The following is a 72089-nucleotide window of genomic DNA, read 5'->3' on the forward strand; positions in this document are numbered from 1 at the left end:
GTTGAATGAATTTACAGTTGATGTACTTCAGTCGTTGGATAAAAGAAAGAAACAAATTGTCTCATATTGGAGTTTGAGTCTGACATCATCATAATTATTTCATGCAGTCTATGATTTTCCTAAAAGCAATGGTGGTTTCAACCAATTGGTACAAGAGGGGTCTAGATTTCAATCCTGTCTGTTTCGGTCACAAAGGTTCGACCAATCAACAAATGGGGCATGTTGATATCGGTCCTGTTAGTTTCTATAGATCTATGAATTACATGTAGCTAGTTACTTTCTATAGAGCTATAAATAAACTAAAGTTTCCGTAAGAAATAGAAGGAATCATACTCGATCCATGTAAATATAGTCATATCAAACCCGTAAGCCATTATGGCCCTTCAGGCCTTTGATTCTGACATGATGATTGATGATTGAATTTATGTTGTAGGTCTGGTAATCAAAATATGAAAACAACTAACCTTGGTGACTATACGAGAGGCATTGGCGTCTAAGGTTGTCATCTGCTTCTGCCCTCTGCTCATCAGGCGAGGCATTTCGGCCCTTATTCCCAGCTCCTCGAGCATATCGACTGAATCTCGGAAGCCTCTGTCTACAACAAAAACATCATCTTCATGGAACCAGCCCTTCAGATCTTCTACATTGGTATGAAGCATATGGTTGAGGATAGTGGCATCATTATTCCTAGCTAGGTAGGGTCCAAGAACTGTTAGAAAGTATCCGTCTGTGGATGTGACAACCATGGGTTTAACAAGGGGCCTGCCTTTATGTAAACTATATGATTTCCGTTGAAACTGGAAGTTGTTACTTTTCTGAATATATATATAAGTTCCATCCAAAACAACAATAGCTTTCTTATTTGTAAATTCACCAAAAAGTTCCTGTGCCAGAGGTCTTGTATGATTTTCTATAATTTCTTCTCTTGTTGTATGTTGTAGTCCAAGAGGATGTGGTACAAATGACTTCATGAGTGCTGTACGGACTGATTTTACTGCTCTACAGAGGGAAGACTTTGAAATTCCAAAAATCGTGGACAGAAGTTGATTTGACATTCCTGATGTCAGTTTCAGAAGAAAGATTCCAAGTGACATCCTTGTGCCTCGGTTTTGTGTGTTTCGAATATCACTGGAAATAAAGGAATGGAGGTCTTCAAAGTTTTCTTTAGAGATACCAGTCAGTGCCATATAATCACTGTTGCTCATGGTAGAAAGTTCAAAAGAAAATCTGCTTGCTGAGGTCTGGAGGGCATAATTTCGTATTTTTTGGATCAGTTCCAGCACTGTCGACTTGTTTACAAATGAAGACTCGAATGTCTGTATTTTGGTCAAAACACCAGGTCTGAACTCTCCTTCATCAATGTGGGATGGACAACATCTGCTTCCAGGTGGGATGATGATTTCATGGTGAAGAAAGGCTGAAAATCTAGCTGCTGAAGACACGACAACAAGTTTAGGACCCGGTCGCTTGCAGATTAAGCAGTAATCATGTGAAGAAGGTGTTCTTTGGAGAGGCAAAGATATAGATGGTGGACTGCACATTCCTGGTTGTAGAGGCCGAGACACAGGAAGGGAACTAGACTTCTGCTGGCATGTTTTCTGGTTTCCATGGTAGCGATGTCTGCACTTGTTGCACAAAATGTCATTTGAGTTTGCCTCAACAAGAAAGTTCTTTCTGAGGAAGCGACGGATTGCTGTTGACTCTTGGCCTTGTTCTTTTTTTGCAAAGGATGCATGGGAAAATCTTTTTACTCTCTGTTTTCACTTGATCTTCATTCATTTTTATGTTCTGAAATTACAAAACAAAAATGTAGTGATACACAACTTTAATGTTCACTAAAAAATAAAGATATCATTTTATATGTATTGTGAATATTTATGTTTACAACTACTAAGCAAATACTTGCAATGTATCAGGTATAAATTAACTTTATAGAAAAACTCAAATTGACAAACTGTAGAATTACAGTGCCCCCCCCCCCCCCCCCCCCCAATGTATTTAATGGAACTGTCAGTGTAATATTTTGTGGAGATGCAGACGTTCAGTTGTGTTACAAGTGTTGTTTTCGACATGTGATCAATATATTATCATTTACACATATTTTTCTAGATTAACTTTAATTGCTATAATATGATGATAAACTATAATTGCCAAATTATGATGAAAATGTTTTTTTAGGGGGGGGGGTTATAGAAAAAAAAGTGTATATAGAAAAAAGGGGTACCCAATATTTTTTCTAGCCAATATTTAAAGAAAAAAATATACCGCGCCGAGCGGTGATCGATCCCGGATCGTCGTATTTGCAGTCGAGAACGCTACCTTTACACCATTCAGACTACGGTAGTTGGGGGAATTATATGCTGTACAGTACAATAAAAAAAAAAACACTTAGCCGTTTTTCCTTCTATTAAGAAAATAATTATGGTTTATACAGGTTGATTTATTTACTAAATATATAGAAATATATATTTTCCATTATACTATATTGCGTCCTTCATTTTTATTTCTAAATCTAGACGACTTACTCTTTGCCTACATGACATCTGCTATACTGGCTCGCCAGTATGCATTTTAGTATTGGCAATCGAATATTGATTGTTCTTAGACCAAATCTTCACATTTATAACCATTGTATGTTTTTAATTACATGCCTATATAAAAACAATCTTTAAGGCTGAATAACGTATACACGGATTGAACAATCTTCTCATCTGTCAAATAGTATCATGCAGACGAACGTTGCGAACAATATTATTTATTCAAGAAAAAATCAACAGAAATCTACGTATTCAATCAAATTCTTATACACACCTTCAGAGTTCTTCTTTCTTCATTTTCTATAGGTTTTGTTGATCTTTCGTTCGTGTATTTTCAAGATTAATCACGCAAAGTAAAAGTCTCTGTTTGTTTACGTATGCAAATAAGCATGTATGGAATGTCGTGCATGCGCAAAATTTGGTGTTAAAATTGAACACATATACGTTTCATTAACAACACACTGTACCTTTTTATTTGTCAGATTAGATGACAATTACACAATGTGTTTGATTCTTGTGGTTTTTATATTTTTAAAACAAAAAGGTGTGAAATACTGTCAAAAAATAAGTAAATCCGGATTGCTCCTCTTCTTGTTTACATTTTAATTTTCATCAACAGCACACCCTCTGATCCAAAAACTTTCACTTTGGATATCTTTTTTTATTGATACAATTTCATAATTTAAAAACAGTTTTTAGATCAGAGGGTGTGCTGTTGTTGAAAAACACCACCAAAGAACGAAAATGCTGTGATTTTACCCCAAAACCGATCCGGAACCGGTTTTGTCATTTACATATTTTTGCAAGCAGACGTTTTGGCGGGGAAATTCTGGCATGTCAAAATAGTATCAGGTCTAGACTAACACATAACACCAATTTCATTTCATTTTGACCTAGTTTAATTTTTGACAAATATCACAGGACCATATATAGCTAAACATGGATTTTGTCCTTTCTTTGAAAGTTCCAGGTTTTAGGTTATATTGCTGTAAGGATATTTTAAACAGTTAAAAGAGGTAAAGTAAAGGGCATTTTCCCATTATTAGTCCCCTACCGGTTTCACCGGAGGGGACTATAGCTTTCCTCTCCGTCCGTCAATCCGTCTGTCCGTCCGTCTGTCTGTCCCACTTCAGTTTTCCACACTTTTTTTCTGTATGCATTTGAGGAATAATATGAAACTTGCTGAACAGCTTCAAAATGTCAAACTACAGATCAAGTTTACACTGTTGTAGCGTCTGATTGACATATTTTCGAGAAAATTAATTTTTTATATTCCAATTTTTTAATGTTCGGGTTCGTTATCGGGTTCGGAGTGTATTGAATAAACGAGGCCAGTATGTAGTCAATAAAAATATCGTGCTTTACTTGTACCATTCCTTTTATCATATCTAACAAAAAAATAAATTCTGTAAAATAGTATGCTGTCTCAGTCCCAGACTGGTGTTGCAGTCAGTAACAAATAACCTCGAAACCATTGTAGTTCATCATAAACTTTTAATAGTAATGGCTTCACAAAAGGTAAATAACTGAAAAATGAATAAACAAACAATAAGTTCCCACTTAACCCGAATTTTCTCTGATAATTTACGATACCCGGCAAACAACACACATTTAAAGCAAATCTAAATATTTCATTGCATAACAATAGAGTCAAACAAACACTTACATCGCTGTGGCACCTCACTGGTGTTCACAACAAACAAAAAACACAGCCCTCACTCGCACATGCCATGGCCATGCTGAGTTGCAGAGTCCCTGACGTAATAAACAAAACCGTCCAGGTTGGAATACGGATTTCCGAAAAAGCGTGACAGCACAAATAGTGTTAAACATTGTGTTGTAAATTTAATCGGCAGGTTTTTTTTTTGTATTATTACAATCGGGTTCGTTGTCGGGTTGGGCTGTTTAACTGTTTGGTTTGATTCGGGGTACAGAAGACGGTAAGAAATGATATTGTGCATAACAGTGCATTGTTTTCACAAATTTTTACCAGCGAATACAGAATAGACTTGGCGAAATTACAGGAGATGAAATAAAGAGTATTACTTCACCTATTTTGTATTTAATTTCTATATCAACCATATAGTTTTAATTTCCTCTGTTCTTTTTTCTCTGATTAAAGCATGATATCTCGTTTACATTTTACAATAGCTCTGAAATAGTTGTGTGCTTGGAAGCTTTCATAGAATAATACAAACCGGTAGGGGACGTGTATTGCTTATGCAATACTCTCAGAATGCTTGTTTTGCTTACATTTGTGTTTGGTTGTAAAGTATCTGTTACTAAAAATAGCTCTAGGTATTTAACTGTCGAAGTATGATTTTCAAAACCTAGATACTGATTTTACAATGGTGTCTGAAACACCTGATTTGACATACCTTCAGGATATCTCTGTGTAAAATGTCAGTTGATAATCTGAACCGTGATAATTAAGTTCAAGTAAATTAGGTAAATAGAGGACATGCACATGTATAGTGTTAATGAAAAGATGTGTTTATATTGGGTGTGTTAATACTCAGATTGAATTAAATAAATTATTTTTTTTTAAATGCAAGAAGATTAGATACATGTAACTCGATACCTCTATCCTGTTCATGTTTCATAAATAAATGGTAAACAATATTTACTACATGGTGGATTCGATCCAGCGACCAAAAAATCAAAGAGATCACCGTGTTACCACTAGGCCATGCATCTTACATTTTTCAGAAAATGTCTGATCAATATGAATGGCTATTTATGCATAATTTTATTAGAAAGGACACCAATCAAAAATTTGTATAATTTTTTATTACGGAGAGCACATTAAAACCAAAAGTAATTTAATGTAAACGTGTACTACAATGCCTGTAGAACTTAATCGTAATCGGATTTCTTTAGTTTGGAGTGAGTCCAATAGTCAAATATCCAATTGTTATCATATATTAAATATTTTCTAATACATCCCTAACAAAACTTGAATATTTTAATGATGATAATTAAGACTCTTTCAGCATGATTATTGTGTTATTTGCGTTTCGTAGAGTATATTCTAACTAAATATTGTAGAATATATTTTAACTAGATATTGTCGAATATTGAAAAAATCCTAATGTTTGCAAAAGTGCTATATTTTAGGCCAAATCGTATATCAAGTGCGCTGTACCTCTTTCAAGTCCTTTACCAGTTAATATTGACATCTATATATGATTGAAAAATTCTTCAATAGAACATAAACAACACACACAATCGATTATATTTCATGTCTCTCTTAATTTTCAGAGATTCAGGACGAGATGATATACAACACCCAGAGTTCCCCAGAGTCATCAGGGACATACCATCTGGAACATGATGCTGCAACTGTTACCAACCCCAATGAAGCTGTAACAGTTTTCAACCCAAATGGTGCCGCAATATTTACCAAAATGAGGCTGCAATAGTTACCAACCTAAATGATGCTGTAACAGTTACCAACCCAAATATTGCTGCAACTGTTACCAACCCAAATGACGCCACAACTGTTACCAACAAAAAAGATGCTGCAACTGTAACCAATGCACACCAGATGTTTGAGACAAACCCATATCTGGATGCCTCCCATGTTGTAAGTTTTAAAAGTATTACACAATTTGTTATCTGGTTTCATTTTTTGTTGTATGCCAGGATATGTTGCATTTTGACATAATTATTTTGCATGGTGACGTAATATATAGAAAAACAACTTGCATTCAAAACGCAGAAACATTCCATCTTAGCGTAGACATTATAAATCTTAATAAATGAGGTTGGGGTCATTGCCTAGGGTCAATGCCTGAGCAATTAATCTCCTAACTAATCAATAATTATCTATTTATACCATATACTAACTATATACAATATATGCGTAGGATAACAAAATGCACAATATGCTCTGACAGATTCTCGAATGACATTCCATGCTTGCGACAAATCTCACATATGGGTTTGGAGAACATACAGTAGAGCTTTGGCCCTAAAACTGACTACTGTGGTACACCATGATTAAGTTGGAAATCAGCCGACGTAGACGAAAGGACCGCAACTCGCTGATGTCTATTGGTGAGATAAGATTCAATCCACGCCAGAGCATCGCCGCCTATTCCATAGGAAAATTTAAGACGCTTAACAAGGATGGAATGGTCAATTACATCAAAAGCAGCTGATAGACCCAACATTAAAAGAACAGCGCATGAGTTGGAGTCTAGCGCTGTCACAATATCATGGTGTACCTTTAAAAGGTTGTTTGACACAAGATGATGCTTAAGTCGTGCATTGACTACCTTTTCCAGGATTTTAGATAGGAAGGACGGGTTGGAAACTGGGCGGTAGTTCTTCAGAACTTCATTGTCCAGTCCTTGCTTTTTTAGCAACGGGCGGACTACAGCTTCTTTGAAAAAGGATGGCACTGATGATTCTGAAAGGGACTTGTTGATAATTGTTATAATGATTGGCAATAGGACGTGAATGGATTGTTTCAGAATATGGGTTGGTATTGGGTCTAGTTCGCAGGATTTAGGAGCTGAGCGCATGATTAATTTACGAACCTCAGTCTCAGTTGTTAATGCAAAGCAATCTAATGGTTGTCCACAAAACATCATGTCAGCACTTAACTCACCCAGTCCGAGGTTTTCCTTGATGCATAAATGAGTCTTATTTTGTGAGTTTTTCTTTTAGTAAAATGTAGTCGTGTGATTAGCTTTGTTTTGAAGTTTCTCTCACTAATAAACGTGATGCAAATACTTTTACTTGTTTACATGCATTTTCACTGGCATTTTTATATGGGTTGTGTACAGGTCTATAATGTGCCCAATAATTAATTTTCGAATAAGTGTATTGCTAAATTCATTGTTAATTGCATTATCAGATAATGATAATGAAAAAATGTAAGATTTTACATGAAACCAAAAATGAACAATGCCTTTAATTTTTCAAGAACGGTGATTTAATCAGGGATCGAAAAATGCTCTTTTTGCAGGGGAAAAATGTATTTATTATTTATCATTATTTTATCATTTTACAAAGGCATGTTATATTTGTTATTGCATGTTGCATTGCAATGTTGGGGAGGGGGAATGAAAGGAATCTTGTTTTAAATCATATTCAGGGTGGTAGTTTTTTTAGTTGCTCATGGCTGGTTTGGCTGTTGGAAGAAAACGCTGTCCTGGTAGATGGTCATGGTTCATGTACATGTACTTATTGATTTGAAATATTAGGATAGCTTCAGATTGTGCTCTGTGAGGCGCTGTAACTAATGCCCTGTAATGAGTTACTGTGTACACAAGAGGGGTGTCAACAAATTAAACAAAGGAATATACATATGTAAGAGGGTGGGAAATTATTATTACACGGTCACTATCATATCAGATTACCCGAAAATGACATTTTGTTCCTATTAGTTAATCAGGAAAAATATAAAGAAATATATAAGAAATGATTTGGTGATTTTTATAATAAACGAAAAAACCGAAATTTCAGTTTAACTGCTATCAGATTACGGGGAACCCTCTGTATTTATTTTTTTAACATCATGCCTTGTCTGCAAATGCAATTTATATCTTAAAATTCCTAAGGGTAAGTTCATATTAATGGAAGAGCCACAGTAACAGCCACAAGAGTGAACTTTGATTTTTGCTTGTGACGTTGCAGTTTACAGCGTTCAACGTTTGTGACGTCATAATAAAACTCGTCATTTTAACCTTTGAGTACTCCGTGTGCATTACAGTGTTATTACAGCCGTAGCTTTCAACACACTTTACAATAAAAAAAAATATGTGGATTGTAAATGTAACGTCCTATTTGTAACCAAAGCGGATCTAACTTAATTTGCACGTTTTAATGACTTTATTAAAATCAAACTAAATTGTCCATACACAACACAGTGACGTCAGTTCAAAGGTCAACTACTGTATGAAATTTTGAAGCGTATTTAATTTATCACATCTAATCTAATCGCCATCACGCGATTTATTTAAGCAATGAATCATTACATGTTTTTTGGAAAAGATATAGTTCCATAACTTCAACGGTGTGTGCATACTAATTGAGTAAAGCACGTTACATACTATTATTTCTTTGTATTTAAATAATTTAAATGCTAGTAAATACCATTTAAAGAATAGTATTTGTAATAAACTCATAACAAATTACAGACTAAACAACGACTATTGCTGTGATATACTTTGATTAACAAGATTTCTCCACTAGGAAGTGAAATTTATTATAAAATTCTGATAATTACAATTTAAATTCAATGGTGAATTTTTCTTTTTCACAGATTAATTGCAAGTTATAAATTTGGCAGTAAAATACTTTCCACCCACGTTTTTCTGCCAACACACTTCTATGAAATCTTTGGCAAGAAGTTTACTGTAATCCAAGTTAATGCAATTGTTCAATCCCATAGGTATTGTTAGTGGTCAAATTGGGAACGAAATCGAAAGAATAAATAAAGAACAAGGGGCAACAAGACCCAAAATTTGCCCAATGCAAAGTAAACTTTTTATGGTGATTTTTTAGTAAGATATCATTTGTATATCCAATTTCAGCAATACTTTTATTGAAAAATCACCATATAGTTATTTTGAGGGCAAAGATTTCTGAAATTTCTTTATATTTTTTTCAATTTTTAAAATAATATCAGGTATTTAGATAATTTAACAATTACAATACAATGCAACATATCTATATAAGTATAATATTAACCGAAAACTGTATAAAACACAATTTTTCGGGTAAAAAAGGCTTTTTTCATAACAAAAAATATCAGATTTCAGGAAGTGTTACAATAAATGTGTATATTATAATTTTTACAGTACAGAACATCTTAGTATTCAATTCATGGGGAATTAGTGTAGAATACAAGCCAGTTTCTTGATTTTGCTGCAAATAGTTAAATAAAATATATTATTATTTACAACCTGTGTGTAAAAACTTTAATTTCTCAGATATTTTTAAACATGGAACGCTTTGAAAGAATAGAAATGCTTTGATATTTCAATAACTCGACCATATTAATACAAGATAATTAAACATATTATTAACAAACATGAAGAAGATAACAATATTTATGGAGAGAGGAGCATTGAATTTCTCCCTCTCCAACCAACAAAAAGTCTAGCACTTCTAGGTACATGGTTAAACTGTTAACAAATATATAATTTAGTTTATGGATTATCATGACATTAACCACATCTTATTGCACTCAAAGATAAACTTAATTTAATTACATGAGCAAAACCATAATTCTAAAACAGAGAATAGTTTTTTAACATTAAATATCACAGTGACCGATTTCTTTAGATCATTTATGACCTAGCAATTTCATGTGCAGGAAACAAGAAAACAACTGCTACTTAACGAAGATGCCTTTAAACATCAACTCATTATATGATAAACATTAACCCAACATTGGTTTAGATATTCATCTGGCATCTTGGATTTTTGCATATTAGACATTTTGTATGTAAAACACACATTCTGCAAGTAACAATAAGGAATTGACTTTTTCCCCTTAACATAATTTCATGATATTGCATGTAGTTCTTTAAACGTTAAATAATATATTGAATACTTCAAAGTTCAAAACAGTTTCCAAAAACTTTTTCGATAAACTTACATATTATCAATACAATTGTTTGAGAGATCAAATCCATTTTTTATGAAAAATCACTGATAACAGATAGTTGCCTATCAATCAACATACATTGTCACTCTTCTGTTCCACTCTGATCGCTTTCGGAACTATCCATGACTTCTGGAATGACTGAGGAATCCTCAAGGTACTGGGACCAGTCTTGAGTGGACCTTGCAGAGTGTGTGTGCCGTTCATGTCCCAGGAACCATAGAACAGAAGCCACATGGGCACACACCCCAACAACCCTTGCACCAGCACGGCATTGGCAGTACCACCCAGTAATGGCTCCTAAGGAATGTTCAATCCATAGGAAATACTGTTTGCTGGAGATATGACGACTTTGTATTCGTACACACAAAACATCAGGAATGTCATTGTTTACCATGATGTTGTAATCACCATCATCATTCTTGTGTTCTGCAGTGTAACTCTTGGCAAGCTTCAGCTGGTACACCCCGACAGTCAGATTAAGGAGCTCTTCTTCAGAGAGGAGAGGAAAATCCAATGTATCAGTGGCATTCATTGGGGTCCATGCTTTTATCCTTCGATGCAACTCTTCAGATTCAACCCGCTCTTGAAGTTTGTTTGTCTGTGATGCTAAATACTGAATAAAAAGAAACAAATCAATTTTTTAATATATTAATTTTAAGTTTGTCATACAAATACATGTTCAGCAACATTCCATTTCAGAATTTATTTGGATGTGTTTCTTTATAAGAGATGTATCTATGTGAAATGACTATCACTAATGGACAAAAAAAAAGTTCTTTTAAAAAATTACCTTCATTTTAGCTGCCAAGATTTGGTCACTCTCTGGATTTCCTGTATTTAGTGGATCTCTGTATTTGTTGCACAGTGCAGCTATCAAACACACATACTCCCGAATGTATGGTATCTGAGTATTGGGAACCACATTCTGCAGATATTTCCACTGTTTCAGACGCCCATTAACAGACTCCACAATCCAGCGGATTTTGGTAACAAGTCTAGAAGAGTTTGCCTGATAAAATAATATAAAGGATATATATACATTAAAATGCATTATGTATTTACAGTAGACAAGCAATCTATTATAACTTGAGCAAATTATATTAGGCATATAAACAACTTCTAATTAAAATTTTATTCCAAATCAAGTGTCTGTCAGTGATCATTTCTATCTTAAGAAAAGCAGAAAACTTAGGTACATGTATCTGTATCTGGTAAATACCTCATCAGCTGTGTGTTGTTTTTGTCCTTTTGGAAGAAATGCCGGCATCTGAGCCTGAATGCCCAAACCTTCCAAGAAACTAATCGAGTCCCTAAACCCACGATCCACAATAAGAACATCATCCTGCTGTAGCCAGTCTTTCATATTCTCCATGTTGGTCTGGAAGTTATGTTTCAGGATGCTAGCATCATTATTCTTGTGGTCAGCAAAATAAGGTCCAAGGATTGAAACAATGTAGCCTGCTGTTGACACTATGACCATTGGTTTGACTAGGGGTCTGTTTTTGTGTTGGCTGTATGATCTACGTTGGAACTTGAAGTTGTTTCTCTTTTGGATGAAAACATAAGTTCCGTCTACCACTAATATAGCTGGATTGTGCATTCCATTACCAAATAATTCCTGGGCAAGAGATCTGGTATGGTCCTGGATAATCTGTTCTCTTGAAATATGGCCAAACCCCACGTACTTTGGTGTAAATGTCTCTGTCAGTTCTCTCCTGGCTGATGTTAATGCCCTTCTGACACCGCACTTTTCAATGTTGAATAGTGTTGATTGCATTCTATTCGAAAGGCCGGTTCTCAACTTCACCAATAGAAGGGCAATGCAGGTCCTTATGCTGCGATCCTTGGTAGCTCTTATTGACTGCACATGCGAGACTACATCATCAAAATCTGCCCATGAAATTGGACATTGGACATGAATTAGGACAAACAATTCGAAAAGCTTTAGATGCCATCCCCATGTCCCTTTCTTCAACCCCCATATGTTGTTTTAAATGAAAACCGTACCTGATATAAGTTTGAATAAATTAAACCCTGCTCCGGTATGCGATATTATAGATATATAGATAAATTACCTGGCTTCGAGGGCGACATTATATATAAAGTGCCTGTTTAGGAGGGTAACAGTAGAAACTGACACCCCGAGAAAACCATTGTCAATAGATGCGAAGCGAAGGTTGACATTGGTTTTTTAGGGGTGTCAAATTCAACTGTTACTATCCCAAATAGGCACTATTTATTTTATTATACTGAATGTGTTCATGTTTGAGAAAATTCATACTGCTTTTATATAGAAATGACGTGTTGCTAACGCTGATAAATATGGAACGGATTATCAACTGCGTCTAAACCAATCACATATCAGTATTTAACCAGTATTGGTTATAAAAGCCCTATGGTGTTATGTAGCCAAATTCCTTTATCTTGCGACATTACACTTCATGGCTTTCTTGGCACCGATTTGCGATGCATATTGCAAGTCACCTGTACGTGCAAAACTACAGTCATTTCATGCATATCTTTTACAATTTTATGCTATGCTATGGTATGCGATTTTAATGATATGCTATGAGATTTGTATGCTATGCTATGAGATTTGTATGCTATGCTATGAGAAATTGAAATGAAGAGCTTATTGATATGGTATGATATGCTATGCTATGGTATGCTATGAGATTTGAACAAAAACACCTCCATACACAGAAGAGTTCAACACATTTCGAAGTAAAATAATAAGATGCCAATGTTTACCACAAATCTATTACGTGGACATTGATTTTTTCAAAGAAAAACATTTAAAAGCGAGTTAAATAATGCTGTATGCTATCCTTTGGTATGCTATGGTATGATATGACGAATGCGATTCTATGAGATTGTATGCTATGGTATGAGATTCCAATGCTATGCTATGAGATTTCAATGCTATGCTATGAGATTCCAATGCTATGCTATGCTATGATGTATGTTGTAAAAGATATGCTTGAACCGACTGTATACCTTACAGTATACTTTTGTGTCTTGTAAGTGTTTTAAACAATAAAAAAGTAGAGATGCAAGTTTCATTCATATTTTTTGTTGTAGAATGAATGTAGTTTAACTGCGCAGAAGAGCGCATAAAAATGACGTTATTTTAACACTATTACTATTGGCTATAATTATACGCCAATAAACCGTGACTTCATCGTCCCTTTAGCATGCAAATGGATCCCAGCACATGCACGACACATCGTTTTGTTTTGTTTTTGGTTGGGTTTTTTTTTTGGGGGGGGGGGGCGGTGACCTACTTCTATATCTTCCTCCACAATAAAATAAAATAGAAGGGAAAACAAAACAAAATTGTTGGTTAATGGATAGGGAGAGAGGCAGTTGCCTCGGTTTTTATATTTTTTTCTCTGTATGTTTTAATTTATTGATTTACATATGAAATATTCATATATACTTCACCTTGTTAGAAAAGGAAAAAGGGGTAATTTCGTTACAATTGTGTTAATCTATAATTAATACAAAAAATTGTGTTTTGAAAAGAGGTGGCCTATTAATAAACCCCTATATTACGATCAAAGAACGTACTGTTGACTTTGGCTTCATGAAGCACTCACTGTGTTTTCATTGCCAATTAAATTTGGTGCATCTGCTTACAAAAGAAAAATACTGACACTGAATTGGTATACTGTTTTCTGACTGGTACAATTTATAAGAAAGGTTCTCTACTGAACAAAAAACAAGTGGGTGTTCTTTAAAACATGGGGTCACATCGCTCACCTGAGCAACAATGACTTTATACGGGCGTTCAAAGGACATTGTATCATATGGCCCCTCGGTAGAATAACAACAAAAATAAATATTATAAAGTATTCAAATTTTACCCTTATTTTTGCATACACTTAATCTTTCACATTGTACCTTTATGGAATACCATTTTTACCGACAATAAAAAATTTCTATGCAATATATTGAACTAAACATTTGGTAGGGGTACATTGTTAACTTCCAACTCCCTATATTTCTACCTCCTCCTTCCCACCACTTTATAAAGCGACTAAAATGATTGAAAGCATACATTTTTTTCTTCAACTACTGACTAGTTATTGTACTTTTAAAAAATTTATTATAATACATTGTAGTTATTGTGTTTTTTTTTACTTAAAAAAAAATCCTTTAGATGTGAAGAATACAATTGATGTAGATTTTATATTATTCATCGTATAAAAAGGGGCTCCAGAAAGTAGTTAAAGCATATCATCTTTTATTTACGACAATGATGGGACCGGTACAAACAGGCATGGGACAATGATGGTTTTCATGAAAATTAGCATAGAACAAAAGCTTTTAAGTATACTTTGGTTTCATCAATATTCGTTGAAAACCAATTTTCGTGGATTTCGTTGTTTAGTTGATCCAAAAAATTAAATGTTCATTGAAGTGCATTTTTTTTTAACATTGTGTATTGATAGGGTCATTGGCCACGAATTTACGTATCCTTGAAACTGTGATTTTCACTTTATCCACGAAAATTGATGCCCTTGAATATTAATGAAACCACAGTAAGTTCCCATGGGACGAACACTTTTATAAAATGAGTTACAGCAAATTCTATTTTTTTTATTAAACAAGAGGAGTGCGGGTTAGCGCTTCCTTTATAAACACTCTGTTGTTGTTGCTCGGGTTAATGTTGTAAGATTTCAATTTCTTTTTGTAGAGATAAACGAGGTCACAATCGCGATAGCTTATGACACGGACTATGATATCTCTGGGTTTACCATTGATCGACCGACCCACACGGTTGCGATCAATCCTTCATATGTCGATGTTGTGGCCCATTTCTTTGAACACGACTTTGTTTACTATGTTGGTTATAGTATTGTCAATATTTCCCCACTTCTCTTTAATTCCGGAGAATTTTAAACATGTTTGTCTTGAATACTGTTAAATGTCATCGAATTTTATTTTCATCTTTTTCCGGTTTTGCAATTGTTTTTTATTCATTCATTTAGGAAAATATTATTTACAGCTTCTTTTATTTTATTTTCGTATACGCTGTTCTCATTAGTTCTTAATATGGAACAGAGTTCCTGTAAGTTGTCATCAGATACATATATACCCTCCCCCTACCTGCATACACTCCCCATATCTATTGATGTTCATACAAAGCATTAGTTTCAAATATTTTACCTAATATTATGAAACTGGTGGCAATTTTTGTGAGTCATTTCTCACACATATTAGAAATGATCATCACTGATGCCAAGAACTGCTTATTTTGCTTAATTGGATGATTTGTAGCATTTTTATTCACAAATAGACCTGCCATTCTGCATTTTTGTTTTAGTTTCAACGAAAGGAAGCTAGCAATCATATTTCATTAGTGAATATATTAATATCTATTCTGGTTTCTTGTCTCCTTTTATTAAACCTCACTAAAACAGTAAGTACCTATAAGTCTGATGCCTGTCTTAAAATAAAATTCACACAAGGTAAAGCTGGAGACGTATAAAAATTTCAAGAAAAATGTTCAAACTTTACATGTGTTTCTAAATTTTTGATGCATATATATAAATCAAAGTACTGAGAGACGGAGGCAGCATTGCGGAGGAATTTAATCCAATAATTCCAAGTATTAAAGTACCGACGGGAGTTGATTTAATCGATAGATATTTATCTTAAATTCAACGATATGTAATTTCGCATGCCAAGTGGTTTCTTATCCGTAATTGAATAACGCATATTTTCATAATATGAATTTTCGCGCTTTTCCGACAATTTTAAGAATTCTATGTTAAAACTTCATATGAATCATGTTGCGTAATATTTTAAGATAGAATATGTTCCATCAAACTATGTATCAGTAATGTAAATATTTCTGGAAAATTATATGAATCCAAGCAATATTTAACTATAATAATATTTAATGCTTCAGAATGCATTACATCGAATTTATCGATTATTTTTTACAACAAGGTCTTGTCAGCGGTGATGATCTGGCTAGGTCCAAACACAGTTTCACTTCCGGTTTGCCAGAGTAGCTGCAAAGGAGTGTTGATAAAAATCAACTCCCAAAAATAATAATGGTTTTTCTTCTTCAAATTTTAAGGTATAGAAGGTTTAGAGTATCAATTAAGAGTTTGCAATACTAAATACTACAGGACAGAAACTACTTTGCTAACATATGCATGCTCATTTATGGAATATGCAAAAACAAATTATAAACAAAAAATATTTTGTTAGTTAGTATTATACCTAATGATTCACAATATATACTAAAGTTTATGATATTTAATCAATAAAAACTTTTGAACAGTGAACTTTTTTCATATGAAAAAATTGTTCCTGCTTAAAAACCCCTAATGTAACATGTAGGTAATACATGCACGATCTCAATTTCGCATACCTAATGTTACATGTAGGTAATACATGCATGATCTCAATCTCGCATGGTTGTTTATCTTCTCTTGCAGAATGTACGATTCGATTGTAGAGTGATCAAATATATTTTTAAGCGTTCCAAAGGTTATGGAGATGAAATATTTTATATGAGACGCTACAGCTCATTTTGCTCAAAATTACCGTTGATTTAATCATTTCAGGCGGTCCAAAAAGTAAATATTGCTAGCTCAGCCTGTTGATCAACAGCTTAGCGCATCAACTGTATATCTTTCGTTGTGACTTTTTGCAAGGGATGAAAATACAACAAATTTTTACAGATTTTACTTGTGGTGTATACAAAATTTTAGAGATATAAATTTAGAATTTCCGAAAAATATTTAACATGCAGTTGCGATCTTTTTTTGCTATAAAAAGATTCAATCTTTCAGTATATGCACGACTTCTATTCTTTTATCTAACTATGTTTAAAAAAGGAAATGTCCAAGATAAGAGAGTTCGCTGTAATATCTCTTTAAAGCTAAATCTAAAACTATTTACCGCGGTAGATCTTGTAATACTCCGTATTTCACTTTTAAAAGAAAATATGTACATTCTGTGGGGGGGGGGGGGTGGGTGCGTTAAAAGGTGTAATCTGGATGTTTAATTTATTTGTTTCACTATCCTTATAGTAGGTTTAGTATGCATGCCAAGTAAAACTAAACTAAAATGTGCCATGCTACGGTCACGGTTGTCTGTACTTAATGGGGGAATACTCAAGTTAACATAGCAGTGGTTCAACTTGTGGAACAATCATTTTATTGGATCGATGCCGGGGGTGGGAGGATAGCTATACATATTTAAGAAAAAAACGTTATTTAGTGAACATGGCGTTATGAATAGCAATTGCTCTGTTGGCATATTCCATGATGCGCGCTAGCGCATCATGGAAAATATGCCAGCAGAGCAGTTGCTATTCATAACGCCATGTTCACTGAATAATCGTTGTTTAATACTTATATTTGCATTTTACCACTCGCAAATACCCTGTATTAGCCTAGACCTTGACATTTAGCTATTGCATCAAAAATAAATATTCAGACTGTAATGTATCTTTTTAATTCAAATAGATTTTTTAAACAGAATCAATGATATGTTATAACAGTAATTCCTTTAAAATGTAATCATAAGGTATGTTTTAATTACAAACATCAATTTTATAGAGTTGGAGAAAAACACATGATGTATCGTATAGTGGTTTAACGTAGCTCGCGGGTTTGCTGACGTCACAATAGGAATCGACGTAAAGAGTTGACCGTCATAGTAAACTCATAATTTTTTTCTAAAATGACAAATAAGATATTTAGAAGTATAAAAGAAAATATTTTAAAAAGCTTATATGCGGTTTATGACTGTTTATACAAAGATTTATATTATCAAGTGCTGAAAAAATTTAAAGATGTCACATACATTGTCACATTTTGTTCTATAAAGATAAAGAATGAGTGTGCGTTAGAACTCTTCCATTTAAAGTCATGTTTTAAAATAGAATGTATGCATTAACTTCGCTTTTTTTTTTTTTACAATTATAACTTCCGTAATCTGTACTACCGATTAAATTCTTAAATTTCTTTTGGCTTGAGATAACTGTTTTATTCGATTACTTACTTATAATGTCAGTAGTTGCCTGGCATTTTATTTTTGCATTGATTGACTCAGAGTTTCATAAAATAGCAATTTTCTGTATCTTTACAGCCTTACATTAATTGCATTTGATAACATTCACAATAATGTTTAATAAGCATTTACATGTTCTAAAATGTGTTAAACAGCTAGTCTTGTCAATAAATGCATTTCAATTTTGGTGTTCTAAGAAGTAAGGAAACGATGACGTCAGGCTAACGTCGTAATGAAAACACAAGGTTTTGAGAAATCTTTTAAATCTTTAAAGTTTTTTTGCCAAAAATTGGCCGAGAACACATACTGATATTTTTTTATGAATTGATTCATAATTATCTCCTCTGTTTTTGTGTTGAGTATGATTAATTTCGTCTGAATCGTTTAAAAGTTTGGAGCATAGTTTTGTAATGCGTTTCTCGGTTAAAATGTGCATTTTACTATATATTTCATTGAAATGGCGCTGCTTGATTTTATTAATGACACTGTATTTGAAACACAATAACATTATTACCGCGCAGACGAATCTTAAATACATTTTAGAAATAAAACTATAAAACCTATGGATCACGTGGACAAATTTTCAAGGTAGGTTTTCTCACAAGCAGGTAAACCCGCGAGCTACCTTAAATCTATAACGTCATGCAAAAGTATATGACGTCACACCTTTATGACGTCATAGTATACAGACAGACCAAGCGCGATTATAGAAAAATAATTGCAGTTCCTCCGTATGGACTTACAGTGAGAGAGAACAATGGATATGCAAATATAAATATATATCTCCGCAGTATATAATTTGATAATGCGCAAGTAATATACAATACTGACTAAGAACCACGCCGTGTTTATCTATTGAATCTCATAATTATTCAATATTTCGGTCCACACAATATGGTTTTTGAGGAATCCTCATTATTTGACGTCACGGACAGGAAGCTGTATAAAAAGTATAAATAGCCACTAGACGATTACACATAATTGCTATTCTCAAACTTATGCATATTCATACATTGTACTAACTTGGAATTTGACATATGGAATCAAATTTTCGAGAAAAATGACGTTTATTGATCGCAATATGTATAATTCTATTTATTGTAATTGCAAATAAGATACTTATTTCAATAATAATATTGAAATATGAATTCCAAACGAATATTGCAATTTTTGCCGCTAGGTGGTGTCCGTCAAATCCACTATCGACGTAAATGTGAGCTGACCGGTAGCAACAAAGGAGGCTCATAGAGCCTCCGTCAAAAAAAAGCAAATACGTTGCAAATTAGTACAAGAAATCATAGCAGAATGATGTTATTTGAAGGTCAAATGTATACTTCCATATCCTACATGTAATGTTAATGGAGACAATTGGAAAGATGGGTGGGAGGGAATTTTCAACTATGTATACAACATGCATAAATACAATTTAAATATCACTTTTTGACAGGAAGGAACATAAACTTTGGTTATTAGAGATTTTGTATATATATATTTGTAATATAACTGCATTTATCCACATGTAAACTACATTTGAAAGACAAATATTCTTCTTTTTTTAAATGGGTTATTTAAGTCAGGTTGCTTAATGATATTTCATAGAATCAGACAATAAATTGCTGCAAATTTATAAATCTAATGATTAAATGGATTAAAATTGTTTTAAAGTATTTATTCTCAGTAATGAACTAAATAAAAGCCTATTTTTTGTCAACAGGATAAGAAATTCCTACTTTCAATGCCAATTTACTTATGAAGATATATATCCATGGGGCAGTCACTTTTTTTAAGCCTAAAGGCATAGGACATTTTTTTTAACCGGAAAGCCATAGGACATTTCAATTTTTTCAATGGATATATTTATTTGTACCGGTCCTATCATTGTGATAAATTTTGCCTGGTCCCTTAAGTGAAAACAAATGTATTTTATTTTTCTTATCTACAGTATCTACATCTTTCTCCACCGATTGATACTAACATAATGACAATAAATACAAAGCAAAGTTATTGTAGTGTTAAATTTTGATAAAGGTTCTCCTTCTTCCTCTCTTCAAGCTCTTGATAAGGGTCGTTATTCCCGGTATTGGTCTGTTCAGAATCAGTTGTCCAACACGTTTTGATAATACACGTCCTATGTTTTTGCTTAGAGGAGGTTTTCCTATATATTTTGTTACATCAAATAAACTCTTAAATGTTAATACTAACATAGAATTGTTAATTTGAAACAGATATATTTATAAATTAAGTATGTGTATATGAAGCAAATTACCTTTGACGGAGTAGCTTTACACTTATGACAATCACGTTGACTAAAATTGATACTGAGATCACAACCAACAATGGTGTGTTTGTCATCTGTATGTCATCTGTGTCTGTAAATATACAGGCTATCAATGCGCAGAACTATTGATATCTGACTTGTTTTTATTGTACGACTTTATCTTACCTAATTCACAATACATGTATTCATCACTAAAACCATACAAACAACTCCCATTAAATCTGTCACACGTCTGGTTGAGGCAGAGCCTATGGCATGGGTACTGACAGTCCTCGCCATACGACCAAACACACTCTGAAATGAAATCACTTACATACAACCAGTTTTGTATTTGTATTTTTCATTTCATTATCTATCTTAATATGCAATGTAACAACATACTTAAACCGCTCCACACTTAACGTTATAAGCAAAAACATAATTGAAAAACAATTGATTTATATATTATCTATTGAGTAGTCATTGTTGTGATAAATTATCTTTGAAATAATTGATACCTGAGTTACACTTAGGACCTATCCAACCTGCATCACAAGTACACATTCCGTCTGTGTGTCGACAAGTTCTACAGTTTGACTGGCATTTTTTGGAACAGTCTGGTCCGTAATATCCGTCAATGCACGCTGATGTGCGCATAAAAATTTGATACAATATGGATTATTGAAAACAAATACAAAATATAATCTTTGAAATTGGTTTTTAATAGAGCAATTGTATTCCTGTATCTTACTGTCATTACAAAATATTCCAATGTATCCGTCCAGACAACCATCCGAACACTCTCCACTAACATGGTCGCATGTCTTGTTGTTAATACAATGTCCACTACAACGCTCTGAGCAGTTCATCCCGAAATACTTATATGGACAGTCTATTTGAAAACAAGTGCATAAAGAATCTCATTAATAAAGATGTGTAAATTCTCAAGCATATCGTTACTAGTATATACAGTGGTAACAACGTTATTGTTGACTCGTGTTAAATAGTTCGCTTAAAGTGGGTGATCGTGCATGTATCAGGAAAATTGGTTTGCGTTTTTTACCGTGCGTGTTTGTGCGTTATCGTGCGGTTTTTTTGTTTTGGAACTTTTTTTCACGAAAGCCAGGATTCATTCTAAAACAACGATAAGCAGTTTTTATAAAGCAATGTGAATTTAAAACGTTTAAAACGAATTTAGAACATTGACAGTTGTTAACATTCATTCTCTCTATTGTCGTCACAGCTCTCTCAATACTTTGTTCGGTCGAGTTAGTTTTGCATAATTTTAACTTCAGCCTATATCAAGCATTCATTGTGTCTTGACAATTTTAATCATATGAACAAGAGCGACACGCTGAATAAAAGCGGTCAAGCTTACATATTCCCGTTTTAAATTCTACGATTATTCCCAACGTTTTTCTTTCAAATGAGAGTACAATACACATTCCTAATTTGTACATTGTATAAACGTTTGTTTTGAAAGAAAATTTATTTAAAATATATATAGAAATAAATTAATTATGTACTGTAAATTATGACAATATTGGATGTGAAAAATCGAAATTCTATGGAACAAGGTAACAAGTTTACCTGTATCCCGCATAATATAGGTCCGACGACACGTAAATTCCTCGAGCAAACCATTTTTGTATCTCTTCGTAATAAAGAGTTCCAATAAAAATTATAGTTTTTATATTGATTTTTAAAATGATTAAAATTTACTTGTATATGGATATATGCCTATATGGCCGAGTGGTTAGAGCCGTGGCCGATCTCTACCAGAAGCGTAGGTTTTGAGTTCAAATCCCGACCCAATATAGTGAATTTTGCTGTGCTCTATTGTTTATTTATTTTTATATCAGCAATTCAAGTGTATTTACAAGAAGATTATATAGGAAAATGCATTCTCTAGTATTTTGCAGAAATGCCTGGTAAGGTTTCCTAATTTTTTGCAAGAAAGCTTGTCAGAGTAGTAGTAAACCATTAACAAATTCCTGGAAAATGTTATATAAAATTAAGGAACCTGTCGTCTGACCTTAAATAGTACGTAAGGGAATTACGTTACATAAACAGTCAACTCGTATGTAAATAATTTCGTGTAGTTTATGCATTATCTTCATTTTGCACTTAATTGTCTATCATCAAATTCGCTTTTTTCACACAGTGAGAACAAGAGGTCCACGGGCTACATCGCTCACCTGAGCAACAATAGGCATGATAAAATCAGCTTCAAGGAGTCATAATACAAAATATCTGGACAATGTGGTATAATACATGTAGATTCTGTACCAAAAAAATGTGTTTCCCCCTGGATATTTTTATATTTCTAATCAAGTCCCTTTTCTAACAGGATGATTTTATAGTCATATCATATTTAGCATTGCATTTTTCAAAAAGACCCTTAACAATTGTTTATATACAGGATATAAACCTACACAAAACTCTGAACGCCTTGTGAGGCCCAATAAACGTCCACGGGCCAACGCTTAAACAATTTTAAAGAATCAACAATATATAAAAATGCTTGCATATTAGTAAAAGCATATATAATGACATTTCAGTTTGTGTGAATGATTAAAATGTTTTTCTTTGTACACCTGAATCCAAAATGTGGCCCCACACTACTTCTAAAGATTGTGATTGTGATTTGTTCACTATTTGAAGTTGCTTTCACTAAAGTTTTAGCTTTTTAAGCCAAATTTTTTTAGAAAAAGATTTAAAGATATTTTTCTATATATTTCAATGTAAAAATTTGTAACCCCCTTTGTGACCCCATCTTACACCCCCCCCCCGGGATTCATGATATGAATAAACTTGAAATCTCACTACCTAACGATTCTTCCAAACAAGTTTTAGCTTTCTTGCCCAAATGGTCTGCGTCATCTGTTCCATATTTGGATATTTTACTGGACATGACATTGATGGTAACCTAACAACAAAACTTCATGATAAATGCGATGACTTCAGTTTTTCTATAGTCGAGTTTCCATGCTTATGTAGCAATATACCTTCATCACTTGCATATGGTGTTTTTGTCTTTCAGTTTATTTGATACACAAGGGCATGCTCTTTGTATGAACAGTTTCTAAGACGAAGCAAGCTACTGACAAACAATTTGATAAAACAGGACTATCAACAGTCTCGTTTGAAGTCATCTTTTCGTAAGTTCTATGTTCGATACAACGAGCTTATCAGCAAATTAAATCGTCCACTGGGTCGCATGCTGACAGACGTTTTTTATACTAATTGTTAAACCATAATTAATCACCCAATTGTTCACGGACTTTTTCGGGGTTTTTTCCCCGATTACGACAAAGAGCATATGGAGGGTGTGACCGGTCAGCAGATGAGGCTCACTCCTCCTAGACAACTTATCCTACCTCTATCTATTTGGAGGTCCGTGTTGCTCTGCTTTGGATTTGTATTTCGTTTAATGCATTTTCAGATGGTTAACGGTTTGTCATTTTTTTCATTTGCAAAAGAACGTGGTCTTTATTTTTTACAACTTTGAACCCCCTTAGCCTAAGGATGCTTTGTGCCAAGTTTAGTTGACTTTGGACAAGTGGTTTTTGAGAATATGTTAAAAATATGTTTACAGACAGACAGACGGACAGACAGACCGTAAGACGAACGATAGACAAAATGTGATCAAAAAAGATCACTTGAGCATTCAGCTCAGGTGAGCTAAAAACGATGTACTGTGGACTCGTTAAAATTCGTGGTGGCTCAGTTTTCGTGGTTTTCGTGGGTAGCCCTCCCCCACAAATTTATGTCCTCCACAAGTTTTGAAAGAGTAAATTTTCTTACTAAAACTTAAAACCAACACATCCAGGAAATTACATCCCTACGAATATGCAAAAAAAAAAAAACCAACTATGCACGAAAATTGGCCACTACGATTCTAAATGATTCCACAGCATCCTTTTCATATAATAACATTCACATGGGATGTTGTTTCATAAATTGATAAAGATCATTCCAAACGGATACTTACAAATACAATACAAATGAAATAATTGTTAATTAAATCGTATGTTTTAAGACAACCAACAATGCATATAAAAAGCGATCCTAACGATAACGTTTTGAAGCTTTAATGATGTATAATCTGAAGCAAGTGCGTGGTGTGCATAAAATTACATATATATTCCCATCAATCCAAAACATGGGCAAATATTATATCATTATAAGACAAAATAACTTATACTTAATATCTGCTGACCTGTTATTCGACTTACAAAATCCTTATACCTCTGCACATCATTGACCGATTAAACATATATTTTCTTACTATAACTTCAACTGTTCCTCTCACTGGTATTGTATTCCTGACCATTACTTACTGTTTTAGATTCTTTATGGATGTACATCTGATCATAATACTTACTTGTGCTACAGTTGTTGTTTATATATCCGGGGGTACACCCTCCGTCGCATGTTCCTGTTCTTTTATCACATGAAGATATGTTCAGACAATGACAGGTGTTGACACATTCATAACCAAAGGTCCCTCTATTGCACTCTTCAGAAAGTAAATATGCGAACATTATGAGTAAGAAGGACTCTTTTAACTTCAACTAATGTGCACAATAATAAATTGATACAAAATATTTTCAAAGATAAACGTTTGCCCGAGTCAATAATTTCTTTATGTTATTTTTCTGACAGTTCATGATGTATGCATGAAGTTTCAATAGTCATCAGCTGTTTCTGACGGATAAAAGGCTAACAAGCTATAAAGTCCCATTTTAAATATTTAATGCCGCCGTAGTTGGAATACTTTAAAAAAAATTAATTACATTTATTTATTGATCTTTTGAAGTTTGTCTCGATTATTTGACGGACGACAATATAAATATTTTATATTAGAAAATGCAGCAATAAACCACGTCTGTTATCATTCTTCGAAAAAAAACTTTACAAAACGGCAAAGTGTATGGTTGAAACGGACAAATTAGTTAATGGACGTATGCAAAATAAACAATATTTCATTGTATTGAGTTTCTAAATTGCATTTTGTTAAAAAAAAATTAAGGTGGTTCATTTTTTGTTTAATCTGCGAGCGTTTTTAACGACGAATTGTATTACTTTTGTGTATCGTTTCCAGGATAGTGTGATTTAACACTTTTTATTCTTACATTTTCAAACCTTTTAGACAAATGTCCTTATTTCGTTTATGGACTATATTCCAGTAGTAAGTAAGACACGTTTTGGTGGGCGGAGTGTTGTTGATGGTTGCAACTTGGTAAAACTAACATTCTTTTTATAGTAATTTCGAATAAAAACATTGAAATATATTTACCCTTATTACACAGGTATCCTGTCCATCCTGCATCACATCCCCTGTCACATAGACCAGTCACGTGGTTACAGGTAATGCCGTCTCTACAATGTCCTTCACACGGTTGAGAACAGTTTACACCATACCATCCTATTCCGGAAGCTAACAAAAATAGTTGTGTTATTTTTTGTTATTCTTATACACCACCAGTATGAAAATTATATTAATTAACAATTTTATTCATTATAACACGTCCTCTCAAATTGTCAATAGAAAGAAAGTTAATTTTGTTGTTCTTGAGATTATTTTTGTTACTATGTTATGAAAATGTAACTCTTCTATCTTAATTTATTTTCAATATAAATCCAAGTGAATGATATCAATGGAAAATGAGTTCATACTTGCGCTACAAAAAGATCCCAGCCAACCCGGTTTACAGTCAAAACAACTTCCATTCTGTTCTTGGCAAACGTTGTCTTTACAGGAAACAGGACATGGGATGTCACAGTTACTTCCATATATACAGGTAGTATTGCGCCCTACATGTAACGAAAAGCAAGTGTAATACTTGACACAAAATTTGACACAGACTCAAACAGAACAGAAAAAAATAAGAAAGTTTTTATTGCATTGATATGAACATCACGAGAACGCTTCTCTTTGGCAAATTTGAGTTTAGTGAAATGTTATCTCTTTGTGGTATATATGTAGGGTACTTATTCCATTTTAATGGTAGGCTAGAATGTCACAGTTTATACCACAGGCAAATTTTAAATGGTGAAAACTCAAAACATTCTAACTAAGCTAAACTAATTCAATAATGTTAAAATGAAAGGTTTTTTAGTTATTATAATGAATAACTATGAGTTAGATAAGATAAATATGTTTTTGAAAGACAATTGACCTACTCGGACTAATGATTGAACATAATGACGTATTAAAAATGTGTATTGGTTGAACTGAAACGCAATACCTTTTACGATTACCTCACACAGTTCCGTAAAATCGTTAGATATTTCGTAACCTTCAGGGTAAGTCACTTCATTAAGTCTTTCATTATAATATATGACATAACGCCCTTCCTTAATACATCTTGTGGTGAAGTTGATGGCCGGTAAGTGAGGTCCGTCCTTGTAACACAAAGTGGAACTCTTTATATCTGTATTGGTTGATAAACTGCTGTTTGAAACATATAGAGAGAATCCTGCTAAACGACCTCGCTGTCTGTCTTCTATATTAAAGAAATGATTAAGACAACGCATTAAGCAAATAAAACGTTTGAGCGTTGCATTACACTAATGGTGTACATACATCGAACATAAACCAAAAACCAAGCAATGCATATTCTAATAAAATGCAAGATTGTAAATCTTAAATATTTAAATAGTGCGAAAGATAAAGTTACGTTTGCCTTTTACCGAGCGATACAATCTACAAATATAATGCTGTCGAACATTTCTAAAAGTTAAACAAAGTTTATACCGTAACCATCATACGCCCTGAACAGTATATTGATACTGATAATCGTGTACACTCCACCAAGATCCACCTTCCACCAGACCGTATTTTGAGGAGAGGTACGTCCTATCTCTAGCGTCCTCATACATGTTGCCATGTTGCCGTCAACCGCTTTACTAGCGTCATAATCGTTGCTTGAATATGTATGCGATTGTGTGGCGATCTTTCTGTAGGATAGATTATCTAAAAAAGACGGTCACTGTAGAGATTCAGTCATATAATGGTTTTTATCGAGGTCATTTTTTTTAGAAATTAATATGAACATGTATTATTTATCTATGTAAGAATTAAGAGCTAAGGATACGAATTTATAAGAGACTTGTGCTGTAAAAAATAACAGATAAGAAAACTGGATAGTTTCTTTTTACTGAAGAAACAGATGAGAAGGAAATCTAACTGCGTACGATCTTTAAAGAAGAAAGTAATCAGAAATACATGTATAACATCAATTGTGCACCACAGCAGAGATCCAATGCAAAATAAAACCCTTTTTACAGAAAATTCCATTCAAAAAAAAAAAAACCGATTCAATTCTGTAAATATTTATATATGTGCATATAACTATCATAAATGCTCGTTGAAAAAAAAGTTTGATAACTATTTAATAAGAATGATATTGTTTAAGTAAAGTTTTTGTAATTATAGTATTTAAAATTGACGGATGTGCAACGATTTATTAAGACCATGGAAGTTACGTTTTCATGCTGTAATTTTCTTTTCTTTTCAAGATGTTATATTTTGTGCACATTAATTTAATATAAAAAATAATACTTTTTTTTAAAAATACAATGCATCAGATTTGTTAAACGCATTTACTTACCATATGATAATGCTATAGCTAAAGTTTCCAAATAGAAAACAGAATGACATAATTGCATTTTTACCATGTCATGCTCTTTGATAAAACTTTATTTTCACAGTGTATGCTTCCGTAGAGTTTTCTATTTAAGGAAGAATTAGGATTACATTTGGAAACATTACTAGAAATTACTTCCATGCAAATAAGATAATTTAACTACAGAATGAGTGTGTTTTGACTCCTTGGGGGGAAATTTTAGTGTTATTAATAATACTGTACGACTTTCATTTTTCATTGTGCACTCGCTATTATATAGTAAGACGTTTTGTATCGGGTTTTCACTGTTTGTTGCAGAAAATATACAATCTTTACACAATAACATTCCGTCAATCTCCTTAAAGCAGAACTGCTTGTTAAAAAAAATAATTAAAATAAAAACAAATACCATGCCAAAGTTGATGTAACTTTTGTTAAATACGACCTGGATTCCAAAAGTAAAAAAACAAAATATCGAAGACAGATAAATTCAATATGTTTAACTTGAAGAAAAAAGCACAGACTCTCATGAAATGGGACAAATTCTATATATTAGACTCCAATCAGCGCCACCGTTCTACTTTGTCATGTGCACAAATTGGAACTTGATAAAGAAGTCGTAAAGAAAGGACAAAATGAAAGGAGTTAAGTACATTACATTCATGGGAATGGAACGACTTAATAAATTTCGGGAAACAAAATTAGAAGACAATCAATCGTACATGTTGTGAATCCTCATGAGACCAATAAACCTCTGTTCGGAATTCGCCGTTGGATATCCAGACATTACAAATCCAAAAACGTAAAAATTTTAAAACCAAGTTAGGAGACTTACTTAACTTACATCCGATTAGAACCAAGAATTGCGAACCTGTATAGAGTACTTAGCTTTGATAATATGAATTACTTATCGGACAGCTCACGAGCTACAATGGGTAAAAAAAAACATCTGTTTCATCCCTATAATCAGATAGCGTTTTCTGCAACGTGTTTTTGGTGGGAAAAGATTAGTGGAGACTTCTTCATAGAAAAACACAACATGATTCGTTTTAGTAAAAAAAAAATTGAAAAACTGAAACTGTTTAAGATTCCAACAACTACTATATACAGATATGTATGTACGTCGTTTAATCGTTGTCTTACCAATTTAACAAAATAAGGACGGGAAGGTAATGTAGAGAATTTTTAAACTCCTATCATGAAAATCAGATTTAATGTGCTTGTCACGGGTCCGGTTACAAAACCCGTGCAGCATGATAAAATAAGGAACGCTCTATGAATCGTATACTCGCAACATGTGAGTTAGGATTAATTAGTCCATCGTTTATTAATAATTGCAGTACATTCACTTCTAATACATGTAGTATTTGATTATTTAATACCACTCTGAATGTTTCAATTTTGCTACATGTTAAAACTGATAATTACAATAACTACTGAAGGTCTATTTGAATTCAACAATTCCATTTGCAATCTGTATTTAACTGTTTAAAATTCTTGTTATTCCCATTTTACCACATTGATTCCTGTTTTTAAACTTATGCAGTATTAAAAAGCGTACACCAAGAGTGTTTCTAAACACACACAATGAGAAGAAGTAATAACTTCCCCTGGCTTAACTTGCACTTCCCGAATAAAAGCAAGACCAATAAGTAACATTTTCTCATGGAAAACATTCTCAGTGGCCTGAAGAATGACAGGACCGCTGTGTTACAGTTCCTGTAGGGAAATATTCTCAGTGACGGTATTTGACTATTCTCTTTTCTAGTGTCGTCTATAAGAATGCTTCCTGATCCCCATAAATGTTGTGTTTGCCCCCAAACATTAGTAAGTCTGTTCATGGGGCATGCATTCTTTAACGACCAAAAATGTATAACCTTAATGAGTCCTATATACTGTAGACGTAGAAAACATTACGATGTTCTTAATTTCACTATGTTCACGGTCAAACAATTTTCCGTGGACATTAAGCCACCGTGAATATTGAGCTGTGCAGTCACCATCTCCGTGTAGGCCGCCATTACAGATGCATGTGTCCTGAAGCGGGGCATAAGTTACCACTTGTTTATCGTAATCCTAGTATATTTAAAATTCGTTAAAATAGCAAGTATCAGTATTACGTTAATTTTATACAATTAATATCGTAATTAAACAAATGTTTATATCAGAATATTTGTTTCACCTTTATCTCTGCGGCTCTGTCGAAGGCATTGTGAACAAGGCTTTCTCATTGTCACTTATTATCTTGGACATCTCCCTAGGGCAGCGACTCCTGTACAACTATGACGCTGTCTGCGATCGGCATTTATTTTGAGCAGATTGATTGATTATAAGGTGTACCTCTCTCTAACAGATTACATGTACGTTTTTCACTTAATTTGCATGCCCAAAATATCAAATGCGCATTTTACACCAGTACTTATTACATTTGACACAAATATGTTTTATTATTCTCATAGCACTTAACGTAAATAAGGCTTTGATTTTGCGTTATTCAAAAGAAAATAATGTAAATAACATGATGCAGATTTATCACTCAACAGATTATTTTACAATCAGGATTTACTCTTCTAGGATAAGAAATCGATTATCCCTGAAATTAAAAACACCGTGTTTTAAAGGCACTTACAGATGAAATCGTGAAATGTTATACACGTGGAATTAAAGACATTTACAGTAAACCACTTGTGGACTTATGATCACTGATCAATGATTACAACTTTAAACATTTTTTTAAAAATTATTTTGATCGACAACATGCAACAATCGGGGTTATATTAGGTCACTAAATGCAAAATGGCTAGTTGAAATTGGAAGAAATAAATAAATAGATGCCTGGAAGCCAAATAATACTTAAGTATGCGTCATGCAGAGAGACAGATGGAACAGTCCTTAACAAAATAAGGATCAAAAGTAATGTGTATATAAGCGTTAGGCTAGTTTCCAAAGGTCGCTGGTTCAAGCCCTGCTGTGGTCGTTGCTTTTGTCGGTGTGTCACAAGGCACTTCTACTTCTCAGTCTAACCAGCTTAAGTCGGGTACCAGTATATGCACGAGTTTACATACGGCGGACTGGTTTTTATATCAAGGGGGAGTCAATCTGCTTAGCACCGCGAATATCAGGGGGAAACACCGGCTTAATACACATTGGTGGTCCGGAGAAGGACATTTTTTAACAAAAAGAATAGTATCGTAAAATTTCATGGGAGCTTTAATCCTGAACATTTATCAAGTATTTATTTATTATCATTCTAACAATATAAAGTTCACAATCACCACTTAATTAACATAGTCTGTAGCTTTTTTTTAATAAAACATCTGAGTTAAGAAATACACAGGAGAATGTGTTTGACTTATAGTGTCACAAAGAAGAAATTGCCATCTATCTAAAAAAAGATATATTTTCCAAAACTGCTTTTTTGCAATGAGTACAATATTTAAGAAAAAAAGATTAATTCCAATTTTTTTTAACTATGTAGATAAATCAATGCAACATTTTTTCTTCAATTTTGATTAATAAGTCTTTTTTTTTAATTGACGACCAACATGTATTGAGAAAGATTCTAAAGATTTATTATTTGATCCCATATTAAGTATTCAGAACAAAAAAATGTCCTTGTTGCAAGAAAAAAAAAGGTTTTCATTAAGTCAATATTCTTTTCAATATAGGTTAATAACAACGTCCATGTTTTTTTTTTAAATTTTATAACAAAAATATAAATAGTTAAAATAACAAAAGTGCAATGCAAGTAAAAACTGATACCGCTGATTTTTTTTTTTTCAAAAGACTTCAAATGTTAGTGTAGTGTAGACTTTCTGTAGTGATTCGTTCTTCAATGTGCAGGTTGAACCAGCAGAGTCACAACATTGACAGTTTCTGTTTTCCATATACTTTGAATGGATCCTTAATTTTATATCCATATCTTAAGTCAATTCATTTATGAATGAAAGAAAACAAAATACTGAAGTGAACACTCTGTTGTCAAGTACATGGTTACCTGTTACTATGTGTACCTCAATTCTAACAGAAAGGAACCAATGGCAACAATGTTAACAATGACTGAGGCCGAGAGTCCAACAATAAAAGCTATGGTTACTGGTGTTATATGTTTCGAATCGTCATTCTGTTGAGTACCTGTGTTGAACAGTAAATACAATAAACTTGTAAGGGTTTTGAGACGTCTTTACAGGTCAAACAATAAATGTAGTACATCTGAAGGGGAAAAATACCAATTGAACACTTACCAAACGAGTAATATGAAACTTTTATTTCATCACAAATTTGAATCAAATTAAATGCATTACTTACAGTACAATTTTCAACAGAACATTTTCAAACAATTATTTTTTACAAACTGGATAAACAGATTACCATAAAATGCATTACCTAGTGTACAATTTCCATACAGACAGCTTCCGTTGAATCTGTCACATCTTTGATCGATACAGTATCCACCACATGGATACTGACAATTCTCTCCAAACGACCAAACACACTCTGGAAAAATCGTCTTAAACCATTTCGAGTGCAAAGAATATTCACATTTCATAAAAATCATTAGCATGCGGGCAGACACAAAGGGACAGATCCATGTATACACAATCGTTATGGCCCTTGCACAGTGTAATTTTGATTACCTGTAGTACAATTTGGACCCATCCATCCTGCCTTGCAAGAACACAATCCATCCGTGTGTCGACACGTCTTACAATTAGGAGAACAAACAAGAGAACAGTTTTTGCCGTAATATCCTTTTTTGCATACTGAAATATGTGTAGGAAAAATTGTGATAATTAAAATACAAACAAAAAGAAAAAAAAATATTGTCTTCCTCAAATAGAAGTATAATATTGTAGTTCTTAAGAATAGGTGGAAAATGTAAATGTATTGAATGTCTCACTTTCATCACAACGTGCTCCAATGTACCCGTCCTGACAACCATTAAAGCACACCCCAGTGACGTGGTCACATGATTCATTGTTAACACAATGGCCGCTACAATTCTCGCGACAGTTCATTCCAAAATATCCGGTTGAACACTCTAAGTAAAGGGATAACACATTAAATTCATAAATAATGAATGGTTTTTCTTTCAAAGAAAATGACGTGTATTTAAATGAAAAAATATGAATAAATGCAAAACTATTACAACCATTTCATGCATATCTTTACAATTTTCGCGTCGCTATGGTATCCGATTGTAATGACATGCTATGAAATTCTAATGCAGAGCTATGAAATTTCTATGTTATGCTATGAGAAATCAAAATGAAGGGCTTAATGATATGGTATAGTATGCTACAATGCTATTGTATTCTGTAAAAAATGAACAAAAACGCCTCATTTACTTGAGAGTTTCAAATTAAAAAACAAAATGATAAGTAAAAATGTATCACTGATCTGGGATTTAAATGTTATAATATGAGATTCCAATGCTGTGCCATGGGTTTTAAGTGTTATGCTCTGCTATCGTGTATATTGTAAAATATATGCTTGAATTGACTGTATAACACCATCGAAATTCTTGATAGAAATTAAAGGAGATGTTAAAAGTAAAACCAGTTTGCGACCCTCCTTACGTTTACAATTCATGTTTAAATATCTTTGTACCTTGTGCAACTGATAACTTGTGACATCGTTCACTTCTGCCAGCCAAAAGAACTTTTATAAATCAAACATATTTACATGCATCATATTACAGAAAGTGTTCATCATGTTTAGAAATTATTTTTGTTTTATATTGACTTGTAAAAAAATAATTGTAATCACTAACCTGTTCCGCAGTCACTATTAATGTACCCTGGACTGCATCCTCTATCACAAACACCAGTCTTTTTATTACACGGGGAATCATCCAAACAATGGCTGCTGCACATTTTGGTACATTCATAACCAAAGGTACCGTCCTCGCATTCTTTTAAATATATTTTTGATTTTTTTTTACATGTCATTAATCCAAAAAAGCATTTCGTGTTCATTTACATTGAAAGTGCTGATATTTAAGTGTCATTTAACACTTAAATTATTTTAAATTGATTTTTAAGCAAGAACATACAAACAGAACCGCTACCTTTTTCACACCGGTATCCTGTCCATCCAAGAGAGCAGCCTCGTTCACAGTGACCAGTCACGTAGTTACAGATAATGTTGTCCCGACAATGTCCTGAACATTGGTGATAACATCCCTCACCAAACCAGCCATCTACACATTCTGTTGATATTAGTTATAAATGAAACATGTATGTTTATACCTTTCCATCTAGTTTACATTTAAAAAGTAATTTATACAATGGCAAAATAATTACACTGACTTTTTTGGCAAGTTGTTCCTGTCCATCCAGGTTTGCATTGATAACATGTTCCATAATCAAAGTCACAGCTGTTGTCTTTACAGTTGGTGGGGCATGGAGTATCACAATGATTTTTATAGAAACCTGATTCACACGAAGAACAGGTCCCATGTTCTTGGTAACAAACGTTGTCTTTGCAGTTGGTTGGACAAGATACCCCACACTGACTCCCATAGAAGCCAGGTTTACATAACAAACACGCACCATTTTCTATTCGACATGTGTTTCCGTCACAATTGTATGGACAGCTTCTACTGCATTTACTTCCATGGAAGCCGGTCTTGCATGAAAAACAGGTTCCTAAATATTGACATGTATTGTCTCCACAATTGTTAGGGCAGGAAATGTTACAATACGTCCCATAGAAACCATTATTGCTACAACCTAAATAAACACAATCTTTTATTACTAAAGAATATCGACAGTTTCTAGTAAGACTAAAAATGCAAAAAAAAGACCTTTGTTTCAATGTCATTCTTGACATAATTTAATTTCACATCGACTAACAGTTCATTACATAAACTTGCTTTGCTGGTAACTATGTATTCTGTAACACAAAAAAATATGTCAATTATGTTAAGTGTACTAGAAGCTGTGCAACTGTTTCAACTTGACAAATGTGAATAAACAGTATAAAAAAGGCAAACTTTCATGAAAGTGTCAAATAGAGAAACCACTGTAGTATCAATATATTAGCCTTTGTTTTGAAATTGCGTCCTTAGACACTTGTTTGGAAAAACTCCGAACGCATTGATAGACCTGATTTGTCTTCTAAAATATTACATGTATCTACTCTGATAATTAGGCGGCTGTTCAATACATAAGCAACAAAAAAAGTAATAATACTTACTATATAAATGAGTCACAGGCAAATGAACTAGACATAGAAGAATTGAGATACGATTCATAGTTCTGATTTATCGTTAACGAGCCACTGCAAAACGCTAAAGGTATGCACCCGGACAAAACAAATCTTATCAGTGACCATGTGTTTTCGATCAATATAGTCAAGGACATACCTGGATTATTCCGGTAGAATAAAAAAAAAAACAATAAAATCTGTCCTTTGTGTTATTCATTTATTTTTGTTTCATGATAATTAAATGTGTAAAGTCAAGAAAAATTTCTTTATCTAAATTATAAATGGTAAATATTTAAAACAGTGTATTTCATTGTCAAAACTTAGGGGAAGTATTGATGATATTTCTTTGTTTAAAATTTTTAAACATTTAGTATAAGCAATTCGTTTTGTTTTAAATTAGAATATTAAACAGTAGCAGTTTATCTAATTAAACAATAGGATTAAGGGTCATGATGAATTATTTCCGTTTAATTCAAATTTAGCATTTTGTATCTATGAACCACAGATCTGTGTATTTCTTTTTTTTATTTTAATGTCTGTTGTTGTCTAACTAGAAAACCATGTTAAAGAAAGATATCAGATTGTAGGTCTATATAGTTGATATATTTAGGTATACTTTGTTACGCCTGATTATTAGAAACATGCACTGACTACTAGATGATGCACAACAGTAAAAAAGGTTTATTACTCATTGATCTAAACACAGTGTTTTCCGTGTTTTAGACCATCGTATGTTGAATGAGTAGAGGAGCAAAAGGGCGGCGACTAATGACATAAAATGATCATAAATATTCGTAGATAATCTTATATCTTATAAAAATTTGGTCATAAAACACTTTTTAAAGCATCGCACATTGCTTCACAAAATTGTTAAAATAGCTTCGAATCAGATAGTTTTAGTAGAGAAAAACACCAAAACAAAATTCTCCCTGCATATTAATGAAAAAACATATTATAAACACGGCATTTTATTTAAAAAAAAATCAAACGTTTTTGTCCTTAACTCTTGCAATTTTTTTTAATTAAATCTAAAATAACAATGTTAAAGACGACAAGAAAAATAAAACAATGCTTAAGGTAGGACACGGAATTGAAAAAAAAGATATTTAATTGATCTTTTTTTTTAATTTATATATTTTAAATATTACGTGTAGTGTGTACATAATTTCGAATTTATCATTAGTAGTGTATAAGCAATACGTGTAACTATGAGTATGGCATTGAGGGTTTGTTACTGAGCTGTGATGTGATAAGTTACATCCCCCTCCCCACACACACACTTTCTTTCCACTCTTTAAATCATTATGAAATATGTAACACGACCAATACCAGTTTAATAATGCAAAATGCACTCAAAATTTAATATAATTTATAATCAAACTTCTAAGCTTAAACATATTTTAACAGTTAATTACTTAATTATAATTGCAATTTAGATAACAAGCACATATACGCTTTAGAATTTCCCAAATAAAGACAAACTTGTCACACACAAACTGACACTTATTTGCTAAAATAATAGAGTTCTTATGTTTTATGTTAATGAAAACTACTTTACCAATACATTTTTTCACTAAAGTATCTTTTAGAGCCAAAAAGGCAACAAATAGTCATTTAACAACCCCTTCCCCTACCGTTCTTTGAAATTTTTAAAGAAAAAAAAAATAGAACCACACACACAAACCTGACGTTAGTTTGGTTGTATAAAATGATCTGCTAAAAAATGTGAAACTATTAGTATATATTATTTTTCCTTGTAGAATTATATTTTTGAAAATACTATTTCTCACTACAAAGTTCATACTGAACGCAAAATAAAGGCAGCAATGGCCAAACAAAAACATTCTCTTTCTTTAATAATTAAAAAAATGACAAACTTGACACAAACTGACACTTATTTGGTTTTAACGAATATCTGCTCAATAATATTTTTTTGAATTATAGTAAGACTAATTTGACCAATACTATATTCTACTACAAAACAAAAAGCATGGCCACAACGAGAGCTCATTAAGGCAGAATATGTTTATTAATCAAACATAACTAACATAATTATTAATGAAACAACAATATTCAAACATTTACCTGGAGGGAATAAAATATAAGTCAATCAAAGACATTTGACATAACATCAATAACATCAAGAAAATCGATGATTTAAAGATCAGAAAACATTTTTAGAACATTATCAAATAAATCATGATGTTTATTACATATGCGTCCCTGGCCTTAGAAATAAGACTATATTTGTCATATTTGACATAATTACAAAAGTTTCAATTAATTCCGACCTTGAAGCATCAAGTATTTTTACATGGAAATCCCAAACAAGGTGGGGATAAAAAGCAAGGTTACACAACGTCAAAGTTATAATTGCATGCATTTCCTGACCGTAGACATGCTAGACAATGTGCCCATCATAAAATTAACCAATCTAATGAATATTGCTTATGAATGTAAACGAAGAACACCAATATTACATGTAATGGTATTTATACCCTATTATTTGTTGCATACTTCATCTATTTTCAAAATATACAATAATACAATGTGGCTGTTTACAATGCAATGCAACTATATAAGATGGACAAGTAATACACTTTCATGACACTCTCCATTTCAACAATGCTTACTCTTTTGTTTCTAAAAGTACAAAGTGAGCCTTTTTGGTGTTTTACATTAAATCATGTTCTTACTAAAAAGACTATCCCCTACTTTGTTTCCTCGATGGTATGATAGAGCAAGTTTTCATGAGTTGGAACTGAAGATAAGCTTTCTTTCGACCAATGGCACAAATGACTTTTGAAGAACGTGAAATTAAAAAGGAAATGCAACAGTTTCTTTGTATGTAAACTTGGAAACAAAACGTTGTAAAGATTTAAAGATTTTGACATCGGCGAGAGCATCGTGTCCTTTGTGGGATTTTCCTATGAGACTTGTACCAGTGTTTTTGTTTGTAGTTACATGAACCTACAATCTCCAAATTAAATAATTTACGTGCTAACTTGAGTGTGTCCAAACAATCACCGACGTGCTGCAGAAATATTTCAAGAAAATTGTGCTCTTGAAGTTTTTGGCGAGAATTCTAAGGACAATACATTGCTGTCTGCAAGAGTTGGCATTTCTTGCTTGCTAACATAATCTAACAATTTAAGTCTAATATCAATGCATTATATTCCTTGTCCTCCAGAAAACTCGTCACCCCGATCCAATATCATATTTCAGTCCAATAAATTCACTTGCTTTCTTTGTTGATTCCTGGGATAGGGATATGTAATTTTTCAACTCGTTTTTCCCAATTAAAAGCTGCAAATTCGATTATGTCACTGTTGCGGGGAAAAGTAAAAGCCGAAGACCACTATGTTTTCACCACCAGTGAACTCTCGTTTTCTGAGTAAAGCTCTTAATCAGAACGGATTACTACTGTTGAGATGTCTGGTTCATAAGTTTTTCCCTCTTTTATATAATTTGCTGATATCCTCCAGTGCTGTCTTTTTGTTCAAGAAAAACAGAAATATAAGAAATTTTGCAGTACAAATATATATATAGGGAGCAGAAACTAAGAAATTCCCAATTTTTCCTAGGAACAAGGGGCATAACTCTGTCAAAAATTGTTTCACTGAAAGCAATTTCGAACTTCACTTGTATGTTTTACTGAATACATTAACTTACATATTTATATATGCTTTTCTTATACATACACATACCGGAAACTGAGAATTTCTCTTTCTTTTTTTTAAAGTTCAAGAGGTATATGCCAAATATAATTTGTCAGGAACCAAAGTTGAATGTAACCTGCATGTTCTTATAACACATCCATAAATCAAATTTGACTTTAAAATGATCGAAGAAAAATTTTGATTTTTTTTTCAAGAGATATAACTCAGTCGTAAATCATTGGGGCAAAACCATATTCGAACTCAGCCTTTATGTTTCTATGACACCACCATATGGTAAATTTAAGCTTAATGTGTGCCATGGTTGTTAAAACAATAATCAGGAAGTGAATGACGAGAGGATACAACGGAGGAATGAGTGAAGGATAGAATGACGAAATGTCGGAAAGATGAAAAAGGGTAGCATATGTCCTTCTTTATTATTAGTAGTTGTTTGCTAACACACACACACACACACACACACAGAGAGAGAGAGAGAGAGTGAGAGAGAGAGAGAGTACTCACGCCAAATTAATAAGACTTACCTGGTTCAACTAGTGAATTGATATCAAACACATATTTGTTGTTTCTTTTTTTTTCTTTGAAAACCGTTTGAGTAGATCAACCAATGGTGCTATCACTTTGATATAAAGCAGACTGCGAAACCCGTAACGCTTTTCGCATTCGATATTCGAAAAATGCAGCCGATTGTTACAGTGTACATATACAAGCTGATCAGCAAGGTGCTTTAGTTCCACAAACTTTTGGCCTTCATTCCACTAAATACCGCCCACACTTTGAACACATTTGTCTTCCAGTACATCGAAATCGTCGAAATTAAAATTTGTGTCGTCTGTCTAGGATTATGGCGTCGATTTATTCACATATGAATGGTCAATGTTACTGTGAATTGTGTCGTTCTTCTTTTTTTACAATATAAACTTGTTTCATACGGGATGTGTTGTTTCTATATCAGGCATCCGGCAAATGCTTCCACGTGCGCACACACTCCGCTTGCATAAGTAGTTCTTTTAAAAACTTGAAGTTGGTTTAGTATTTATATAACATTTTACTCAGTTTTATTTCAATTCATTTACCTTAAGAGATGCAAACATACATAAAATACAGTTCGACCTGTTAATTTAAGAATGCACATTTTGTCTCACGCGTAAGAATTTCGATCGAAAGATTCATTCAGTAATGCAGTTGACCTCGATTAACTGACCTCAATCATAAAAAGATACTCCATGAACTGACCTCGATCTATTGATGTTGCATAATAGTAGCGAGGAAGACGGCTTGATATATAAACAAGGATACGTTATAATGCGACCTCAGTAGCAAGTTATAATGGCATTCAATGTTTTTCAGTCGCATTAAATTATTTTAATACAACTCTTTCTTTGTATACGTGTTTATGCTTTTTGAAGAGCCCTACTCAGTATTCTGAAGAAGAAGAAGATACATTAACATTTAATAATTACGTTAAAAATATGAAATTAGACAAGGAGTTTACGAACGGCTTTTCCCAAATTTATTTCAAAATTGAATTTGTTGACGGTTTATAATAATGATATTATGGTGTACAGATTTAAAATATTCTATATTTGTAAAAACACAGTACTTTTTAAATTATTTTACATCAAACTGATCATGTCGATTGCTTCTAGCTATCAATATATCATTATTGCCGATCATTTCTTTAAAAGGAATACTTGTTTATATTTACTTTTACTAATTTAAAAATATCCCTTTAACAGCAAATGTTGCCATACCGACATTTCCGGGTTAAACGGACTAGGAAGTTTTTTTTTATTTAGAATGTACGTGTTTTGTCACATAATCGCTATCTATAGCTACGCTAAATCTTCGGAATTGTCAACAATTATGGATATATTCCTTACAACAACACGAAATTCTTTGTTAATATATTGATTCCAGTATTTATTCTTGTTTTCTTTTCTTTTCTCCGCTCCGAAGGAGAGAGGGTATACTGTTTTACCCTAGTGTGTCTGTCTGTCCGTCCGTCCGTCCGTCCGTCTGTCTGTCCGTCTGACTGTCTGTCTGTCTGTCCGTACACAAAAATTTCTGTCGCATTTATCTGAGCAACTATTTATCGCAGATGCTTGAAATTTTTACACAGTGTTTGTTTAGGCATGCCATATCGTGGGATATTTTTTGTATCAATCGGACGTCAACTTCCTGTTAAATGACGCCTTTGCTTATTTTTTAACCAAAATTTTCAAACAAATTTTCGTCAAAGATTTCTCAGCAACTATTTATAGCAGATGCTTGAAATTTTTACACAATATTTGTATAGGCATGCCATATCGTGGGATATATTTTTGTACCAATCGGATGTCAACTTCCTGTTAAATGACGACTTTGTTTATTTTTAGCCAAAATTTCCGTCAAAGATTTCTCAGTAACTATTTATTGCAGATGCTTGAAATTTTAACACACTTTTTGTTTTGGCATGCCATATTGTGGGATATATTTTTGTACCAATCGGACGTCAACTTCCTGTTAAATAATGACTTTGTTTATTTTAAGCCAACATTTTTAAACAAATTTTCGTCATAGATTTCTCAGCAGCTATTTATCCCAATGCTTGAAATTTTTACACAGTGTTTTTTAAGGCATGCCATATGGGATATATTTCTGTACCAATCGGATGCCAGCTTTCTATTAAATGTCGACTTTGCTTATTTTGCATATTCACATCAGAGCGGGGGTATCACTAGTGAACATCGGCTCACAGATATCTTGTTTGGATAGAAATATTAAACATATTGTGATATTTTGGCTAAAAATAAACAAAACACTCATTAAACAGGAAGATGACGTCCGATTGGTACAAAACTATATCCCACGATATGACATGCCTATACAAATATTGTGTAAAAATTTCAAGCATCTGCGATAAACAGTTGCCGAAAATTCTTTGACAAAAATTGGTTAGAAAATTTTTGCTAAAAATAAACAAAGTCCTAATTTAACAGGAAGTTGACGTCTGATTGGTACAAAAATATATCCCACGATATGGAATGCCTTAACAAACACTGTGTAAAAATTTCAAGCATCTGCGATAAATAGTTGCTGAGATAAATGCGACAGACATTTTTGTTACAGACAGACAGACGGACGGACGGACGGACAGACAGACAGACAGACACACAAGGGTAAAACAGTATACCCCCTTTCCTTCGGAGCAGGGGTATAATTAGCGGCAAAAAGGAGTTGTTTTTTCTTTAGATATATCTATATTTTGCACAAATATAAATGAAACGTTATTAACTATTACACTTTTGGTCATACATAGAACCCATTGGTGTCAGTGTACTAAAGGTTTTTTTATTATATACATTTGACAGATTGTCTGTTTACCACAAAGAAAAACAAGAGCATCTTTGTTTCAAATTCTAGACAATCAAAAGCCTACAAAACACTTAAAATTGTTGATTTCTAAAAACAATTATCAATCTGATTGGATATACCCGGGTATATTTAATCGATTTTTATGTGAATAAGTCTTTAACATTATCAAGGCAAACGAAAAACTACTGGTATACCAAAACAGGAAGTAAGCATATCAAATTAGGTTTTATTTGACTAATACGTATTAACCGAATTTGTAAGGTTTATATTTTAGTACCCAATTTCAACTTTAATATTTCTATCATACAGGATGGCATTTTTTTCTTATCAGTAAAAATATGTATTTTAAATATGCAGTATCAGACAAATTTAAATAATTCAGGTATGCATATTTCTCAAAATCGAATCGAATATATATTGTTTTTGTACATTATTGTAGCAGGTTACAACTAATTTTATGAAAGGCAGGCAACTTTCTACACTTTTTAGCACCTTAATGTCCTCTGTCAAATGGCTTCCCGTCTGTCTACTAGATCAAAACATTCAAATCAGTTTACATTCCATTAGCGATGAAGTTAGATTCCTTTATACATATGTATGCAATTGACCATTGTTTTTTGTGTATAATCACTGAGAAACGCAGTCTGTTCCACCATGTTGCTATGCACCGCAAAGTATCACTGGGATAGTAGAACGTTTTCGCGCGGGTCCACAAAATTTTCTTTGGACAATGTGCAAATTTCAACTCGAATTTCCTCCGTTTGTACACGTTGTCTATGGAGCTCGCTGCGCTCGCTATTAAATGGCCTCTTTAAGGAGATATAGGGTCGGCACCTAAAACAATCTTTCCCAAAAATCTCAAGAACGGTTACAAATTTGGAAACACTTAATGAACAAAATATGTTTAGAATAAAAAGACCTTTTATTTGATATCAGGAAATAGGGGCTGGCCCCTCAAATTAGGGGACAAGAGGGGTATAAGGTCTTTTAATTATATCTCTTTCATAATGAATATTTTGTAATGCATTTTAGAAGCAATAATGTTTATCTTTCAGTCATTTTCTGTTAATGTTTAAAGTCACCTGATATGTTACATAATAAGGGGTTTAAGGGACTAAAGTCCAATTTTTGGATCATTTATATCTTAAAAAGGAAAAATATTTTGAAAAGCATTATAGAAAAGAAAATACGCAAAATAACATTAGTTAAAATATTTTACCATCAAAGTTTCGTCTAATTGCCCTTACAAGATATAAAGGGTCGACCCCTAAAACAATTTTTCTCAAATATCTCAAGAACGGTAACAAATTTGGAAACACTTAATAAACAAAATATGTTGAGAATATAAAGATCTTTAATTTGATTTTAAGAAAAAGGGGCTGGCCCCTCAAATAAAGGACCAAGAGGGTCTAAAGTTTTTTTAAGGTTTTCCGCTGGGAGCGGAAAACCTTACTATTATTCTGAAAAATTTTCAAATTTCTTCTTATTTTTTTTTTCTTCTAGACGCCAACTTTGATCCTTAATATCTCGCTCGTTTGTTCACCGATTGTTTTAAAATTTTCAGGACTGATAACATGCCGCGTGATGTTGTCGTTGCCTATTTTAGTTGAGGAAAATCCCTATCCGGTTTTGAGTTATTCCCCTTTTAGTAAAATTTAACGACTTCTTTTGTCCAGGGGGTTTACCTTTAACGATGACTGGCAAAGTCTCAAAGATGGGCTGGTTTGGAAGCTAATACATTGAATTTGTGCGAGATATATTTTATTTATTATTTAAATGCAAATAAAAGGGGTGGTATTGATGTTGAAACAAAGGTAAGGAAAAAAAAAAAAAACAAATTCGCGTATTCCGTGTTAGTTTTCTACCAGATAAAAACATGTATTTTAAAAGTTCTTGGTCTTACTCAGACCTTTCATTCGGTATGCCGAAAAAAGGGCTGGCCCTTATAATTAGGGAGTTAGAGGCGTCCAAAGTTTCTTGTCAATAACTTAAAAAAGAATAAAAATTTCTAATGCATTATTGAAGCAAAGTTGTAAAGAAATTAATTTTGAATCCTTCTATAGTATTCAATTTAATGTTTTCGTAATTTATAGTCAGTATTTGCAGAAACAATTGTTGTCAGTTCGGTCCATTTTTGTGGGGGTGCGCACGTTTATGAGGTTATGAAAGGGCTTCTTGTAATGCACTAACTGATACATGTAGTGTGCAAAAATAATCCCACATAAAATTTCCAAATGTTTTTATTTATATGTACATTTTCATTTCATATAGATGAACCTTTTTGACCTTATTTTTGTTGTTTGTTTCACAACTGTGCCCCTGTCTATATTTAGATGCATTACGAGACTCAGGTAACCGATCGATAGGAGAGTCGCTAGCTGTATTCAGGCCGTCGCCTAGACGATAGTGCATGTGCTTGCAGAGCTGGACGTACACGTTTAACGCGTCGCCCCACTGTGTTACTGTAACAGAGACATTTTGAATTGTTTCAGTACTGGGAGATGTTTTAATAAAATGGTTCCAATGCATGGTACTTAAACTCAACTTTTCTACAATACGTATACACGGCCGTCTTATAAAGCACAATGTGTATTACTGACATGACAAATGTACGCTGGCAATTTAAACGAACGCGGGATTGCTCCCGATAGAACAATTCTTTTAAAGCAAAATAAAAAAAATACTGATTTGCGATGGATATAATATAATTATCATCGTGGAGATGATTTTCAAAAGTGAACTTAATATTCGTATACGATAATATTTGAATCCATAGCCGCTAGTTTTAAGTTACGGTTATCAGGGATATTAATTATGACTTGCCCCGCGTTTCAGGTTTTTTACTTGCAAAACATCTACAAACGAAAATACCAAACAACCTTCAGCAGCAACTTATAAATTATTTATTCCATACACAGTTCTAAAGAGGTAATTAAATAAATTTTATAAATGCTTTATACTTGTACTCGCTATCTTCCATGGAAAAAAGTGGCATGGAAAAAATGTTGTTCAATGTTCATCAAATACGCTGTAGTCTTAGCAATCGAAAATAATTAACAAACTGTATATTGATAGATTGACATATCAACAAACATTCAGACCCGCAATGTGTATTTTTACAAGTTCTATAAAATGTAGAATCAATGACTGAATTCTTTACCGTTTTCCGTGTTGGTTATTTTGAATCACGTGTGTACGTTATGTGTAGCCATGTAGATGAACACTTTAAGTGTTTAATTTTTATAAGAAATTGTGTACATGCAGAGCAATGCAATTCTAGGACAATTAAATTCCAACAATGTATATGGTGAGGCCGGTCAGACTGATACTGGTTCTGCTTGTTCTAAAAATAGCGAATGTAAGACGAAGTATTTGGGTGTTATATTTTAAACAAATATAAGTATTGCTTTCTTAAAAGCTTGCATTACTCAACAAAGTATTTTATTGGAATCATTCTTAGTTACCTTAATTGCATATGTACCGCTCGGTCTGTATCCCGGAAAAATTGGCTACCATCCGAAATTTTTCAAACAAGGTCTACAGACTTGCAGCTAACATTACCTTTAAAAATACATTTTAGAATTTGCCGCTGTTTATAAATTCATTAAAAAGACGCGCAGAATCAAGTGGTAATATGTCGTTTGATATGGGATTTATGACGTCTATTTATATTGTTTTCATTAAAATTATTTCATTATTTCAAGCTTGTGGGTGGAATGAAATCAGTTTCACATATTATATGACATAAAGATGTCCTCTCCCCACTTTTTCTCGCAGCAACTATTTTTTTTAAATTTACATCAAAAATTGAATTATCATGGAGTTGCCCCCCCCCCCCCCCTTTTTTTGGTAGCATGTAAAATAAATGGTATGAAAATCATGATCTTATGAGTGAAATTTTGAAAATTTTGGAAAATTCTTTAAAAAAAAATTCTTTTTTTGCTTGTCAAGATTTGTTGGATGAGTATGCCCCCCCCCCCCCCACTTTCAAAAACGATGCTACGTGCTTGGAAATTACTCATTTCTTTATTCCCCTCTTTAATAAACAAAACAAACTAACAAACATAACCGATCCAGATAAATATAATTACATGTATCAAAAATAAACTTCAAAACAAACTACACATTCATCCTTCACCCACAATATTGCCTTTTCGATATTTGTCATCGTTGTAGACCCGTGTAACAATCTGTTACATCATATATGTAAGTAGGTGCTTGCACGACAAAGAACCCCTTGCTGATCTACATGTTCATTAACGCATACAAAGAAAAAATATATTTTGATTTATTTTTGAATTTCTTTTGATGTAAAAAAAGAGAAGAAATTGGTTCTCAGTCTCTCTTTATGCCTGTTTGTTACCGGTTAATCCAAGTTCATTTTGAATATCCTTTTGTAATTTAAAAAATGCGATGTAAATTTTTTTTTCATGCAATATTTCGGATAAAGCAATGAAGAGTTGTTTCTTGAAATTTTATTAGACCATAAAATTGTAAAATGCTAACATTGAAAATTGTGCCCGATTTCTTTTTTTTTTTAAGGTAAAACTTTATTGATTTAAAAAATGATTCTTTGAGACAAACAAATTGACAATATCAATAAGAGTTTGACAATCTCTAACTGCAGGTCTGTAGCTTTTAGTCAGAAAAAGAATCGGATGGACGACCTAGGACACAGATCGTCCATCCGAATTTCTTGAAAATTGCCATTATTTTCCGTACGCGGACGCAATACTCACTGAGACTAAATGATTCGAAACATAAGTTTTAACTGCTTTGAAAGGTTATATTGGTTTTCTGATAATTATGAACATGAATATTTAAATAAAAATGGTTAAAATTATAGTAAAATTACCGGCATCAGTCTTCTCCGTGCGCGGATCTAGAAGGGGAAGGGTTCCAGACCCCCCCCCCCCCCCCCCCGCGAAATATCTTTCAATTACGTGTACATTATAAACTTACCAAATATGCCTCGGACATCCCTTGGCAAACTCAAATAACCGTCTGACTTTTCAACCCCCAGCCCGGAAAAATTTTCTGATCCGCGCATGTTCCCTCTCCTCGAAATACAAAATTATTTTTCAAAACCCCTTGTAATATTTCCAGGATCTCCGCATATATACTAAGAGATTCATTGGCGCTTGCGTTCGATAAAAATGCGTGTAAAACGTTTGCCAATGGTCTTTTTACCCTCGTACCGGGCATAACCACAGTCCCACTCTGTGAATAAAATGCGGCGAATCAAACTAGAGACAACGTGTTAAGATCTGTATTTGCTTTTAAACATGTAGTATCGTCGTGCAAAATGCACTGTTCAATTATAATTATTTTTTTTTTACTTTACTTCTAAAATTCGTAATTTTTTCTCACAGTTTATATCTTACAAAGGTACTTTTTTATTTAGTAATTGACACTTTTCAGACTTTATATGGGATTTCAAAGAGACAGAGTGTCATGTCTCAAGGACTGTTAATCTCTTAAAACAACATTGTGCAATTATCAGATTTTCATTTCTTGGACATCAAAGACTTACTGAGTTTATTTAATTATTTTATATCTGTGAACCTTTCACTCAGCCTATTATATCATTACCTGTCAATTTATACTCATTGTTAAGATTCTTATAAATAGTTATGTACAATTGTCAATGTGCAGTCTGGAATACGGCGCCAGCCCCGGCCACGTCCGACTCTCCCAGAGTCTTGAGTCCGGAGGCCACTACTGGCCATATCCGAATTGTTTGAAACATGTCTGTCTGTTAAATTGTTATAATGTTGCCATCGTTGAGCCTCGTCCAATAATGTGGAATCTTGCATCAATTGCCTGTTTATTTCTCTGGAACTGTATACTGGTGGACCTTCGGGAATACGGCAAACCTACGTTTTAGCTTACGGCCCACAGCGCGCCACAACCTTATATCTTATACACTTTACGCCAACATTCCCTCACCCGGTTCGTACTGCACACGGCCCATGCAGATCCAGACGAATTCTCTATCACCGTAAAATCTACGCGGTCACAGATATATAATACTCTGTTTCTCAGTGTTTACACATCTAATATTGTACTATGGTCAGCTATCAGTTTTTTGTAATACGTCACAAGTATGACGCAGCTACGACGGAAAACCTGATCGTTGCTTGCAACGAGCTCGTCTCCAGTTTTATCTATATCTCTTTCATAATAAATAGTTTATATTGTTCTTTATATTGTAATGAATTATAGAAGCAATAATGTTTATCTTTCATTTATATAACTATACATGTTAAAATGTTATCTGACATGCTACATAGTTAGGGGTTTTATGGGGCTAGAAGTCCAATATTTTGATCATTTATCAAAATATTATTTTTAAGGGCATATATATTTTGAAAAACATTATAAAAGAGAAGATGCTCAGAATAACGTTCGTAATCATAATTAACCACCAAAGATATAGGGTCGGCCCGAGATAAATCTTTCCTAAATATCTTTTGATACCAAAAAAAAGGTTTGTCCCTCAAATTAGGGAACAAGAGGGATCTCAATGTTTCCAATCAAAACTCTTATACATTTATCAGAAACAAAACAAAGGCGAGAAGTCCAATACATTAATGCTTTATTTGTTTAAAATAAAAAGGATATAGAAATTGAATAAAAGAGTCTGTTTAGTTTGTTTTACTATTTCTTAATCATATTTACCTTGTAAATACCAAAGAAAAGGTCATACATGTATTTCAACTTCTAAAATTAGACGCAAGACCTCCTCGTTGCTCGCAACGAGATCGTGTCTAGTTTGAAACGGAAGACCTTATTGTTATTCTTCTGTTTCTTTTTCACTAATATTATTTTTTCTTCCGTTTTTTTTGTCCACGCGATTTCTCAGAAACGGCTCAGCCAATCTCCATCAAATTTACAGAAGTGATTTATATTGGTTTAAACCTGATAGCAAATTTTTCACATTGATGACGTCACATCCGTTTTTGAGATATTGATATTAATTTCAATTTGTATATGGGTATTTTGTCTGCAGACGTTCTCTTAAACTATAAAAGATATTGCAATCAAATTTCTATGGTTGGTAGACGAAAGACTGAAATTTTGCACGGCTGTTGTTTTATATGTCTAGCACTCAAAGCTCGGTAGGGCTCGAAAATTGAGATATGTAGAGCGTCGTTAATTTTCGTGCTTTTTGTTGTTTATCTCTTTTCTGGAAAATATTTTGTTAAAACGTGTAATGTCCAAAAATTTAAATTTTCAAGACCTTTCAGCTGATAGCAAGAAAAGGGGGCTGGTCCTTCAAATGAGGGACCTAGAGGGCTCTAAAGTCTTTTATCCATAGCTCTTCACCGAATTTTAAATACATGCATCCTGCTGCTGATACCATAGCTTAATTAATGGACATGTTCAGTAGTAAAATGCAATAATGATTGTTTATGTAATCAGAAAGTGGCTTACTGTAATTATAGGCATTTTTGCATCTGTCAGGTGGTATAATTAATCTGCTTAATTGATATAATTTCTGTTAGTGCTCTACATGTATGTATGGAATTTGATAATTTTTATGTCAAAAATTTCCATTACTCCTTTATTTTTTAAATGTCTCTGTGATTTAAAATAACTGATTTTTAATGGAATTTTATAAGAAGATAAGAAGCATTGTGGAGAGAGGCATTGGCCAGCTGAAGAGACGGTTTTATGTTCTGCATGGAGAGATTAGACTGTCTCCAGACAAGGCATGTTAGTTATTGTTGCTAGCTGCATCTTGCATAACATTTGCAAGGACAGGCAGATCCCATGCCCCCTGGATGATGGTGACCTGGATGACAATCAGCAGGATGATGGTGATGGGTTGAATGTACAAATTGGCCAGAATGTCAATGATGGAATTCGGTACAGACAATTGTTTGCTGAAACTCACTTTTGACAGAAAAGGAATAATTACTGCTAATTGAAAACATACATACATGTTTGAAATATATCTCATTTGTTAAACAACAACAAAAACAACAACCAATATGAAATAAATTTTCATAGAATATTACATGAAATAACTTGATGTAGATTATCTCTACAAAAATATTTAAACTTCTAATTACTAAATTCATTGATTCAAGAATTTACACATTGTTAAAGGTTACTAAGAAGTTAATGAACATACTGGCTAAACCCTGAACACATTCAGTATGGTTGCATATATTGACAAAAAAATGGTACAAAAATTGAATCAAACTTTCAAAACTGTCATAACAAAATTAGCCCAGTCTGATAGATATACATGCAATACCAGACTAGGTGAAAAAAAGAAACATACTCATGTATATCTTTCACTTGCGCATTCACTTATTTATCCGAAATAATGATACTGTTGAAACCAAATTGAATTTAATCTTATATGGATTTATATAATACTAGCTCAAAATACATTAATTTATTATGTACAGTGTGAATACATCTTTCTGTTTTAATGTACATGCATGCATTCTAATAATGTTGTTAAATAAATGACATATAATTTGTGCATATTACATAATTCACTTCATCTTTTACTGAACTATTGTCCTTAAATTTTTACAGGTAATATTTCTAAACATCTTGTATAATTTGATATGGTATAGTCTGTCCCAAGATATTTATGCAGCACATTTGGACGATTTCATTAAAAATACACATAACTGTGAAAGAAGTGCAATTGAAATAGTTAAAAGGGATATTTTCCAAGATAATTTCATTGACACATTATCATCTTTTACTCGGAAAAATTCACAGGAACGAAAACAGATTCCTTACGGAGATTTATAATGGGGAATGTTTACATCTTTTCTCCATTCGGAATACATCGCGCAATTTTTCAACGTTATCAAATCTCATTATGGTCATTTCTTTTACTTACATTTATTGCAAATTATGACAATAATTTTGCTCTATACTTTCTTTTTGTGATGACCTTGAAAGCCGCTTCGATTAACGTAAAAAAAAATAGTTCAACAATGATGCAAGTGTTTGATTATCATGATAAATAAATAAATCACTACGTTTGATAAGACAACGCTTTTTTATCCCCTCGCGCAACTTGTTGCGAGGGGAAAATAGTATTGCTGCTGTGCGTGTGTGTGTGTGTGTGTGTGTATGTGTGTGTGTCCATTGTCAGCTCTTTAGCAAATTTCCAAGAAAACCCTGTAATGAATATTCATCAAACTTTTTTACACTTCTTTGGCATGGCATTTGGACAGACCCTATTGATTTCCAAGTCAATTGATTCAAATTTTTTAAATTATCGTAAAAAAGCGAAGTTTAAACAGGAATTTTATGTACGACTTGACAATAGACATTTCCGGTAACTTTAAGCAAATCGCTACCGTATGCAGTTGAAATCAACAACTTGATATTTTTGGGATTTTGGGATTTTAATCTATTAAAGGTAAATAAAAAACCCAAACGTTTTGTAGTATTGGAGGGTTAGAAGATTGCTCAGGTAAAAGTTGAAGCAGGCAAGAAATTAAAGTCATCCGATTGACATCGAAACAAGCAGTTGACTTTTGGACATTTTTTTCCGTATTACTTACAGTAGAACGTCCAAAATTCAGAGACTTTGACGCGAAGATTGTTTCATATTAATAAAAGCTGCATATCCTCTACTATGGATTGACATACAACAAACACCTAGAATTGTCCATCAGAGCAGAATACAGATCGCTAAATCTTCAGCTACGGTTCGTATTATATACGGATCGTTTATGTATGCTTTTATAAAGATGAGTGTCACTTAATGAATCTAAACTATTAAACTTTAAAGAATATGTGTACATGTGTTGAATTTCTGCTAGGAATTGGAAAACTGAGCAACCACGTACATGTAACCCCCCTCCCCCTCTCCCCCAATTGATAAACCACAAAGCTTGGGGATCAGGATAAAATAGATATTATGGACTCAAAGTAGTGTTGTGTCATATTTATTTTGATCTGCAGATAAATTTTGATTTGAAAAATTATGTATTTTTCTAAAAAATGCATTCCCTCCTACAACAAGTCATGTCGCGAGGGGCCGAGCCTTAAAGTTTGTTATTATAATAAAGCAAAACAGTATAGAAAATTCACTTGTAGAATGAAAGAAAATGATTGAAGCTTAGCGGAAATGTACCACTTCTGTTAATGTCGCAGAAATTCGAAAACAAGCGATTGAATGTCGAGTTAGAGTCTACTTAGGCATTTTAAGAGGATATTCCATCAAAGAATCATATTCAAGAGCATATAGTCTAATGATTTCCCTTCGACATTACATTATAGATCTAGGGGCAAGCTATTCTTTTTTTTTTACGAAACAAAACGGACAGAGAAGCAGAAGTTAAATTTTACCGTAAATGAAAGGTCTGATAAGTTATTTTTTGGAAGTTGATTTAAATCAACTCTCCTATGCAGTTACTCTGGCAAACGAGAGTGAAACAGTGTTTGGACCTATATAAGCACAAATCATCACCGCTGACGAGATTTAGTTCTTGAAAATAATCAATTAATTCGATGGTATGTATCTTGAGGCATTGTCCTTTCAGAAACTTATTTATGAATACCTTGAAAATAGTCAGATGTTAAATAGTACGAACAATATAGATATTTTTATGCAGTCGCATGTATTCATACGCCAGAGTTCAATAAAGTATCGCTCAACCATCGTCTGTCTCCGTAAATCTCCGACAAGCAAACAATCATTCTATATTTAGAGCTCGCGTCATCAAGCTGTCACGTGACCTGTTGTACACATTCTCTTGCTTGTTGGAGATTAACGGAGACAGCCGAGCATCTGGTTGAAAGAGACTATAGTTCATTATTGCTTGGATCCATACATTTTTTTTAATATTTCGATTACTTATACATAGGTTGATGGAATCAATCCTATCTTTAATCATTACACAACACGATTTATACGGGGTTTTTCTCAAAATTCTTGTCGGAAAAGTCCGAGAATTCATAATATAAAAATGTACATGATTCAAATACAGATTATAAACTATTTGCCAAGCAAAGTAACATGTTGTTGATTTTAAAATGAATAATAATCGATAAAATCAACTCCCGTCAGTACTTTGATTATTTGTGCCTAAATAATGCTTTCATTACGATATTATATAGGCATGCGCGGATCCAGAAAATTTTTCCAGGGGGGGTCCGAAGGATAATTGTGTTTGCCAGGGGGGGGTCCGAGGCATATTTTCGCGATAATTTTACTATGTAAATTTAATAAATTTTCATTTTCCAGGGGGGGGGGGGGGGGGTCGGGACCCCCCCCCCCCCCGACCCCCCCTCTAGATCCGCGCATGTATAGGTGTGTTTTAATTAAGTCGGTTTGTTTGAGTACATGGAAAAAGTTGTGATCTAGCATGTTATGCAGAAATAACAGCTGATTTCACAAACCGTATTACATAAGGGAAAACATTTGCAAATGTAAATATTGAAAAACTTAAGAATTTTGGAATATATTTGGGTTTATTTATTATTATAACAAATATAGGGCTTAGTGGAAAAAAAGAAGGTTGGAACGTACGTTAAATGCATGTATACTGTAAGCTTTATGTAACCGATCAAATTTTTAGCACTGTGTAGAACAATGACCGACTGACCTGTGCCAGAAACTGTCCTCCTAAAACTCGATATCTCGCTCTTGAAGTTTGAAAAAATGTTGTGGTATTTTTTTGACAACTTCAGCGGGTGTCCTGCTCGGCCCAACTTTCAGCGCGCACAACTTCTGCGATACATCGCCCCATGCTTTTGACTCCATATCAGAAGTTAAGGAAGGAGTACGCTTTCCCCGTAGAACGTGTTTGTAGTCATCAACAAGTGATGCTAATGCATGCCAACGATTCGTCAGAGGTCCAGTTTGGCTTCCTTTTCTGTTTCTCTTCCATTTTGTCATTGACAGACGACTATGTTTACATTCGTCTGCAGTGTTAGGTAACACAACAAAATTAACATTCTTTTCAAGAGAGCGCTCTTTGTTACTATGACGCCGAACTAAAATACGTAGATTTTCTTAGATCTGTACTTAGTAAAGAACGATGCTTAGTGTTTATATGAATTTGTTTTCTTAACTAAGAATTTAAATAGCACTTAAGTACATTTTTAAAGAAAAATCCTAGAATCTTTATGAATCCTAGTCCAAAAGTAGTTTAAAAACAAACGGTGAAGCAAAACACATAATTAACAAAATATAGAAGTTTACACTAGTTTCAAATTACATAAAATAGCCTTCAATGTTTAAATGTAAATCCATTTAATTGTCATGCAAACGCAAGGAAATGTTATTGCTACCTTGTGGAAAAAAAAACAAACAGGCAGCATCCCAGTGACACCCTTTGTCTTCAAGAATTACATATATTATTTGTTTTTTCGTGGTTTTTTTTCGTTTTGCGATTACGACAAAGAGCACACGCCGGGTGTGACCGGTCAATGATAACTCTTCATCGTACCTCTAATTTTTTTTAGAGGTTCATGTTTGCTCTACTCCAGATTTGTATTTTTTCCCTTTGGACCATTTCAAACACTGTGCGTTATCACATTTTATTTAGATATAGATGAAGTTGAAAAAAACGAAATAAGTGACGTCATCATTGTATTTCATAACTGTTTGAAGACTGTCGTCTGATAAGTTGCTTCGTTCTGTAAGTACACAAAAATTTTAACGCATAACATTTCTTGAATAATCTAGAAATGAGTACAGTGAACAACTTGACGTTCAATTTTACTATCTTCCTAATACGGTTAAGATCACTTAAATCTACTTTTCATTTTGAATCTTTTCTGATTATCAGGGTAACATGATTCTAGTAGACACTCCTGGCATCAGAGGCTCGGGACACGTCACAGACAAATTCATAAATTATCCACAACGCTTTGCTTTTTATCTCTATGATAAATACTTGGAGTGCTAGTAAAATGCAAAAAGATAGGGTAAGTATTCTGGAGTGATGTTTACTACAGTTTTTCGTATTTAAAGCTAAATATATTTTACTGCTTCATCGTTAGGGCGCGCGCAACATATATTTCAATTAAAAACACACATGTACAGGGGGCGGATTTAGGTTTTGAATTTTGAGTGGGTGTCAGTTTTAGGCAGGTGGTCTGGGGTCCAGAGCAAAGCCTTGGTTGGTGCCCTTGGGGCAAATTCCCCTGAAGCTCTTGGATTCTATAGTAAAATGTAAAAGAGAAAATTGTCCTAACTGCCTGGTAAATCCTGATACCTCGGGAAAACTCCCCAAAAGTAGATAAAAGAAATTAAATGTTTCCTGCATTTTTAATGGGTCTTAATTTCCTAATTGGGTTGAGGATGTAGAAAATATTAAAATATGACATTCACACAACATACAGCTATATACAGGCATGTACATCATTTAATCGTATTACCAATTTAAAAATAAGAATGTAGAAGATATGTAGTTAACTTGTTTGGATTACGGTTACATAAAGCGTGAAGCATGAAAAAAGAGCGCTTTTTAAAATGGAGATCCGTCATTCTGTAAGTTGTCATTAATAAACCTATCTTTCAATATTGTTCAATAAATTTGCAATTCATATATTTTAAGACTTTTTGACTGTTGTAAACCAAGATTATGCTTTAATTTTGTAACAGGATGAAACCATTAAAATATGATTACTTCTTGATGGTCGGTTTGAATTGAAAATTTGATATACAACACATATATGGTCGGACTCTTTTTAACTCAATTGGTAAAATTTGTGTTATTCCTGTCCTATTCCAACTACATTGACTTATTTTTTTTCTAAATGTATGCAATATCAAAGAGTGTTACGCGATCCGTTATGTTGTTTCTAAGCAAACATAAGGCTTAACATTTACTTCCCGAAGAATGACAAAATTGTATAATAACTTCCTTTTGGCTTAACATTTATTTCCCGAAAAATGACATAATTAACTTCCATTGGCTTACCAAGCTGTTCCCGAATAATAACAAGACAAATGAGTAACAGTTCCTCTTGGATAACATTATCAGTTGCCTGAAAATGACAGGACCTCTGTGTTATAGGTCCTGTAGGGAAATATTCTCAGTGACGGTATTTGACTACACTCTTTTCTAGTGTCATCGATAAGAATGCTTCCTGTTTTGTTGAAATATCTCTGTTCACTGAAAAACATATCAAAGTACTAGTCATTTTTTTCTATTTTCAGAATAGGTTTACTAAAACACAAACCTTAAAGAGCTATCTTTTTTTCAAAGCAGCTGAATTGAGATTCAATGCTGCTATTAGAATCCTTCTTTTATACACTTGTGGCGTGTATGATAGTATCTTTGCTGAATACTTTAAAATTAGAATCAGTAAATTCTACAGAGCGGCAGTGCTTCTACAATGAATGAAATATAAATTTTTATATTAATAGTCAACATTGAATGGATGTACTTTGAATTTCATTGATCATGGACAGGCAGGTTCATGTAATGATGTAAAAATACTTATGATCAATAAGCAGCATATATCATATTCCTATCAAGAAACCTGTCATTTAACTGCATCTCTTATTTAAATTATAAAAACGTTACGTAAAATGTCACTAGGAACTCTTCTTATTGTATATATCTTCGATTGATTTGCATTACGTATTATATTTATTGAATACGTCACAAAACATGTTTAATAGTGAAGATCGATGCTTGGAGTCAAATAATCGAAATGCAGTGCAAATACCGAAATAAGACTTATCCAATACACACACCCCAGATTTGGATGGATGTCAGTTAGATGTAGAATATAATCAGGATAATACAAGTATGGATATTTTTTATATCAGCAAGTAATATAAGGTATACAGATAGACATTTTTGTGGCTTGACCGGCCTTCCTCTCGACAGCAGTGTGAACAAAAAAGACAAAAGAGTAACACTACCCTGAATATTACGAAAGATGGATTTGGCAAACATAAAAAAAACTATGGCCCTTTGTTTTTGTTTTTTTTTTTATTTAGCATGGACAGTGTTATGGTCAGGATAAACCCATACTAGAATTTTCAAACATTAGGGAATTAAGAATATGGGGGTTAAATGAAAAATTTTCGTTAAAGAAAAACTTACATAAAAAATACATTTTTTTTTAAAATTGATATTGAATATAAGATATGCATACTTTTATCTAAAATTATCAACAAACTTTATAATTATTACACAATGTCCAAAACCGTGTTGATATGTTATATTAACTTGGCTATTGTCTTGGATTTTGTTAACCGAACCCAATGACAAAACTGATTCGCTATCAACCATTTTATCTTCCCAAAACATGAAATAAAAAAAACTTTAGGAAATAAAATTTAACTAGGAGTACTTTATATAGTTGTTATTGAACTTTCACAAATATATTCCTTTATCACTAACAAGGTAAAAAACAAGGATAATCTAATCACTGTGCTCAGCAGATATTTAACTAGGAAAAGGCAGCAAACGTACATGAATAAACATGCACTGGCTTTGAAAAAAAAGACGGAAATGATCGTTGTTAAGTAAAGCTTGCATAGTGTGGTCAACTGCGATTGATAATATTGTGAAATCATTTAAATTCGTGGGGGCCAATTTTCGTGGATTATAACTTTTTTGCTGATTCGTGGGGATGTGATTTCGTGGATGCGTTAGTTACTGTTTCAGCAACAAAGATAACTCTTTCTAAAATTGTTTTCGTTGAGGATTTGAATTCGTGGGAGAGGGCTACCCACGAATACCACGAAAATTGAGCCACCACGAATTTTAATGATTCCACAGTATACAAGTTAATAAATCTAAAATACATATCTAGGTCAGTTGAACCTAACATAGATTAGATAATATTTGAATCTCGTGGATACAGCTGAACACTGTAGTAAAAGTAAATAATATTGCCAAAAAATGAAGACAAGTACAAACTTCAAAGGCAAACTGCATAAACAAACATTTTATGAAAGGCTCCCTTTGTTTCACCACAGAAATATTTCATTAAGATGGCTTTATACACACCCATTTTATTGACAACAAAACATATACTTATCAAATATGACAATGATGGTAATAATCCTAAGGGTAATTTTAATAGAATGTTTGAATGATTTTTCGTGTTTCTGTAAAATCATTTTTTAAAAAGCAACTATTAGCAAATTGAAAGAAAATTGTTTGTCAAATGATGGATAATACATTCTAACACATAAAAAATATACAACTTCATAAGATTGAAAAATATGGCTATTGCATTTCTTCTTACACTGTTGACAATTACCCAAAAAAAGTGCTAGATGTTATAAGAAAATGTATTATAATAAACGTAACATAAAAAAATTCAATGAAAATCGTTACAAATAAAAACATTTTTACAGCGAATTACAGAATACCGGTAGAGTTTTCAATAGCTTGCTAGATTGATCAATAGGGTATTCAATTTGGTCAGCAAGGTATCACATTAGGTTTAAATGTAGGTCATGTGATTACTCAGGTATGACAGCAATAGAGTGAGTTAATCTGGTTAACATTTGCAAGTTTTGAGCCCTTTTGTTTCTCTCTGTTATCCTACATTTCTGCTTTAAAAGTCTGAACTAATTAAGCAGTCAGCACACAAAAAATTACAGGTATTAGTGCTGTAAGATGAACCAGGAATCAGGGAACCAAAATGTTTAATGATTTTTTGCAGGGAAAAATATCAACTTTTTAAAGTTATGCTTTTCTCTTTTGTTTGTTACTTCAGAACTGCTTTTGAATTACATTTTTTAGAAAAACAAAATTCAAATTACTCCAAGCAGAATTGATGCTCTATAGAGTCCAGTGCTGTCCAGGTGAACATTCTTTTTAAAAATCTATGAATAGAATAGCTAACAATAGGAGGGAGTGTTCTAGAGGTTTTTTTTGTGTAAAATGAATGGGTTGAGTGCAAAATAACAATCTACACTTGAGTAACCACAGGACCTAGATTTAAACCTGATGTGATACCTTGCTGACCAAATTGAATACCCTATTGAGCAATCCAACAAGCTATTGAAAACTCTACCGGTATTCTGTAATTCGCTGTAAAGCGTTAAGCATAGCTGCATCGCCTTTTTGTCGCCAAATTTCTAAACCTACTTCCACTTTCGTTTTCGCGTTTCCAATACACCGCCACCTCCAGGCGAATGCTGGAGAAGTCTTTATCTGGAGAAGTCGTACTCTGGAAATATCATGACTATGCAGTAGGGAAAACTTGATTATCTTTAAGTTAAAATTTCACGAAATAAGAAGGATCAAGTTACTAAACGTTTAATTCTCTTCAGGTACTAATAGGTTCACTGAATCATGTTTTGGGAACAAGTCATGAATATGAAAACATTTTGTAGGTTCTGGTTTAGGAACACCGTTTAATAGTAAATTCAACATTTGGTTTAAGGGGGAGGATGTAAAGTGGTCTGCAGTTTTACCTAGCTCAATGTCTTCAAATAAATTGCTGAATATGTGATTTTGATGATTTTTTGTTTTGAACTGAAACGATCCCTACATTCTAAATGAAATAATTCGTAAACCCATTCATTATGACCTGAAACTTTTCAAAATACATGTAAAAAAAACTTTCAAGCATACTTTATATTTTGATTGGCTTTGTGGGGTTTTGTTTGCGCATTACCATGTTCATTTGACATTATCAGTATCACTGGACATGTTGCGTTGAATCAGAAATCCAAAGGACTGATGTGGATTTTGTAGGACTTTACGGGGGAGAACCTTTGTGGCTGTTTCTGCCTTGGAGCGCAAATCCTGAATTGGGTGTTGCAAGTCAACATTATGTCTCTGGCCATATGCAGTTGGTGAATCTCTTTAATCATATGCACATTTGCAGAAATTACAAGGACAGCTTCTGTCTATTGTGCAATAGGAATAAGGGTCTCTGTGACATCGGTGTCAATCAAATTATGTATAACCCCGTGTATTCAGTTAAATGAACTCAAATATTGAAAAGATTTTCAATCTGCTTAAAATCAGTATGTTTTGTTTCCATTCTGTAAAGGTTCACTGTTTGTCTGGCAACGTGTTCTCACATTGTTTGATCAAACGCCATGTTTTTTAGAACAATGAACAAATATTAAGGCGTGATTGTGACTTTTTTTTTATTTATCGACATTAAAGAAAATAATTAAATAAAATAATATATGGTTTTAAAATCTTGAGAACTTTTTTTAAGCTCGATACAAATATTTTTAAAAAATAATAGTTTGTTATGAATGCCATGGACCGTTGTTTTCATATAGCATTGAACGGCAACAAGTTTACATAATTTTAAAGAAAAACTAAAAAAAAATTATTTTTTTAAGTTTCAAAAGAAGTGTAGAGCTTTCAAAAATGATAAATTCGTAAACACATAATTTCTCCCCTTAATGTTTTAAGGATCCGTTTATTATAGGTTTGCCACCACAACAACTTTGCTTTAATCATTGGATAACATATTGCAATATACATATACTAAGCATTATTAAACATGCAAGGTAATCTAAACAATACTCAGCTAAAACTGGACTGGGACATATTTCGTTTGTTTGAACCATAACTTAACATGCCGTTTTTGTAGAAAACAAACTTCCGTGAATATTCCCAAAACAATAAACATACGTTGTAATATTTAAATCAAAGGAAGTAAAGTAATAATGTTTGCACTAACATACTATAAACAAGAGGCCAATGGGGCCACATCGCTCACCTGAGCAACAATTGGCGTTTAAAAGATATCGTGCCATATGATCCCTCGGTAGAATAACAAAAAATAAATATTGTAAAGTATTCGAATTTTACACTTATTTTTGCATACACGTAATCTTTGACATTGTACCTTCATGAAATACAATTTTTTACCAGAATAAGAAAATCCTACGCAAGATATAAAACTAAACATTTGGTAGGGGTACACTGTTAAGTTGTTAACTTCCAATTCCTTATATTTTCGTTCTGCCCCCCCCCCCCACTTTGTAAAGCGATCAAAATATATGAGAGCATATAGGTACATTTTTTTTATCAACTACTTACTAGTTTTTGTATTTTAAAAAAATATATAATAGTTATTGTTTTTTATTTCAAAAATCCTACATGTATAGATGTGAACAAGAAAATTGTACCTCAATGTGCTTAATTCCTCAAATTAAAAACATTCAAAGATTATATTTGTCTTCTCCATTATAATTAAATGACTGTTATTAACTTCGCGTACAAACCAGGATAATTGTGATATTCTTAGGAATAGCGATAATTACTCTCTTCCCGCAATAGAAATGTGTCAGAACTATGGAAACTGTTTTAAAGATGTCGTTTTTATTTACTCGTGTCTGAAAAACTATCAAAATTGATGCAGATTTCACATTATTTATTGTATAAAGAGGGGGCCCCAGAGAGTAGGTACATACAGAATATCATTCTTTTATTTTGTTTGTACAAGTATTTAACATACTCTAACTCATATAGAATTTCTAATGTTCAACCAAAATTTCAGCGTCAATCGTAGAATTATAAGCAGGATACAGAGCTCACAGTTCGCCTAAGTTTGAGTCATATTTTGTTCACATGAGTTTATTACATTCAGCTTATGATTTTTAACTTGGTATTTCCTATTCAGCATTTAAAATGGAAAAAAAGAATGGCCTCAGATTTTCAATTCTTTTATTCACTCAAGACCAGTTCACTGGTATTTGAGGTTCAAAATCAGTTTATACAAATGTACACAAACACAGTCAAGGATCACATGTACAGAAGGAGTAATAATGACGAAAACAGGTTCAGTTTTACAGTACAATAAGATGTTAAAGTTGGTTTCGGGAAGAACAGACTTTCAAAATTTTCTTAATAAATATTGACAAATTTTTTACTTTATCTTTAGTTTTTAAGATCTGTGTACAAACATATAATTGTGAGCAAATCTCTATATCTTGCTTATAATTTGAAGCTTAACACTCAAATATGGTTAGTAAATAGAAATTGTAAACAATTAAACACAAGAAACATTTACTATAACAAATAAAGAACACAATTTATTTTTTCGAAATGAATCATATATATACATGTATATGCCTACATATTTCCATCAGCGATATCAAACTCTATTTAAACTGAATAAACTCGAGAAAATGCCGAGCATCGCAACAACACCTATTGCATTAATCTACCATTACGCAAAAGATAATGCCGATCGAATTACCGATAGAATGATTTGTATTTCAGTTCTTTTTTAATACATTAGATTTTGCTTAATTTGCGCAGGTAAACGGTTAACTGTTTGATTTACCGAAGTCTCTATTTGATTTGATACGTAAAAATCACGAAATACAGACGATAGTTCCCAGGTTACAAAGCATAAATAATGAAAACAAAACGAAAATCAGAACAAGCTAACACCAACGTCATGTGTAAAAACTGTCAACGCATTTAACCTCAATTTACTTCACAAAATCGGCACAAATATATTTTGCATGTTTCAAAAATTTCCCTTCATACGCGAACTGTTGCACAACAAGCAAATTCATCATAGTCAGATCGACCCTTTTTCGTATAATGTCATGGCTGCTTTAAACAAAGAACCTCGTTTTAGAAGTGTGGAATACGAATCTTGGTAAAATGGGCATACAAACCCGGGTCAATTCCAAATACGCATTATTTTGCAGCAATATTTACAGCGAATACAAATATACTGGTCCATCAAATATCCTGAAATTTTAATGACATTGGCAGATTAATAACTGCCAATCTTTGTTTTGCCCAGGCCAAGTCTTGCCTACCCATTTTACCGGATGCCGAACCCAAAGCTATTAAGCTGATTGAAACACGCCTTTCCTTTATTATTATTTTCTTAATAACTCAGATTTGAAACAGAATAAGCCCATAATAAGTCTTATCAGCTGTTTTTGTAATTTGTTTACCTCAATATTGAACCGTAGACTTATATTATGGGCATCTTCTAATAGTATTGTCACAGATGCACAGTTTGGTTTTCAACCTATGTTAGGTACTACAGAAGCAATTTTTGCACTTCATTGCCTGGTTTCACAAGCGCTGCAAACTAAAAAACGGTAAATGTTATTTACATCATAGATTTGTTAATCATGCTAAAACGATATACTTTATGTACCTTTTTAATATTCTTTGAAAGATAAGCAATATTAGATTATTTATTCAAGAATATTTATTTCCTCAAAATTAACAGTACATGCATTGACCACTATATTCTGTCCCAAAATATCCTCGATTCACTTTTTGCTGTATATTTATATGATCCCAAGTGCTCTTCCTGAAATTATCAAATATCATAAAAACCATTGATATCCCCACCTTAATCTAACGATATTATTCCTCCTTAGGTCATGCAGGCGCATCAGATCATTATGGCATGTAAGCCATGACCCTAAGGGGTCATCCTGACCCTCTTAGAATCAGAAATTGTCAATTATCTTTAAATACTTGATGTTTGATGATCCTTTCTCTATTTAATCTTTATTATTAAGTCTCCCAAATGAAATTTGGAGACTTATTGTTTTTGTACGGTTCTTAATACATGTATTATTATTCTTCATCTTCTTTTTCTTCTTTCCCACTCTAGCTGAACTTGTTTCTCAGAGATGGCTGAACAGAATTGTACAAAACTCTAGGATATGATAGGCCTGCATATTTAGATGTGCACCCTGGTTTGATTTTCTCATTTTGGGTTAGACAACCACTTTTCGGGGTGGGGGGTGTCAAAAGGGTGTGGGGTCTAAGATTGAACCTTGTAGAAAGAATCGTACACTCTGTAGTAAATGGTAACTTGAAAACGGACAAAGATAATAATGTAGAGTTTTCATAATCATATATTGGCTGTTACTGGCAATATATAGGGTTTATTAGATCTGACCCCTGGGGTCATCTCCACTCCCACCCCCCCCCACCCCCACCCCCACCCCCACCCCCCCCCCAGGAATTTGAAATTACCATATATCTCAGAAACTGTTATAATCATGACCCCTAAACCATATATATTCATGTTTCTGATGTCAGAGGCATCAAATGTTTTGTAGGTTATGGGCCCTGTGGGTAGTCCTGACCCCTTCAAACAGCAAGTCCCTTAATATCTTCAAAACAATTGAGATCCCCACCCTTAAACCATATATATTCTTGTTCCTTGTGTCAAGAGGCATCAAACGGTATGTAGGTCATGGGCCCCGGGGGTGGTCATGACCCCCCTTGAACAGAAAGTGCACGAATATCTCGAAAACGGTTGAGATCCCCACCCCTTAACCATATAAATTCTTTATCCTTAAAGGGCATCAATAGGTATGTTCCGGTAGGTAGTGGGCCAAATTTAATTTTTCAAAACCGTAATGCACATCTATGGAACAGTTCCTATCATATCACAAGATATGATGTGTCTATCCATTAAATCATAAAAGAAGTTCTAGGATCTATGGGTTTTTTTTTAAGTGATAAACGTCAATTTTCTGCTACTTTTTGACTCCCTGGATGAAATTTAAATTTTTAAAACCTTACTGCACATCTATAGAACAGTCCCTATCATATCTTAAGATGTGATTGTCTATCCATTAAAACATAAGAGGAGCTCTTGGATCTATGGGGTTTTTTTTAGTGATAAACGTCAATTTTCTGCTACTATTTGACTCCCTGGATGAAATTTAAATTTAAATTTTTAAAACCTTATTGCACATCTATAGGACAGCCCCAATTATATCCCAAGAGATGACGTAGCTACTCCAAAAGTTGTAAGAGGAGTTCTGGGAACCATATTTTTTTGCAAAAAAACATCATTTTTAGTTGCCCACTGATCCCCTTAATAAAAAAAAATTCTGGAACCTGATCACGCCTCAATATGACACCCCCAATCATATTCTAGAAGATCATTTGGCTACCACCCAAAAAAAGACGTTTTTGAAACCAGTTCTTTTTGTAAAAAAAAAAACGTCATTCTTTAGAAAGTTCGGGTATAATTATGGAAGTGAAGTTTGGGGTTCCCACAAGGGACAATATATTGAAAAGGTCCACCTTGAGTTTTTACGCTTTGTGCTTGGTGTCCGTAAAAATACTAATACAACTATGTTATGTTCCGAGACTGGGCGTCTACCCTTATATCTTATTCGTATATATCGAATGTTTAAGTTCTGGTTTAAATTATTACAGACAGAAAATTGTATATTAAGAGCTGCTTATGGCTGGTCATATTGTATTTGTGAAAACGAAAAGCAAAATTATCAAAGCTAAGCAAAATTTATTTAGGACCAATTATATAATCTGGGACTTGGCTACATGTGGAATGGTCAAAGTAATTTAAACAGTCGTATTTGTCTACCAATTATTCAGAAAAGACTTAAAGACAACATTATTCAAACGCTGCATGGAAAGATGCAAATAGAAACTACATGTTTTATTTACAAGCACTTAGTTGATAATTTTTGCTTACAATATTATTTAGAAAAATCCATACCAAGGTTGTATAAAAAATGTATTTCCAAAATGAGGTTGTCCTCACATAATCTGCTTATTGAAACAGGTCGACATAAAAATACCAAGAGACAAAAAGTTTTTTAAAACTTGTATAACAGACATTGAAGACGAATATCATTTTATACTTGTATGTCCAATGTACTAAGCATTACGATCAAAGCTTATAAAAAAGTATTACTGGTGTAAACCGTCCATGTACAAATTAATACAGTTACTAAGTTTTAACAATATCAAAGAATTGTGTAATTTAGGAAAATTCATTTACTAAGCCCTCACACTCAGAATGGTTTGACTACATCAAGTGTCATTTGCTGATTCAATTGTTATTACTATCAATATATATATATATATATATATATATATATATATATATATATATATATATATATATATATATATATATATATATATATATAATATAATATATATATATATATGTGTGTTATTTCATTCTCCAAATACAAATTATTCTATAAACACAGGAGTTTGTGCGCACGAGTCAAGATTTGTAAGGACTGACCGTCCATTATTGCCTATATATATTCATGTATTGTTCACCATTATAAGTGCTATAAGACGTATGTCTTTTGCAATAAAGAAATTAGAATATAGTCAAACTGAACAGGTCTTTTTCCCTCTGCTGCCATTTAAAGAATAAGTTTGGTAAGCTAGTGTATATTCACTTGGAAGAACCACATTATTTTTTCAAAGCTTTTCAATCTGCGTTGCACATTGCGCCATTAATTGGACTTGTTAATTACCTGCTGCATATAAATATAGTTTTTTTAACATTACATTTTATTGTAAATAGTTGCGTAATTTTATTTTTTCTGTACAAGGAACCTTGTAAATATAAATTTGTAACCAAATCAGATCACTTAGAATAAAGCGTGTGTAGATTATGTTTAAAAACAGGAAATCTTTTTTATGAAGGTATCATTTGTACAGTACATGGGCAAACAATCGGCGTGATTGCATACATAACCAAAAAATCAATTAAACGGTAAATCGATAAACAAATCAGTCCGTGCGTATTCAAAAAGCAATCCCGCGGCGCAATATAAAGGCCTCTGGGTTTTATTCTAAGATCGCATTAGGCTTCTGAGCAGCATTAACGAAACATGGAAAAGGGGTATGTTTGGACACATTTATATCTCGAGCCAAATTTTAATGTTGAAAGCAATCTTTCTTGTCATCTTTTTTTAATTCTGTCTACCTGTCAAGTGCATCAAAAACATGTTCTTTTTTACCTTAACAAAGTGAGATTATTTTAATGCTTGAAAATTACCTTTATAAAGAATTTTTTTTAAAATTCGTATTGTTGAAAATATGCATTTTTGTTTTTGTTTTTGTTTATTTATTTTTTTTAATTATTTTTTTTATCGAACGACGTATTCCTTGTCTTGTAAAAAGAAATGCTTTAGCTTAAACAAGTTATAACAATCTTCGGCTAGGTGAAATGTTGACGGACTTTTTCATCATTATTATTGACTGGTCAGCGGAGGATGCTTACTCCTGCACCTGATCCTACCTTTAATCTTTGTAAAGGTCTGGGTTCGCTCTGCTCCTGTTTTGTTTTTTTCCTTTGGACTTTCAATTTTTAACACAGTGACTGTTCATTATCACCACTTCATTTCTTCTTTGATAAAGGCAGCATTACTACAAACTTACAAAACCCATTTAAGTTTATTTGTATGATGAATGACAGCATTAGAATACTTAAACAATTAAGCATTCTTCTGGAGGATTACTATGAAAATTTTAAATGCTTTTCATTTCTTACCTTGTACATGTAAAGCCTCTGAGCAAAATATAAAATTATGCAAGAGGGTTACATGTAATTGAAATGCGACGAATTTACTGGTTGTTTGTTTTTTTTTCTTTTGTTTTGTTTTTTCAAAAAAAAAAACAAAATAAAATAACAAGGATATTGTTATCCGTTTAATTGTTATGGGGTTTTTGGTAAGGCCTTCCTTTTTTCTAGTGATTGTACTATTTTTCTTCTCTTTTTTTCTCCTTTTTTCTGTCTTCGGAATTTCTCAGACATGGCAAAATAGATACTAATGAAATTTTTAAAAAGGATAGAAAATAAAAATACCTCAAAGGGTTTTTTAAATATTTTTTTCAAGAATAATTTCCCGTCGTCCGTGCCCGGTCCCGAGATTTATTCATTATTGTATTCGGTCGTCACAGAGAGTACTCCAAATATTGGTTTTCTTCTTCTTTTTTTTTTATTCTTACGTGAAACTTTAATTTGATTGTTTTTAACTTTAGATTTCATTTTAAAGAGAACACTAATTTCAAGTTTAAACATAACGTACGCAGTTAGTGAAAGCGATTCATGTGTTTTATGAGTATTTTTATATTTCAAACATAATGTATATACTTACATCAAAATTGAATTTTCGCTATTCTATACGATCTCAAATCATACAGACGATACAGTATCATCGAGATGAAAAAAACTCATACGTGTATTTAAAATTAAAATACATTTAACCAATGACATAAATAATATGTTATTTATGTCTCTGATTAAATATTAAAATACCCGGTACTTAGTAAAACTATTATGTTAAGCAATGCAGTTTTGTTTACGTTTACATTACTTGGCAGTTGTTCAATCCTGCAATAAATATGATCTGAATAGAGAGTTCTTGACGTTGACTGGTTTGATTTTCCTATTATAAATTGGGACTATAGTCTTTCGATCCCAAATTATTTATTCAGCACATTTGGACGATTTAAAAAAAATAAACATACCTGTTAAAGATGCAATTAAAATAGATGTTGAAATGCAAAACCCCATAGACTTTATTTTCATCCGTGTATTAAAACCAGCTGATGAGCGACTGCACGCGGACTATCGAACTTAGGCGTGTAAAAACAATTTACTTTTGGGTCCTACATAACTTATACTAGATTATTTTGAAATAGTTTCCGTTTTTATTACACTATCTATGTATTCAATTTTATTGAGTATCATCTCACGGGGTGTATAGGAAGTATATACTGTCTACGTTGCATGTCTTTATGCAAAAGAACTCATCATAGTAAATACGTGTCTTTACATCCATTTAAAAGATTAAACCTGTCAGAGGCAGTTTTTTACATCCTTTTTTTATACATATAAAAACAATTGCCTTTTTGTAAAGGTTTGCAGCTATCTTGAACAACATTTTTAAGTCAAATATCGAAGTTATCTCACGTATCTGAATGAATTCTCTGTCCGTGAAAGATATTTTCCCCAAGTCTAACCCAGATTTTAAAAAGTGATTGTGTGAGGAAACGCTGTAGCGAGTTTAAACTAGTTGAATTTCAGATTTCAAGGTCAACACAGTTACTACTTATTTCAAAACAAGTTTGGAAAAATAATTTTTCTTTTCTTATACTAATCTTGTTTTGAATATAATAAATGATTGTTACTTGATTGCTAAATTACTGTAATGATGTTATTGCTATATCAGAACGTTGTGTGAAATTAATTCGGATGTTAAGCTCGAAGCAATACATGTACTTCTAACATGCTAATTATATTGGTGTCCTATTTTGAAGAGGAACCCTATAAGATGGTCATCAGTTCAAAGCTATGTGATGATTAATAAGTCATATACCATTGATGATAGTTTTTTTTTTCTCAGAAAGAGCATTCCAGAAGAGAAAGAAACAATTGAAAAAAACATATTATCTTTGTACAAGGAATGTGAAAACTTTATTTCAAGTGATGAATGCACAAAAAATCTTCGAAATGAACTGGAAGAATCTATACCAGATTGTCTTACTGTTCTTCGGAAATGGATGGATGATCTAGAAAATTCCGACCATGGAATTGTAATAGCAGGTAAATTAAGAAAACTATCATTTGTTTATAATACTCATTTTTGAATAAGAAATTAAGTAACATAACTAGCCTTGAACAGATTTAACAAAAAGTGGATTGTATACACATATTTCAGGGGAAACGAGTGCAGGGAAATCAACATTAATCAACAAATTATTCGAAAAACAGTTGTTTAGGGGCCGAAATAACGAATCAACCTCCACAATTTGTAAACTACGTAACTCAAAGAGGATAAGAGTCATTACCACAGACATGAGAGGACAGAGAGAAGAGACTGACATGACAGACAAATGTAATTTAGAAACAAAAGAAGGGGTCAAGATGCTCAGGAACTTTTTAAAAGATCTAACAGATCTTACGTCATCGGAAAAAAGCGTCACATTTAATAGTGTGGAAGTGGAATTTCCTATCCCTTTTCTTGGGGTAAATTATACATTTTTAATATATACTCGTACACACAGATTGTTGTACATTGTTTTGCTAAAATAGCAATTTATTCGATAAAATATCATAACACATATTTAATTAAAGTCAGTAAATAAGTAATCAAATACCATAAGTAATCTAAAGACACGGTGGCGTAAAATCATAATAAACGAAATATCGAATATTACACTTTATCCTTCAGTGTTTAAAAAAAAATAATCCATTTTAAATTAAGATATACAATTATTCATTGGCACAAGACACACATGATTTCCTTTTCGTTCTTTTGTCGCGCAAGCGCAAGGAAATGATACTTCAACATTGTGAAATAAAATATGAACAGGCCTCCTTTCAGTGCAACACGTTGTGTTAAAAAATTCAAATTATTTGTACGTCCATACTTATCGTTAGACCATTATTAATAATCAAGTTGTCTACGGATTTTTTATTCGTTTTCCCGATTACGACAAAGAGCACACGACGGATGTGACCGGTCGGCAGAGGATGCTCGCATTTCCTATGGCATTTTATCCTACTGTCTTTTCCGATATATTTTATATTTGATATTGTATATTCTTTTTGATAAAATGAAATATATCGGAAAGGACACTACCTCCATTTTTTGTAGGTCCGTGTTTGCTCTGCTACTGTTTTATATTTCCCCTTTGGATTTTTTATTTTGTTTACCTATGAAATTCCGGATGACTATTTAAATAAAAAGTAATAATTTAGCGTGACACTGTATGAAACCTCCAGTATAATCATTTTTTAAAATATATTACTTCCAATTTTTGTCTTAATGATTGAAGTCAAAAATCGTTTTTGGGTCACTCTATCTAATAATGATGTTAACTTTTATTGTTTTAATTGTTTCTATTTTAAACTGATTGTTTTGACTTCAATAACATTGATGTTCTTGTTTATTTAAATTTTTTAAACAAGGTTTGTATGATATTTTTACTTTCAAATTGTTTGATACAAGTCAGATTCAAATATAACCAATATTAAAAAGTTAAGTCACAAATAAATTTAAAAAAAGAAACTTAAGCTACGTAAGTTGGAATATACGAAATAAGTAACGTCATCGTAGTATTTCACAAAAAAAAATTAAAACCGTTTACCATCTTAACCATTTAATTTGGTTCTTATCTGTTCATCAGGGTAACATGATTCTTGTGGACACGCCTGGCATCGGAGGCTCTGGGAACGTCACAGACAAACTTATAAAGTACCTCCCAAATGCATTGCTATTTATCTTTATGATAAATGCTGGGAGTGCTGGCGGAATGCAGAATGATAGAGTAAGTATTCTGGAGTGATGTTTACTTTGTTTACATAACTAAGAATTGTAAGCTTTGTAACTCTCTTGTAACTCCCTTATAACTCAACGAATGACACTCAAATTTTGGTTGTTTATTAACGATGCATTACCAAAGAATCGTAAACATTAACATCGGAAAAATAATTTTTGACCAAAATCGTGACCATGCCCCTTGAAAATCCAAGTAAATTTTACGGTGTGGCCGTTTGGGCCAGTGCAACATAAATTTCAATTTAATACACACATGTATTAGGGGTGGACCTAACGTTTGAAGTAAGAATGGGTGCCAGTTTTAGGCAGAGGGTATAGGGACATCAAGGCAGGTACAGGTGGACTAGGAGGGGGGGGGGACAAAGCCCCCGGAAGCTTCTGAATTCCAGAGAGTTTTCAAAGTAAGACTTATGTATTATTTTTTTCTCGTGATTATATATAAATAAATAGTAATAAAATTATTAGTATTTACAATTTTTAAAGGCTAGTAGATTTAAGACCAACAATAATCCGTCTGCCTTGCAGAAACAGCTTAAAAACAATCAAATTCAATGGGACGATGAAAATGAGGTTTTCAAAATGATACCATATACCAGCTTGCATTATAGTAAAAGGGGCAATTGTGTATGTTATACTATTGAACCTACCAACTGGCTCTCAAACTAAACCTTTAAATCAGTCTAATGCAGAGGAATCTCAGTTTCTATAAAATCAAATAATAAAAGCGACATAAAAGTATAAGG

General features: G+C 32.9%; 4 protein-coding genes across 5 annotated transcripts in view; 1 reads left to right on the plus strand and 3 right to left on the minus strand.

Moving 5' to 3' along the window:
- Positions 1–9526: 9526 nt before the first annotated feature.
- Positions 9527–11987, minus strand: LOC117688091 (uncharacterized). Its single transcript, XM_066082070.1, has 3 exons — positions 11381–11987; positions 10952–11170; positions 9527–10774 (listed from the first exon to the last, which is right to left on the minus strand). Exons 1-3 carry the CDS (start codon positions 11936–11938, stop codon positions 10244–10246), a joined length of 1308 nt encoding a protein of 435 aa, XP_065938142.1. The 5' UTR covers positions 11939–11987; the 3' UTR covers positions 9527–10243.
- Positions 11988–19912: 7925 nt separating this feature from the next.
- LOC105332973 (multiple epidermal growth factor-like domains protein 10) lies at positions 19913–25902 on the minus strand (the record flags this gene model as incomplete). Its single annotated transcript, XM_066084936.1, has 5 exons — positions 19913–20353; positions 20465–20770; positions 20974–21374; positions 24843–24977; positions 25758–25902. Coding segments are annotated over 3 exons (663 nt in total), but the record flags the coding sequence as incomplete, so codon positions are not given.
- A 5690-nt stretch (positions 25903–31592) lies between these two features.
- On the minus strand, positions 31593–34001 carry LOC117688234 (protein draper). 2 transcript variants are annotated; one of them, XM_034466069.2, is made up of 6 exons: positions 33863–34001; positions 32990–33130; positions 32727–32852; positions 32476–32586; positions 32087–32223; positions 31596–31992 (listed from the first exon to the last, which is right to left on the minus strand). In XM_034466069.2, exons 1-5 carry the CDS (start codon positions 33963–33965, stop codon positions 32093–32095), a joined length of 612 nt encoding a protein of 203 aa, XP_034321960.2. In that variant the 5' UTR covers positions 33966–34001; the 3' UTR covers positions 31596–31992; positions 32087–32092. The 2 variants fall into 2 exon arrangements, with proteins under 2 accessions (XP_065933210.1, XP_034321960.2); XM_066077138.1 differs by having other exon boundaries at positions 31593–32223.
- Positions 34002–66853: 32852 nt separating this feature from the next.
- Positions 66854–72089, plus strand: part of LOC117687289 (uncharacterized protein in xynA 3'region-like) — a 6673-nt gene continuing 1437 nt past the window's right edge. The window contains exons 1-4 of the mRNA XM_066084948.1: positions 66854–66899; positions 69409–69608; positions 69724–70031; positions 71195–71335. Of these exons, the coding sequence (XP_065941020.1) occupies positions 66889–66899; positions 69409–69608; positions 69724–70031; positions 71195–71335 (660 nt within the window). The 5' untranslated portion in view covers positions 66854–66888. The remainder of the gene's footprint in view (positions 66900–69408; positions 69609–69723; positions 70032–71194; positions 71336–72089) is intronic.

Source organism: Magallana gigas, chromosome 1 (assembly GCF_963853765.1).
Source record: "Magallana gigas chromosome 1, xbMagGiga1.1, whole genome shotgun sequence".
Taxonomy (NCBI): domain Eukaryota; kingdom Metazoa; phylum Mollusca; class Bivalvia; order Ostreida; family Ostreidae; genus Magallana; species Magallana gigas.

Coding starts and splice junctions, on each gene's coding strand:
- LOC117688091 (XM_066082070.1), bottom strand. CDS start 11,938: ATGCAATCAACACTATTCAACATTGAAAAGTGCGGTGTCAGAAGGGCA. Junction 11,171..11,380: donor AACAACACACAGCTGATGAG/GTATTTACCAGA, acceptor TTATTTTATCAG/GCAAACTCTTCTAGACTTGT. Junction 10,775..10,951: donor TCTTGGCAGCTAAAATGAAG/GTAATTTTTTAA, acceptor CTTTTTATTCAG/TATTTAGCATCACAGACAAA.
- LOC117688234 (XM_066077138.1), bottom strand. CDS start 33,965: ATGTGCAGCAGCCATTGTTTGGATGATTCCCCGTGTAATAAAAAGACT. Junction 32,587..32,726: donor GGGTCCAAATTGTACTACAG/GTAATCAAAATT, acceptor CGATTTTTCCAG/AGTGTGTTTGGTCGTTTGGA. Junction 32,224..32,475: donor GTATGGAAATTGTACACTAG/GTAATGCATTTT, acceptor TGTTCAACACAG/GTACTCAACAGAATGACGAT.